This window comes from Carassius carassius, chromosome 1 (assembly GCF_963082965.1).
Source record: "Carassius carassius chromosome 1, fCarCar2.1, whole genome shotgun sequence".
NCBI classification, from domain to species: Eukaryota; Metazoa; Chordata; class Actinopteri; order Cypriniformes; family Cyprinidae; genus Carassius; species Carassius carassius.
Window position 1 is genome coordinate 24,097,180 of NC_081755.1, and position 71,282 is coordinate 24,168,461.

General features: G+C 38.1%; 2 protein-coding genes and 1 long non-coding RNA gene across 6 annotated transcripts; 1 reads left to right on the plus strand and 2 right to left on the minus strand.

Moving 5' to 3' along the window:
* Positions 1–8,137: 8,137 nt before the first annotated feature.
* Positions 8,138–20,562, plus strand: pdgfbb (platelet-derived growth factor beta polypeptide b). 2 transcript variants are annotated; one of them, XM_059552266.1, is made up of 8 exons: positions 8,138–9,013; positions 14,331–14,427; positions 14,806–14,868; positions 15,593–15,786; positions 15,869–16,579; positions 16,622–16,784; positions 17,447–17,589; positions 19,323–20,562. In XM_059552266.1, exons 1-7 carry the CDS (start codon positions 8,945–8,947, stop codon positions 17,572–17,574), a joined length of 1,425 nt encoding a protein of 474 aa, XP_059408249.1. In that variant the 5' UTR covers positions 8,138–8,944; the 3' UTR covers positions 17,575–17,589; positions 19,323–20,562. The 2 variants fall into 2 exon arrangements, with proteins under 2 accessions (XP_059408249.1, XP_059408239.1); XM_059552256.1 differs by having other exon boundaries at positions 8,140–9,013; positions 15,869–16,784.
* An 8,353-nt stretch (positions 20,563–28,915) lies between these two features.
* On the minus strand, positions 28,916–47,498 carry LOC132115224 (interleukin-3 receptor class 2 subunit beta-like). The gene is made up of 12 exons (XM_059523991.1): positions 47,494–47,498; positions 47,238–47,407; positions 46,995–47,146; positions 44,258–44,405; positions 44,041–44,164; positions 43,805–43,956; positions 43,577–43,704; positions 43,306–43,480; positions 34,404–34,503; positions 33,366–33,435; positions 30,994–31,091; positions 28,916–30,727 (listed from the first exon to the last, which is right to left on the minus strand). The coding sequence occupies exons 1-12, from the start codon at positions 47,496–47,498 to the stop codon at positions 30,304–30,306; spliced, it is 1,746 nt and encodes a 581-aa protein (XP_059379974.1). The 3' UTR covers positions 28,916–30,303.
* A 21-nt stretch (positions 47,499–47,519) lies between these two features.
* LOC132142421 (uncharacterized) lies at positions 47,520–60,177 on the minus strand. 3 transcript variants are annotated; one of them, XR_009434066.1, is made up of 4 exons: positions 60,060–60,177; positions 51,786–52,020; positions 48,924–49,095; positions 47,520–47,614 (listed from the first exon to the last, which is right to left on the minus strand). It is a non-coding gene; the product is annotated as an uncharacterized LOC132142421 (long non-coding RNA). The 3 variants fall into 3 exon arrangements; XR_009434068.1 differs by lacking the exon at positions 51,786–52,020 and having other exon boundaries at positions 60,060–60,163; XR_009434067.1 differs by lacking the exons at positions 51,786–52,020; positions 60,060–60,177 and adding an exon at positions 50,262–50,889.
* Between the last annotated feature and the right edge of the window lie 11,105 nt (positions 60,178–71,282).

Here is a 71,282-nt window from a genome sequence, read left to right on the forward strand (position 1 = left end):
GAGAACGGTTGTTACGAGGTTCAGCGTTTCAAGTCGCCTCGAGCCCGGCAGTCCTTTGAAGACTAGTTAGGATAGTTAGTTTCAACAGGCAGGCATATCGGAGATGAAAAGCCAATGGAAATCCTGGTGAGTACTTTATATTTCTCCCTGGTGTTTGTTTAGTCTGATTATAAAGAGAGCATGTTTTCGCGTGTGGTTATGTGCTAGGTTTGCCAATTTATATAGGAAGTTGATGTTTGTGTAGAACGGTTAAAATATCAAATTTGATTCGGTTACACGAAGATCTTGCGTTGGGGACAATAGAGTTGATAGATGAGTAAATAAGTTTGTCACAGCTAGTGTAGCCTGAGTATGACCGATTGTTATTTACTGTGAGTAAATTAACACTGCATTGAGTGGTTATGCAGGGGTTTTCCTATTGTAATTGAGCATTGATTTACATTTACATCATCTGGGCTTAGGCTGTTTTCTGGCACTTTTGTTTTTTGGAGTTTTTATTAAATTATTTTGGATTTGTTGTGGTCAATTAACAAGTCTTCATTGTGTGAATTGTATGTTAAGTCCAAAATGACTTCCATTCAGGGATTGAGTGTAGAACTTTCTGAGAAGTTTCTAGATAGGTGCACCAAAGAACAACTTTTAGAAATCGCAGAGAGTCATGCAATCATTTTGACGGGAACTGATAAGAAGCGCAAGGAGGATTTGTTAGGAGCTGTTAAAAGCCAGTTGATAGCCAAGGGAATTCTGGTTGTAGGAGATGAAGCTGGTCTTGGTAAGGCAGCATATCCACTGGTTGGGAGAGATTTAATTTCCATAGAGAAACAAACCCAGTTTGAAACTGAGAGACTATCGTTTGAAGGTACTCAAGCATCAGAAGATAGGGAATGGGAAAAACGTATTCAGTTAAAAAAATTAGAGTTTGAACAGGAGCGTGAGCGTACACAATTTGAGCTGAGAAAGTTAGAGTATGCACGTGAGAGTGAACGTGAACATAGGCAGTATGAGATGAGGAAGTTAGAACTTGAACTGGAAGTAAAAAAAGCGGAAGTTTCAAAATCCGTTCAGGTTGTGCATTCTTCATTTGATGTTGGTCAAAACATTAAGATGGTGCCCCCATTTTGTGAACGTGATGTAGACAAGTACTTTGCCCATTTTGAAAGAGTTGCTTCTTCTCTAAAATGGCCAGAAGAAGTCTGGACTCTACTTCTGCAGTGTGTTCTGACAGGGAAGGCTCAGGAAGTGTTTTCTTCTCTTTCTGAAGAGGAAAGTGTAGATTTCAAACAAGTCAAAACAGCCATTTTGAGAGCGTATGAGTTAGTACCAGAGGCTTATCGCCAACGATTTCGTGGTTATAAAAAACCTGAAAGACAAACATATGTTGAATTTGCTCGGGAAAAAGAGGTTGCGTTTACAAGGTGGTGTCAGTCTCAGAAAGTAGAAACCTTGAACCAGTTAAGGGAGTTAATTCTTGTGGAAGAATTTAAGAACTGTGTACCAGGGTCTGTGTCTACTTATTTGAATGAGCAGAAGGCTCTTACATTAGCTAATGCGGCTGTGTTGGCTGATGAATTTGTTCTGACTCACAGAGTTTCTTTTCCTGATAGAGGTTCAAGTGATCAGAGTAGAAAGTTATTTCGGAATCGTTGGACGCCTCCAGTGAGTACATCGAACACAGTGGCAAGTGTGCCCCCTGTTAGTCAGAATTTTTCATCAGATAAGAAGGGTAAGGTGATCTGCTTTTACTGTCACAAAGTAGGGCATAAAATATCTGAATGTAATGCTTTAAAGAAGTCTGCCAAGCCAGTCGGATTGGTTGGACTTGAACCGCTGGAGATTCATGCTCACCAACAGAATTCTGAGATTAGGAAGGGGATCTCGAAACCGGTAGATGTCGGGGATAATTATACGGAGTATGCTCCATATTACTAACGGCTTTGTGTCTTTGCCAGGACAAGAAGAAAAAGTTTCTTTGAGGATCCTGAGAGACACCGGAGCTTCTCAATCATTCTTGCTAGAGGGAGTTCTTCCACTCTCAGGTCGGACTGGGACTGGGAAGGATGTATTGATTAGGGGGATAGAAATGACTTTCTTAAAAGTTCCCTTACATAAGGTACATCTTATCTCTGATCTTGTAACTGGTGATGTGATTGTGGGAGTACGGGCTTCCCTTCCTGTGCCAGGGGTTTCTTTCATCTTGGGGAACGATCTTGCTCAGGGAAATGTCTGGGGAGCATCAAAACCTGTACCATCTACTGTTGTAGTCTCCTCACCTATGTCTGCCGATGTTCCTGATGAATGTGGTCTGAAATTTCCCCACGTGTTTCCTTCCTGTGCTGTCACCCGAGCTAGAGGAAAACAACTTAAAACCGACCGACTGTGTGAAGGTGAAGTTTCTTTACATCCTGAGGTAACTATGGAAAAAGGGTTACCCGTTCATTTGGAGGATGATGTAGATGGGTCTAGTTTTGTTCCCTCAAAACAGGTGGTTGGTGAGACAGTTGAAGGGGAACCACTTGGTATGACTTTGGCAGATAACATTTCTGATTCATCTGATTTCTTTTCTGAGGAGTCTGTCTCTCGGGAGAAAGCAGTATCAGAGGATCTTTTATCCTCTGTTTTTCATGTCTCTAGAGAGGACTTGATTGAAGAACAGTTAGCTGATGTAACTCTTAAACCTTTGTTCTCAATGGTTTGTATCGAGGGGGATATTGAGACTAAGGTTTATGTTCAAGTGGTAGTTCCTCTTAAATTTAGGCAGTCTGTGATCGGGTTCGCACATGATGGAGTGGCTGGACATATGGGAGTGAGGAAAACATATGATCGATTGCAACGCAAGTTTTTCTGGCCTGGTTTAAAAAGAGACGTGGCAAAGTTTATTAGAACTTGTCATGTGTGCCAACTCACTGGTAAGCCAAACCAGAAAATCCCTGTGGCTCCTCTCCAACCTATTCCAGCTATATCAAAACCATTTGAGTATTTGCTGGTTGATTGCGTAGGTCCTTTACCTAGATCCAAGACTGGTTATTTGTATCTACTCACAGTTATGTGTTTATCTACCCGGTATCCAGCTGCATATTCTGTCAGGTCCATTACTACAAAATCAATTCTAAAAGCTTTAACCTCTTTCATGTCAACATTTGGCATTCCTAGAGTTATCCAGTCTGACCAAGGCTCAAATTTTATGAGCCGTCAGTTTGCTAAGGCTTTGCGACAATTGAAAATCAGTCATAATATTTCCAGTGCATATCACCCTCAGAGTCAAGGGGCCCTCGAAAGATTTCATCAGACCCTGAAGTCATTGCTACGGTCATACTGTGTAGAGCTTGGTTCCGATTGGGAGGATGGGCTGCCTTGGCTGCTTATGGGAGTTAGAGAGGTTACTCAGGAGAGCATTGGATTTAGTCCAAATGATCTGGTATTTGGTCATGAAGTTCGTGGTCCTACTGCGGTTTTAGCTGATAACTGGATTCCTTCTGAACCCTCCCAAAATGTTTTGGACTTTGTGAGTGGTTTTCGATATCGGCTGCATGAGGCTCGAGCAATTGCTCAGAGGAAACTGGGAAAGTCACAGAGTAAGATGGAGAGGTTGTTTAACAAACAAGCAGTGGCTCGGAAATTTCAGGTTGGAGACCAAGTACTAGCTTTGTTGCCACTTGTAAGTAATCCTTTTCAAGCCCGTTTTGCGGGTCCTTATCCAGTCCTCAAATGCCTTTCTGGACAGAATTATCTTTTGAAAACCCCAGAACGACGCAAGGGAGTACAGGTTTGCCACATAAATCTTTTGAAGCCTTATTTTCCTCCTGCATCTTTTGTGGGGTTAGTAACCACTGTGTCAGATGATTCTTCACATTTGAGTGGGGAGGGAACTTCTTTTTCAGAGAGTTCCTCCTTGAATTGTATGGGGGATGATTGCGTTAATTTTCCTTCTCGAGGAGTTGTCGAAGGACGATTGAATAACTCTGAGATGTATTCAAAATTGGCCCATCATTTACCCCATCTATCTCCCTCTGAGAAAAACGACATTCTTCAGTTAGTGGAGTCCTTTCCTCACTTATTTTCTGATGTGCCTACTTGCACTACAGTGATTGAACATGACATTGATGTGGGTTCTGCTTTACCAATTAAGCAGCATGCGTATAGGGTAAACCCTAGGAAACGGGACTTGTTGAAAAAGGAGGTGACTTACTTATTAGATCATAATTTGGCTGAGTCCAGCTTTAGTGCTTGGAGTTCACCTTGTCTCCTTGTAAATAAGCCAGATGGATCCTACAGATTTTGTACAGACTATCGCAAGCTTAATTCTATCACTAAGCCTGACTGTTATCCTTTACCCCGAATAGATGATTGTGTGGATGGAGTGGGGTCTGCGAAGTTTGTGAGCAAATTTGACCTTTTAAAAGGGTACTGGCAGGTTCCACTGACTGTTAGAGCAAAGGAACTGTCTGCATTTGTGACACCTGACGACTTTCTCCAGTACCGTGTTATGCCATTTGGGGTTCGAAATGCTCCAGCCACCTTCCAGCGCCTTATAAATAAGGTGTTGTCTGGTTTATCTGACTGTAATGCTTATTTGGACAATGTGGTTTTGTATAGTTCATCTTGGTCAGATCACCTAGTCCAAATAAGGGAGTTATTTGTTCGTTTGACTGAGGCTTGTTTAACTTTAAATTTGGCAAAATGCGAATTTGGAAAAGCTACTGTTACCTATTTAGGTAAAATAGTAGGAAATGGACATGTTCGCCCCATTGAAGCCAAGATTGAGTCCATCTGTGCTTTTCCAGTGCCTACAAATCGCAAAGAATTGCGTAGGTTTCTAGGAATGGCCGGATATTATCGTGGGTTTTGCCCAAACTTTACCTCTATTGTAGCACCCTTGACCGATCTTATAAGTACGAAAGTATCCTTTAATTGGACCACTATTACCCAACAGGCATTTGAGGGAGCCAAAGCACTGTTGGCTAGTGCTCCTGTTCTCGTTGCGCCAGATTTTTCTCAGCCTTTTTGTTTAGCTGTCGACGCCAGTGATACTGGAGCTGGAGCTGTTCTCCTACAGAGAAGTCAGGATGGAGTAGAACATCCAGTCTGTTATTTTTCAAAAAAATTAAATGTCCATCAGCGGGTTTACTCTGTTGTGGAAAAGGAGACACTTGCTCTTGTTTTGGCCATCCAACATTTTGAAATCTATCTGGGATCGTCTGCAAGTCCAATCGTGGTTTATACTGACCATAATCCTCTGGTGTTTTTACACCGAATGAAGGATCGTAATCAGTGGTTAATGCGGTGGAGTCTCTTCTTACAACCATTTTCCCTGTACATTAAACACATCCGGGGCAGTGAAAATGTCATCGCTGATGCCCTATCTCGCGCATGAGGATATATCTTTTGGTGTTTCTCCTTTTTCCCTTTCTCTCTTCTCTTTCTATCCTGTTTCCTAGGGCCCAGGAAGCAGGAATTAGGAACCAAGTGGAGTGGGATACATCGTGGAGAATGCTGCTGTTTTTTTGGGGGTTTTTTGCATTCCTTAGAGGAATACATTTTGTGGGGGAGGTGTTACGCCTGCCTGTTTACCCCTACTGGCTCTGCTACACAGTGCAGACGTTAGTTGGGCAACAGGTGTATTCCATCCCTAATTAACTCACCATAGGTATAAAGACCTGTGACTTGGAGTGAGAGGTCTGTTTTTTCTCTCACTTATTTCTTTTGTGTCTTTTGTTTTTCCATATTTATTTCTAGTGCCAGGTATTGTTTATTTAGTAACCACACGTGTGTGTTTTTCCCCTAGACGTCGGTTTTTTTTTATTGTTTAATACTGGTTTTGCTTGATTTGTTAATAAATTGTTTTTTGTTAAAGCATTCGGTTGTTTGCCTCTTTTATGTTGCGGTATATGAGCCAGCCGTAACAGAGTTTAGCGCTCTGTGATGTTCATCTCGCTGTATCCTGAGTCCGAATGAAATATCAGGTCATGCGAAAACTATCATGTCTCTTTGAGTTTAATCTATATTTATTCACACCAGCTCTTGAAAACAAAGTGATGTCATGCCGCACGCGTCGCTGTTTCTGTGTGGAGTCAAAAGGGTCTAACTCTGTGCCAACGCATAACAAAATATGTGTTAAAAATTAATGAGTATATATATATCTATCCGAGTCCTGATCGGGAGGTGACGTCCGATTCCGGTCGAGTCTGAAACCACGCGATCAGCCCGATTTCCGATCACGTGATCGGATCTGGACATCCCTATTCTAAACCGATTTCAAAACTTCAATAGGTTGGTATATTAACATTACATCAGGTAAAAAGAAATAGAGTTTTTCATTGTAAATTTAAGTTAAATCCATAAACCCTAAAATGTTGCTACCGCTGTTTTTTTTACCGTAATTTTTACAGGATTTTTTTTTTTTATAGTGTAGTTTAGTAGACAAATGTGTAAAAATGCAATGATGTATAATTTGATTTTGATCACACAAAAACCACTGTTGAAACTATTTTTAGTCCTTTATTTTTAAACCTGGAACTTAATACAAAAGAGACATTTGTTTGCTCTAATTCATTTTCACATTAAATTGATTAAAAATTGTGCTCTGTGCTGAAAAAATAGGACTTTAAGATCCTCATCTCAAGATTTTTGCACCACACTCTTAAAATAAAGGTTCTTTACTGACATTGATGGTTCCAAGAAGAATCTTTAATATCCATGGGACCTTTCCATTGCGCAATTTTTTTTAAAGCATAAAAAGGTTCTTTGGAGTATTAAAATATTCTTCACACTAAGCAAGAAAAAAAAACTGGTTATTTTACTTTATAAAAAAGTTATTTTCAGTGAGCAATACTTTGCTCAAGAGAAATGAATTGTGAACCTGATTTTGAATAGATTTAAAATTGGTTGGTTTTATACTACAGTGTGTGATGAAGATCATTCTAATTACATCTAATGCATGAAGATTTGCATTAATTTGTTTTGTAACAGACCTATTCCTGTCACCTTCATTTTAGTGTACTGACCTCTTAGTTTCATAACTTGGTCATCCATTGTGCAAAGCTGAAAGGTCGTAAGATTTAAAATAGCTTTGAAGAATTTTGGTATTTAGACACACCTTTTGATTTCATTTTGATCACCATTACCTGTCAGCCACTATCTCATTCATTCTATGCTAATGAAACATTAACTTATTTAAATTATGTCTTTTTTCACTCTATTTTTTCATTCTTTATGCACGGTTTGGCCTTTTTTTCCCCCAAAGATGTGACATGCCTCATTTCCAATGCAAATATATAAAAGAGCATGTCAATTAAAAATATAACTTTAATATTTAAAGGCATTGCACAAAGGTGTTTAACATTGTACAAAATTGTAGCATTTAAAAATGTTAAAGGAATATATATAAAATGCATTCACCCTCAGGCCATCCAGGATATTTATTCATTGGGGCAGATTTGAAGAAACGTAGCATTGTATCACTTGCTCACCAATGGATCATCTGCGGTGAATGGGTGCCATCAGAATGACAGTCCAAACAGATGATAAAAACAACAATAATCCACAGCACTCCAGTTCATCAGTTCATGTCTTGTAATGCTAAATTTCTCCAAATTTGTTCACATGAAGAAACATCTTGAATGGCCTGAGGGTGAGTGTTTTCATTTTGAGGTGAACTATTCCTTTAAAGCTTATTCTGCAAGAAGTAATTGCCATTGACAAAAGGCAGTGCATTTTTCAATGTACTATGAGATATGCATATTAAAATTTAATAAAAAATTATAAATATTTGGAATATAGTACATGATGAATTGCTAACCTCTTGGAAAAAAAAGCATCATGAACATTTTACAATAAATATAGGCTATGGATATTCTATCTTCCACAGAAGAAAGCTAAAGAAACAAAATGAGGGTGAGTAAATGATAGTATATTGCATTATACTTTATATGTTCAGTATAATTAATAGAAAACACAACAATATTCTACTTTGTTCCAATGCATACATTTAAATGTCGTTCCTAGCATTAGAATGTGTTGCAGGCATCCACACTTAAGCAACATGACTTCAGCACCTCCTCACCCACCTCCCATCCTCTCTTTCTCTTTCTCAGTGAGTTCAGCCCTGCCTTTAAGGGGAGGGTAAGATAAGAGTCCACATACAGACCCCTGAAATCCTCCTCCGAGCCACAGTCCCATAATCAACACAGCACAGACGGCTTGCGCGGGGCCGAGCACGCGCTGGACACTGATAAGAAAACTGCAAGACCAAGAGTTATATTTAGGCTAACTTACGTTAATGCCGCTTTTATTGCAGACAATGCGAAAAGGAAGGGACCCTCGCGTGCTACACATGGGCCATCTTCAATTGGAAAGACTAACAGTATTTCTAGGTTATCAACGGTGATGTGGAGTTAATAATTAGTGAGAAGTTTATAACCTACCAAAACAAAGGGACCGAACGCGCATCACTTTCCTAAAAAAAAAAAACCATAAAGTCCTGTCTGACTTTTATGACCTTTTATGTAATCTTCATATTACTTTCTTAAAATTTTCATGCCTGAACAGGTATTTTAGATTACCGTTCTCTAAGATAATAGCCTATTAAGGGTCGCCTTTATTGGACTGAAGCATGCAAATGAATGATTAAATAAACGTCATTTGAGGAATCCGGGATTTTAGTGCTTCGCCTGGAAACAAACCTCTTCGCTTTAATCCGCAAACTGCCTTTCAAAGGACTTCAAATGGGCCACTTGCTCCTCAGAAGAGAGACTCATTCTGCCGTCGAGGGCAATTTGAATGTTTGCGCACTGAGAGGAATGTCGAGCCTGCAGAGCCGCTGAGGGACTTAGACTGCTGCTTAATTAACCCGATATTTGCTCGCGAGTCGGAGCCCAGCTCGGAGCGTCTCTCGCGCGTCTCTAAATGCGCGCTGTCCCGCGGAGCCCCGCAGCGGCACGGCAGCAAGATGAGATCGCGGATCCCGCTTCTTCTCGCGGTACTTGCGGCGGCGTGTCTGCGGTTTGGCAGGTCGGAGGTAAGAGTCTTGGAGAGTTAATTGGTTCCTGTTGTGTTTTTATAGTCTAATTCTTTTCCATTTGGAATTAATGTAATTTTTATTGCTTAATTTAATAGAGTGGATATTATGGGCTACCTACAATATAATTAATCTGTCATTTATTTAGCCTACTCACCCACATGTTTTTCCAAACAATTTTTTTTTATTATTCTCCAAAAACGTTGATATGACCTAGGGCTTAATCTGTCAAGCCCCCAAAACTGGTCAATACTGGTCTATACTTCTGAAGCCATATTATATATATATATATATATATATATATATATATATATATATATATATATATATATATTTTTTTTTTTTTTTTTTTTTTACTTAAACAAGCCAAAATATTCACCTATATGGTAGCTACATCACATTTTTAGATTTCACGTTTTTTGGCGAGTTATGTTCTATGACAACACGTCATAATCAATGACATTTTGCATACTGGTCTCAAACTGGTCTTCATGCCCTCCATTTTTATTCTTGATATCACATTTTCAAACTGTTTCGAAACAGCGACCAATGGGAAAAGAGGTTATCAGTGACGACAAACCTGACTTGACATGTCAGATTTATTCTAAATCTCAACAAAAACCAAATTAGGTTTCAGAGCTCAAAGGGCAATATTTTTAGGAAATAACTTCAATTTAAAACTGAATGTCTTCAGAATACTGCACAAGAGTCTTGCAGAATATTTTATGAAGTTTTTTGTAGTTTGACAGATGTTCTATATGGAAAATAAGTGCATACACATTGTTTAAGACATTTCCTTTTGTGCTCCATGGAAGAAACAACAGCACTCTACAAGTGTGGAATGACAGTTTTTCTTTTCTGTTCTCATTTTCGGTTAAACAGCTCCTCTGTCAGTAGTTTGTGAGCATATATGCATGACACGTGTATTTGTGTGCGGGAGGGATTTTTCTTCCCAGTGCTTCAATGCTTCTTTGAATCTTGTTAATGCCACATGAACTAATGCTGTAATCTTGCAGTATAACCACTGGCATCCCACAACATCATAAATCACTCGGGAATCATATGAAGGGCGATTCCTATAAATGAATCGGTGAACTGATGCCTGAGGGCTCCAGGAACTGATTGGTGCATCAGAGTTGTTGACATTTAGCACACAAAATCTGCAGGTTCTAATGCATTGGCCCTTCATTTGACCACCACAGTTGTGTTGCATGAGGCACTTAATCAAAATATGACATTTCCATGCCCCCCCCCCCACCCCCCCAAAGTCATCTAGAAGTCACAGAGGGAGACAAATCATTAGAGATTTAACTGGTATCTGACTGAAGACATTTCCAAAACATGCACCTTCACCAGTGCATGGAAGGATGTGTTTAATATAATGTTTAAAAAATGTAATTCCTTGTTCGAAGGGAAATGCAAGATCAGAACTCCTTTAAAAGCTGTGATTATGATCCCTCTCAGCATTAAGGTGTGCTTTTTGGAAGTCCCCCGAACATAATTTTCATCTCTTTATGATGTGTGATTTTGGATGGAAACATCCCGCTAGGTAAAAAACAGACAAGTAATTCACATGATTATATGTTTTCATTTAAAGATAAAAATTAAAACCATGCAAGCATGCAATATTTTTTCTTGCAGCTACACAAACTGATGTTTGTGCATATTTGCATGTGTTAGAAGATGATATGGGCATGTGTGTGAGAGAACATTGTCAGCAGATGTGTAATTATGTATCATTACTCCCCAACATGGGCTGTGCATTCCACCACTCCTCCACAATCCCAGAATGCTCTGGGCCTGTCCTTCACTCTCTGATGATATTAGGAGCAGGGTTCAGGGGTTGTGTGGTGATCAGCCGAGAAATACACGCCCTTCCATTGGTTTGTTTGTATGAGGCAACCTGCAAGTGTCAGATCAAATGAAAAACTCATTTTCTACTTAAAGGGATAGTTCACCCAAAAATGAAAATTATGTCATTAATAACTCACCCTCATGTCGTTCCAAACCAGTAAGACCTCCATTTATCTTCAGAACACAGTTTAAGATATTTTGATTTAGTCCGAGAGCTCTCAGTCCCTCCATTGAAGCTGTGTGTACTGTATACTGTCCTTGTCCAGAAAGGTAAGAAAAACATCATCAAAGTAGTCCATGTGACATCAGAGGGTCGGTTAGAATTTTTGGGAGCATTGAAAATACATTTTGGTCCAAAAAATAGCAAAAACTACAACTTTATTCAGCATTGTCTTCTCTTCCGTGTCTGTTGTAAGACTGTTCAAAACAAAGCAGTTTGTGATATCCGGTTCGCGAACGAATCATTCGATGTAACCGGATCTTTTTGAACCAGTTCAAACCACCAAATCAAACTGAATCGTTTTAAACGGTTCGCGTCTCCAATACGCATTAATCTACAAATGACTTAAGCTGTTAACTTGTTTAATGTGGCTGACACTCCCTCTGAGTTCAAACAAACCAATATCCCGGAGTAATTCATTTACTCAAACAGTACACTGACTGAACTGCTGTGAAGAGAGAGATGAACACCGAGCCGAGCCAGATAATGACTCGTTCACGAGTCAAGAACCGGTTGCATCGGTTTTCGGATCACCAGTAGTTCTTTCTGACAGTTCAATTCAATAAACCGGTTGAAGAAAACGGTTCACTGGTTCTTTTGCGCTCGACGTAATGGCGTCATTGGCGATGATTGCAAGCCTTCGGTTTACCAGGGCTCATAAAATTAGCACAGAATCAGTTCAGAATCAATCACCAAAAGAATCAGTTTGGTTCAGACGCTCTGTGTGTCGGTTTGCTTTCACGCTGAATCAAGCATGCGCAGTATCATCAGCTCCTCGGTTCTCGAATCGGACGCGTCTGACAGAAACGGTTCTTGACTTGTGAATGAGTCATTATCTGGCTCGGCTCTGTGTTCATCTTCAGTTTTCTCTTCACAGCAGTTCAGTCAGTGTACTGTTTGAGGGACATGAATTACTCTGGGATATTGGTTTGTTTGAACTCAGAGGGAGTGTCAGCCACATTAAAAAAGTTAACAGCTTAAGTCATTTGTGGATTAATGCGTATTGGAGACGCGAACCGTTTAAAACGATTCAGTTCGATTTGGTGAACTGGTTCAAAACCGGTTACATCGAATGATTCGTTCGCGAACCGGATATCACAAACTGCTTTGTTTTGAACTGTCTTACAACAGACACGGAAGAGAAGACAATGCTGAATAAAGTCGTAGTTTTTGCTATTTTTGGACCAAAATGTATTTTCGATGCTTCAAAAAATTCTAACTGACCCTCTGATGTCACATGGACTACTTTGATGATGTTTTTCTTACCTTTCTGGACATGGACAGTAGACCGTACACACAGCTTCAATGGAGGGACTTAGAGCTCTCGGACTAAATCTAAAATATCTTAAACTGTGTTCTGAAGATTATTTCTGAAGGTATTACAGGTTTGGAACAACATGAGGGTAATTTACTAATGACATAATTTTGCAAATTGGGCGAACTAACCCTTTAATGGTTTATCATGCCTATTTCTTGAGAAAATGACCCTTTAATCGTAAATGTATTTCTTTCCTAAAGAGATATCAATAATATCTTAACCTGTGCTTAAGATTGGCTAAACAACCAAGCTAAAGTCTGACTAAAGTCAAACAAACCAAAAAAGCAGAAATCCATGAAGCTCCATTAAGTCTCATGAGCTTTGAAACAGCAACCTCTATTCTATTCTATTCTATTCTATTCTATTCTATTCTATTCTATTCTATTCTATTCTATTCTATTCTATTCTATTCTATTCTATGTGTGTGGTCTTTGTGTATGCCATCTGGTGTCTGTATGTGTATTGTGTTTTTTTGTATAAGTGTGATGCTATATATTTACATTGGGTAGCCATAAAGCAATTTAGTGTGTGTATGTGGTGTATTATAAATGTTTATGAATCATATACATGTGAATTAGAGTGTGTTTGTATGTTCAAGCATACACTACCATTTAAAAGTTTGAAAACAATTAATCAAAGTTCAAAATAAAGACATAGTTACAAAAATGTTGTTTCAAGTGAATGCTGAGCAAGAAGTTTCTTCTCTACAAGCAATATTCCACAGTAATATTAAGCAGTTTTCAACAATTATAATAGTAAGACATTTTTCTTGAGAAGCAAATCAGCACATTCAAATAATTTCTAAAGGATCATGTGACACTGAAGACTGGAGTAATGATGTTGAAAATTCAGCTTTGCATCACAGGATTAAATTACATTTTTTTAACATATTAAATAGAAAACATTTATTTTAAATGTTAATATTATTTTACAGTATTATTGTTGTTTCTATAATTTTGATCTAATAAATGCAGCCTAATATAGACTCCTCTTTAAAATAAAAAATAAAAAAAAATAAATAAACACACATTATACAAATTCTTATAAACATCCTGGTGCACTTAAGATTTGAATAGAAACCTATATGGTATTGGCAGTTCTTCCATGCATGCACAACCGGATGAAAGAGAGCTTGAGAATGTGTCAGAGAAAAATTAGACGGAAAACCGATGATTCATGAGATTTATGCATTTGGACAAAACAAGACTGCTGTGCACCTGGAAGCTCCCAAGAGTGCAGCATAAACCGGTGATTCACCATGAATTATTGTTTCTGTTCGATTATAAGTGCATACCGCAAGAGGTGTGGCAAATTTAGGATGTTTCTTAACTTTTGGCACACTTGAAGTCCTGCATTTGTTCGGCCCTTCTGAATCCATCTGAATCACCAGCCAATAATTTGACTGATTTCCCTTATCACGCCGATTACCAAAATACTCCATCCTTCCGGCAGCCTCCCTCATCCATCTCCCTCTTTCTCCTCCTCAAACTCACCTTTTCTCCATCTCTCCATCCCCCACTTCCTCTCTGCCCTCTTTCCTGTGTCCTGTATAAATGCTGCCAGATGAGACGGAGGAGACGAGGGCCAGTGGCCCCTGTCTGGACATGCTGTATGAACAGGGCTATTGTGTCCTCAAGACCTGCACTGACACCCTGAGACAAACCAGCATCCATAGAGCTCTGTCTCACTGTCACACACCCAAACACACAACAACACATTCACGTTATTTTATGAATGTACTTTGGAATTCTTGAGTCAGTCTAATATGATGATTTGCTGCTCAAGTAACATTTCTTATTACAATCAATGTTGAAATCAGTTGTGCTGCTTCATATTTTTGTAGAAACCGTGAGACTTTTTTGTTAAACAGAACATGCATTTCATTGCACTGAATATTTGTAATAAATTGTGTTTCCTCTCTGTAGGCTGATCCTCTCCCGGCCGCTGTGGTTGAGTTGGTGAAAGGTGGATCTGTGTCTTCTATCCAGGACCTGCAGTTTTTGCTGTTCTCTGAATCTATAGGTAAATCAGCTCTCTTTAGTTTTAAAATACTTCTGACATTCCTGGAGGCAAATATTACTCTTTAATAAATATGTTAATTATGACTCTGGGCTACAGCAGTCCAGTACCATATTTAATAGAGATTGCCTCTTTTAATACTTTTTACGAAGCAACTTTTTGACCTTGATCTGTGTGTGCTGTCCTCATTTAAATTTAAGGCATGTACAGTAGCAGAAACTCTTATCTAGAATAAGTGCTTTAGCTTTTGTAAAAGCCCTTGCAAATCCTAGTAAGTCTATTAAAGAACCCTTAAACAATGCCTGCTTAGAAACCAGAAACAAGTTGCTATTTCCTACAAGGGTCTTTTTCAAAGTTGCTGTCGTTGTTTTTTTCCTCCAGAGGTTGAGCCGGACAGTCACCATGACAATGACACCAGCAACCGTCTGCCACGCAGTCTTCTGGGTTAGTCTGACTTTCTCTTTTATCTTGCCATTATTTGTTAAATATGCATTTTCAGTGTTAAAATACCTTTCTGTCTGCGCCAGAACTATAAATAAGCCAGGTGTAGACTCATTCTCCACAAAAGTGTATACACTGTGTCTCTGAGTTTATCAAAAAGGCTTACTTGATGGAATAATGGCACAGAAATGACACATGTAACCTTCAGCTTTCAAATAATGCTGATTACAGCAACCATCCAAAGTCAGCAAATCTGTATATCTCTCCTTCTCCGACCCAAGAATCATCATGGAAAAGAGAATGGGAAGAACTCAAACAAGCGCAGTTCGTTATTGTTGATGCATGCTGAACAAGCACTTTCTGGAATAAGTCTTTTTCAGGACATCTGTTTTGAAAGACCGAGAGAGAAGCACGGAGAGAGACAAGAAGGCATAATCTAGGAGAGAGAAAAGGAGGGATGCTATTCAGAGAAAGCAATTAAATTGAATTAAGAGAAATGAAGAAGCTGATCCCAGATATTCTTTATTGTCATTTTATATATATATATATTTTTTCTCTAGAGACTTTATTTTTGTTGTATTTATGTACTGGTTGATTGAGATTTGATATTATTTTAATAACTTAGTCACTTAAAAGCATTAAAAAGCACCTGTACAAATTGAGTTAGTCGACTGTTTTTCTTGTAGCTCATCTGCCTCTGTGTATATTTCTGCATCTTTGTCTGCAGATGCTCAGCCGGCTCAGCAAGCCATCTGTAAGGTCAGGACCGAGGTCATCGAGGTCACACGGTCCATGTTGGATCGTAGCAATGCAAATTTCCTGTTGTGGCCTCCGTGTGTGGAGGTGCAGAGGTGCTCGGGCTGCTGTAACACCAAGACCCTGCAGTGTGTGCCTGTTCTCACACACACACGATACCTACAGGTACACACACACACCTGCTTTTCAAGTGTGTACTTACAGTATATTCAAACAAGCCCTTTTTCACCTTTCTCTTCATCCTCAGGTGATGAAGATACAGTATGTGAACAAGCAGCCACTTTACAATAAGGCTGTCGTCTCCGTTCTCGACCATGTGGAGTGTCGCTGTCAGCCGCCTCCTCGGCCCGCTCAGCGCCGGAAATCGTCCGGCCACAAACAAGAAGGGCGGGAACGCTCTGGGAAACCTCGAACCAAAGATGAGCTCCATCGCAGGGACGAACTCAAACACAACCAGAGGATAAGCCTGGAGGACCTGCTCAGCCACAGCCGGCTGCCCAAAGAGAGGTTCTCTGAGCCAGGATTCGGCCGGGACGGCTGGGCTCTGAACGAGACGCAGTACGGAGGGGGGAAAGGTCATCACCGTCACCCTGGGGATGGAAGGAGACACGGCAAACTGAATGACACAGCAACGACGGCTTCACTGCCGAATCATACCGAGCAGGAAGAAACGGACTTGTCATTACGCAACATTACGCAAAGTGAATCACAGAGCAAAACTAACCAAAGTATAACCAATCAAACATCAGATTTTACAATGACTACACTGGAAGCGACCAATCAGACTTTTGCGCACCAGTCAAATCTAACGCAAGAAAACGAACAATTGCAAACTACCAATCAGACAGACCAATTCACCTTTAATGCCACAGGAGCAGCCAATCAGAATCATGGAGATGTGCTTCTGTCTGTAGAGGAGGGCGGTCAGAAGGTGAGAGGTGAGACTATGGATGTAGAGGTGAAGGAGGAGCAGCGAGAGCAGAGACAAATGGACGAAAAGGCAAAGGAGGAGGAAATGGAAGAACTGCTGCTAATGCACAGAATCCTGGATGAAGAAAACCACAAACATCACCTCAAAGTACAACAGACGAGTATACAGCCGGACGAGAAATTACAGCAGCTCCATCACAAACAACACACTTATACAACCACACAACGGACGGGTAAAATAACAAAACACTTAAACGAGATTTTTCTATTCATTCACTTATCATCAGTGTCTGGTAGAATTTATTATCAGCTGGACAATACAATGCTGTTAAAATAAAAGTCTACATACGTTTTTGAGAAAAAGACAATGAAAAAATGCTGGTGAGATAAGTTTGATTGGCAGTTTATTATGATCTTGAGCAGAATTTCATCTTAAATGTCAGCGGCTTAAATGAATGTCTAAGCACTGTGTCACAGTGGGCTTTGCTTAAAACTTGCTTTAGTTCACTCAAAAATGAAATATCTTTCATCATTTACTCACCTTCAAGTTGTTTCAAACCCGTATGAGTTTCAAAAGTATGGGTTTAAAAGAAGATATTTTGAAGAATAATGGTTACCAGACAGGTGCCGGAAACCATTGACTTCCACAGTATGGAAAAATGGACGTTTGCTGTCATATATTCTTCAAAATATCTTCTGTTGTTTTTAACAGAAGAAAAAAACTCATACAGGTTTGAGGGTGAGTAAATAATGATAGAAGTTTTGTTTTTGGTGAATCATGCATTAAGGAAAACAAAAATGCCTCAAATTGACTTTATATTGTCATTTACAGGATCATTTGCAGGATCAGAATAGCTTGATTAAAAGTTGATTTTGTTGTTGTTGTTACAAACAGGGACTACATCTCCTGTGCAACATCTCCCTCCACACAAACCCCCCAGACCACATCCTCACCCCCCGAAAAGGAGGAGAAAACAGCGCAATCGCATCAGCAAATCTGCCATGAGAGCCCTGCTCATGTAAATCAAACATACACAGGTAAGCTGCTCAGTTATTAAAATGAAATGCCACATTTAAAGGAACATTTCAGCCCAAAATGTAAATTTGCTGAAAATGTACTCATCCTCAGGCCATCCAAGATGTAGATGCGTTTTTAAGGTTTTAGTTCTTTGTTTAATTTAGCATTTACACCCCTTGCTCATCAATGAATCAAACATCTGATAAAAATCTCACAATAATCCACACGACTTCAGTCCATCAAATAAGGTTTTGTGAACCAGAAATCTGTGTTTTTTTAAATAAACAAACTGACCATAAGACATTTTAATTTCAAACCATTGCATCCAGCTAAAATACAAGTCCTATATTAATAACATTGCTTTCTCAGGTAAGAAGTAATCTCGTTTGAATTGAGAGAGAAATATGCACAGATCAACCATTGTTTCCAAGTGAACACAGTTCTTATGAAATATGTGGATTTTGATGTGAGAGAGCAACAGAGGATGCACTTCATCTTTGGAAGAAACAGGAGTTTAATGTTCAAATGCATTGACAATGTATTTGTTTCTTTCAAACACACAGCTTTTCTCCTCAAAAGATATTAACTGTTGGACTGGAATCGTGTGGATTACTTGTGGATTATTGTGACGTTTTGTCAGCTGTTTGGACTGTAATTCTGACGGCACCCATTCACTGCAGAGGATCCAATGATAAGCAAGTGATACAAATTTGTTCTAACGAAGAAACAAACTCACCTACATCTTGAATGGCAAATAGATTTTAAAGGTGCCATCGAATGCAAAAATCACTTTTATAAGGTGATTGAACACAGTTGTGTGGCCGCAGTGTGTGAAAACAACCAGCCGATAATGGTAAAAATCCACTCACTCATTGCTTCATAAATCCAAAAAATCATAAACAGTCTCTCCACACATGCAGTTCCAGACTATGACATGGTGAAAGTCCCACCCATTTGTGACGTTCTCTGCCCTATTACCATGTAAACAGCCCTGAGTGAGAAGCTGCGGTCCACCATTACTGTTCTCTTGTTGTAGCTGCTGGAGGTACAGTACAATGACAGCACCAAAGAGCCATTAGAAGTGTGGCATGTTGGGATGCACCAATGAACACTGACTGCTCCAAAGACTGCTGAGGACACGATGGTTAAATTAAATTTTGAAGGAAATCCCCCGGAAAAAAACTCCCAGAAAAGTCCTATACTTTGTGCTAACATTTTACACCAGACTGCCTCCCAAGCGTGGGTCAGTTCAGCGCTGGAGTTGTGCAAAGACTGCTTCTGAAAGAGGTATTGATACCAACGCTTCGTGCTTAAACTCCAAACAAAGATAGCATCACGCATCATATTTTGTTTTCCAAAAGAGCTTCTTGGCTGTTATCACTAATGCTGCCTTCACGTGCTACCAGAATGATTGTGAAAAGGAATGTGGTAGTTAAAAATAGCGTTTGGAAGCAATGTGGGATTTCAGTAACATAGTCACGATAACACCATAACGTTTTGGCTCATACCCTAAAAGTGGCAATTTCAAGAAGCTATACAAAATGATCTGTGGGGCATTTCGAGATAAAACTTTGCATACACATTCTGGGGGCATCAGAGAACAATTTAAAATATTGTATCAATGCATTCTATGGCACCTTTAAGCAAATTTTCATTTTGTGGTGAACTATTCTTTCAATATGCAATAAAAATAATCATAATGGTAATGATATTACACAGAATGTGCTGATATCTTTCTTTCACTCTCTCACAGTTAAATAATCACACGGATGCAATCTCTCCCATAAGAGTTCTTATTTATGTAACCAGTGTGTCCTGGGACATTAAGAGATATGGCACTAAACAGTTTTCAAAAAAACTCCTGCAGCCAGGCCATTCTCACCTCTCACAAACTTCCTAATCTCTTTCTCTGCTCAAAGCCATGAGGATAAAGACAAGTCTGACACACAAGATGTTTGCATGGAGGATGGTCTGAGGTTCCCTTGCACCTGCTGAAGAGTCCCTCTGCTCCTGTTGGCTCTTTAAAAAAACATTCAACTTTCTAGACTTGGGAATCATGTAAATCCAGAAGTTCAGAACTTCAGAAGCATGAAACACCTTTTGAACCCTGGACAGAGGAAGCCTATATTAGAGGAAACAAGTAAGAGCATGACGCTGAAACAGTATGCAGTGGTAAATAACCTGTTCAGCACAGAACTGGCAAAATGTGGAAGAGAGTGGCTTGAAAAAAGACCTTGAAAAGATTTCCTATGATCACTCACCATAAGAGACAAAGCGGTAGTTGCTCCTGTGCTGCATCTTACCTATCATTGTAAACCACCCAAAAAAGCGGTTGCCATTTTCAATTATGTTGTGAAAATTAGGCTTGGATTTCATGAAATAATTGACAAAAGATTCTTTGTTGTTTTTCCCCTGATCCAGTATTATCAAAAAGAAATCTTTTGAAAAGCACACTATCTCCAGGGATGCAATCAAAACATTTTGTTGTTGTTGTTGTTTTCTGTCATATTTCAAACTATATGTTTTTACCTAAAACAGACAAGCACAGGGAACGCCTGAACAACTTTGTATTTTAATATATTACCAGTCAAAATCACACAGTACCTTTGCTATTAGTTGTTTTCAGTATCATTTGTTATTATTTAAGCGATTCTTAACACTGGAAATTCACACAGGATAAAGCAAGGGAATGCATTTCTGTCTCAATTAATTCCTCAAACCTCTAAGAGTGTAAAGGTGCTACATTATAACACAAAGCAGTAAGAGTTTATTCATTAATATTATTTATTCTTTTGTAAATCTGTTGTGTTCACAGCAGGGCCGGTGTTTCATCATAGTCTTACAAAGCTCTCACCAGAAGACCAAAATATGGATTATTTGTCGTATGTTTATGTACAGATGGTCCGTTTTGGATCTATACTAAGCATTGCAGATTGTGCAGAATTTGCACTCCTTTTTTATACGTAGAATAAAATTGAAACACTAACCAATAAGGTGTGGTCTCATTTTTATTTATTTATTAGCTTTGTGCAATTTTAATTAGATTTAATGTTCTTAGCTTTTAATCGTTTTTTCATAGTTCACCAAAAAAAAAAAAAAACCATCCAAGATGTAGATTAGTTTTTTTTTCTTCATCAGAACAGATTTGCAGAAATTCAGCAGTACATCACTTGAACACTTATGGTTCCTCTGCAGTGAATGGGTGCCGTCAGAATGAAAGTCCAAACTGCTGATAAAAACATCACAATAATACACAAGTAATCCACACCACTCCAATCCATCAACTGATGAGTTAAGAAGCGAAAAGCTGTTTATAAGAAACCAAAAATCCATCATTAACATATTTTTTAACTAAAATACAAATCCATAATCCAAAATAATGCTTCCTGCAGTGAAAAAGTCCATCCCTTTTTTCCCTGTTTTCCACTCACATTAAAATCTCACAAAATATTTTTAAAAATTTTATTTATTTATTTATTTTGCTTGTAAACAGAGCACTTTTCTGGATTTGTATTTTACAAACACACAGCTTTCACTTCACGAGGTGTTGATTGATAGGAGCCGTGTGGATTACATGAGGATAATTGTGATGTATTTATCAGTTGTTTGGACTCTTATTCTGACGGCACCCATTCACTGCAGATGATCCACTGGTGAGCAAGTGATGCAAGCCTAAATTTCTTCAGATCAGTTCTGATGAAGAAACAAACTCATCTTCATCTTGGATGACCTGAGGGAGATCAAGTTTAATTTTTAGGTGACCTATTCCTTTAATGCAAACCTATTGCGAAATTCACATGGACTTCATCTGTTAACAAAACAGATATATACACTTCATCTATAAACACTTGTTTTCAACTCAGTGAATTAATAATGGTTTGTTTTTCTTTTTTTACACTGCCGCCCTGATTAAAACTATTTCCCTAGAAAATGACACTTTTACACTTACAGTACCTGCCAACAGTTTGTCATTTTGGTCTGTTCATAATTGGACTTGAGAGAGGGTTCTGATCCAAATTCAGCAAATTTTTGCACAATTACACTACCGTTCAAATGTTTGGGGTCAGTAAGTTTTTAGCATTTTATTTTTATTTTTTTTATTCAGAAAGGATCTAGTAAATTGATCAAAAGTGATAGTAAAACGTGTTTATTTCAAATGAATGCTGTTCTTTTACATTTTCTACTCATCAAAATATCCAGAAAAATGCATCATGGTTTTCACCAATACTGTTTTTAATACTGATAATAATAAATGTTTCTTGAGCAGCAAACCAGCATAGTGATTTCTGAAGGATCATGTGACACTGAGGACTGGAGTAATGGTGCTGAAAATCCAACTTTGCACTACTGGAATAAATTGTTTATATATATATATATATATATTCAAATAGAAAACAGTTATTATCAAGTCATTTAATAATATTACTGGTTTTAATGTATTACTGATCAAATAAATGTAGCCTTGGTGAGCATAAGAGACTCATCATACAAATCTTCAAATTCTTACGTACCCCTAACTTTACACGACTAAGGCCAGGCCTGTTTGAGTCCCACGGCCCTGCAAATGCTAAAGTGGGACGTCCCAGAAGTCCATTTATTCCCTATCACCACATGATGTTCCACTGGCAGTCGGAGGTCTTTTGTGTGCCTGAAATGGGAGGAAAGTTTATTGCGTTGTTACTCTGGGGAGTCGTGTTGTTTGTATTTGTTTTTGGGAAGGTGACAAATATGTTCCTGGACTAAAGGATCCTGATTAAAATCCCCCTGTTCGCTGAGCATAAAGCGGCCAAGTGGCTCTTTCTCAAGGGCACTGACAGATCTACACTCTTCAGCTGATTTTTCTTGAACCAATCTGTGAATCTCAACAAGACTGAAATTTTCTGACCTTTGACCTCTAGCTACAATAAATAATCCATTAATGTTTGTAACAGTATATTGTGCTTGACCAACATTTATGCGATAACAAAAATGGCCAATCGTGCAGTTTGTTTTTGTTTGGTCTGTGTGTGAATGGTTGAGAGGGTGCCCTGCTCTGCTGCGGCCCACCCGGACAGATAGACGCACTCCCTCACTTCATATCTGACTCGCTCCCTTGATAACTGGAATTTATGTGCTGAATTAATCCCATTAATTATGCGGCCCTGCATTCCTGTGGGAGGAGAGGGACAGTGAGAGTCGACAAAGTGGATCTGCTCAGTGCTTGCATTGTACAGCATGACCTTAGATGAGCTTGACATTTGGATGCATGAAGATTCAACTCAGTCCTGTAATAAACTTCACTATACATTGCATTTATTCAGTTATTTTAAGTACTGTACCTCACTTAGTATTTTAAATGTTTATGTACTTCTCTAAGAATGGATTGCAACCACTGATGCATCTGCATTTTTTTACATGCATTTTAGCTTTTTACAAAAATGTACATAGTCTGTAAGTATCATCAAGTAACATCCAGAAGATGATCAAAATGATCAAAAATAACTGCCTTTTCATACCCTGAAATTTAGTGTTATTTTAGTTCTAGTCATCTATTATTTAATATTTTGAATGATTTTATTTTAATATTTAAGGTATCTTTGATTTTGATATCAGTTTTAGTACTTTATTTATTTATTTAGTTAATCATTAAATGTTAATCTAATATTTTATTATTAGATTACATCATCTTTATTTTTTAAATGACCAAAAATATTTTTTAGAAGTCTTCAAAAGTTGTTTTTAGTTAGTTAACAATAGCCACACTGCTGAAGTATTGCAACACTGCTTGAATTTATTTTGAATCACATATTATTATACATTATTTTGTGATAATGTAGGAATATAGGAAATGTCAACATTTCAGTTATTCCACACATTCTTTTCTCACAGTGTATAGCATCTACTTTAACCTTCTTAAAGTCAGATGTGATGCTATGAATGATATTTAATCCACTTACTTTTATTCCTACAGTTTCATTCATACAATTTTATTACTCCAAAAGGAAGATGTATTTTCTCTGAGAGAGCAAAACAATCACTGAAATATTACGTGCTTCAGTATTACTCCAGCAATTAGTACTGAAGCCAAAGCAAAGATATTTGAAAATAAAAATCACTCTAATATTTGGCAACCATTAAAAGGTCACATACTGAAAGATACCCTTGAGACAGAGAGGATGAGAAAACGTATTCCTCTTTGCCATAGTGCACTCGTTTTCATCCGAGCACACTTAAGAGAAGGTGCTATAAAGTTTGTTATTATTATTGCTGCAGAAGTATGATGTACAGGCACTCAGCGTCCATGTTTGCAAGAGTTAAAGCACTAAGAGCAGATAAATCTCATGTATGCTAACAGAGAGAAGAGTTTGCACCCTCCCTTTTCATGATTTAGCCTGCTAGCATAACACACATAAACAGACGAGCACATGTTGTCCACAAACCCACAGCACTTTTCAGAGGCAGTAAGGCCATGGTCTGGATAGTGTCATGCTCAGCACAGACCTGCTGATGTTAAAAATGTGTGTGAAATTCAAAGAACTGATAAAGGAATTGAAGAAATAAGCTAAGAAAAAGTGTGTGTAAGGCAAAACTAATATCAAAACAAAATATGCACTTATTATATAACACATTATATTTAAATGATAAAATATTTACATTTTAATACATTTTTGGTCTGTTTGAGCTTTCATATGGTTTCATAAGGCTTTAAATATATCTTACAGTCACGTGGTGCTTTTTGGAGGAGGACGCCAAAGATCAGTACGGTTAAAAATATGATTTCGACTCTAAATTAGAGGTGAGAACTGGAACAAATCTCAATGCAGACAAACTCTCTTTAGTGTTGAGAGTTGAAAAAGCAAACTAGACACTCTGAGATCTAAACGATCACATTTTTAAACTGGTTTCAGAAAATGTGGATGAAACACTTCTAAATAAGAATAAATAAATAAATAAATAAATAAATAAATAAAAAGAATATATAAAATATTACATATTATATTATTAATTTTAAACATTAAAACCATTAAAAAAATGTTTTCTTTAGTGTGTTTTGGGACATGTTCCTTTAGGACTTATTGGTTTTAACAAGCCACTAATAGAAGGTCACCAATCACCAGTAGAGGCCTACAGGGTCCCTTATAGTTTCCATTAAAACCAATACAAGTCTCATTATAATTAGTAAAACTATTACAGATTTTGTGATGGTGTCTTTTGTTTTGTTTTTTTTTTCAGCAGGGATGGACACAGCTGAAACCGTTTAATCAAGCATGTACAAATATTTTCATACCCATAAACGCATGAGCACATGCCACAAGGCTTTAAATAAGATAACAGGAAGACGGTGTGTGCTGCCGTTACAGATAAAGATCTGATCTATTGTGTGTGAGCTTGAGTATGGTTTGGATGTGTGAAAACGTGCGTTCTTCCGCTGGTATTTGTGTGTGTTTGTGTGTGTGTGTGTGTGTGTGTGTGTGAGAGAGAGAGACAGAGAGAGTGTGTGTGTACTGTATGTTTATCTCTGTGCGTATTTGTGTGATACTGAGCCTCAAATAACCTCCTTACACAGACCTTCGGTGTTTGTCTCATATGCTCTCACAGACTCTTCCCCTGATGTACCATATCTGACATTATGCTGTCCATCACTTATGATTCAGGTTCTGTGTGACTAGCGAGCACAAACACTGGCACGGTGTTACTTCTTGATTGCAAGTATAGTGTATTATTGCAGTACAAAGTTTTAAAAACAGATATGTTATAATGCATATTTGCAATAGTTTACCTTGAGCCTACTGTACAGCTGAAAAATGCATTTTCATCATACTGCCTTTAAAAAAATATGTATTGGAGAGGCCTATAAGTGTTTTACAAATATGTAAACTGAATCGAATTGTGAATATGTCTTCATTTTTATGACAGTTACACTTTAGTATAAGGACCAATTCTCACTATTGACTAGTTGCTTATTAGCATGCCTATTATTAACATATAGCTGTTTCTTAGCACTTATCAAGCACATATTCTGCATGACCATATTCTACATCCCTAATCCTACCCAATACCTTACTAACTATTAATAAGCAGCAAATTAGGAGTTTACTGAGGCAAAAGACATAGTAAATGGGTTGTTAATAGTGAGAATAGGACCTTTAAAAACATTGGGACCTTTATAACTAATATAAAACAATCTGGAAATGTTGTGAAAAGACATTGCAGGTTTTCTTATAGCTGCCCTTTTACTAATTTGGAATGTATTTTTATAATAAAGAAATTGCTAAGCATTGTTGTTTAAGCTTTAAGTCTTCTATAAGAAATATTCTGATACATGTAGGAGGCCTATAGTTTAACGGGAATATCAGAACATTATAATACGTTATAAAATATGATACTCAAAAACCCTTTGACGTCTATCATATCGAAGACATACAATATCACAAAATGTAAAATAAACTAAAATCATACATTTTTACACATTCAGTGTTCGGGGAGCCTGTTGATCGATTTAATAAATAAGCGTTTTATCTGTTGATTAGATATTAATACTTAATTTTCATTTGTCGGCATTTCTTTCTATCCAAATGGTGAATGTTTGAACACAAGCCAGCAAGCCTTGGGTAACGTGGGAATGATTCTGAGGAAGCATTATAGTTATAAACTATAAACTACTAAACATCCCACCAAGCTTGTCTCACTACTCACAAATAGTACAGTCATTATTTTCTTCTTTACAAATAATGATCATTTAAATGAGAATTGGGGGACTTTCGGGTGACACTGTGGTTCTGACTCACTGGTTGACATCAGTCCAGCTGCTGAATGGGTCTTCCATGAGCAGAGCACTAAAGGTCAAAGGTCAGCTCAGAGGGCAGGATTACTGATCTAAACAGATTATCTGAAAATGTAGTTTTTATAGAAAGCTGTTGGTCACTAGGCCTGTTGATTATGTACGAGTGTGTGTTAGGATTACAAACAGAGGGGTAATACTTTTTTTTTTCCTATGGTTTCTGAGGTAGGATCCCACGTTATTGCTTTGGATAAAATCATATTCAGTGTTTTTTGAAAGCTAAATGTGCCTTGCTTTTGTCCCTTCAACTAAATACGTACCAGAACAGTCACAGTTACCCTCACAATGCAACAGCAGTCATATGTGCAGTCAACATGTTTTGCCCTGAAATTTTTAGCGAACAGGAAATGAAAGTTCTGCTTTTGGGTGATATGCAGACAGCATAAGTGTAAATAGGTCTTATTGCTATTCATGCTGCAAAGCATGTGCATGTTTTGTTCTCATCCTCTCATCTCATGTAGAAGTGTAGTTTAGTGGGATGCTTTGGTGCTTTTATATATTCAAGGTTTCTCAGTGCAAGTTATGTTAATTTCTGTAGTGGTGAATGAAAAGTGTAACCTGTATGCCCCTTTTGCAAAAGAACTAAGCAATGATATCTTTTTTATGATTTTCTAAAAGAGGAAAAAGATATCAAGAAATTGCAAGTTTTAGCTACAGCTTTGAACGAAGCAGAATACGAGTTGATTTGCTGTAAGATTTGATGTAAAATTAATTGGATTGTAAAGGAAAAACAGCAATATATATTTTATTCTTTTGGTCAAAGCTGTGAGAAAGACAAAGCTATTTTGTGTAGTATGCGGGACAGTTGAGTAGCACATTCTAGGAAAAGTGAAACAATTTTGTTAAAGGGTTGTGGCATCCCAGAATGCATTACCGCATGACTACATATGACTTTTTATGACTTAATACTGTGTCATTGTTGCTGATTTCATCATTACAGTTTGATGCGCGCCGATGATTTTATTTGTTAACTTCCTCAGTTGATAAAGTTTGTGTGTTAAATGCTGAGGTCAATGTAAAACCATATCAAACATCTTTTTTCGTATTTACAAGGTAGGCTCCCTGCTTTATGGTATAAGTGTAACACAAGAACGCCTATAGTAAGATAATCTTGTGTTGATCATTTTATATTTGTATAAATACATACAGTATCTATGATCTGATCAGAATTGAATCAGATTTGAATTTAATGAATGAACAGATTTAACTGAATAAGTACTGAGGATAATTTAGAAATGTTTGTTTTCATAATGAATTCCCATGCATCTATCTCTGTTATTCCATACTTCTGAGGACTTTATTCTTATTTGAAAACAAGACAAATAGTATTGCAAAGATTAATATTGGCTGGGGTTTCTCTTGTTTTACTTTTAACATCCCCCAGGCCTAAAAAAAGAGATTGTTTTGTATTTCAGGAAGCTTTTGTAAACCACTGAAGGTATCTGAAGCTCTATTATTGCAGTACTCCTATGGAGACCCCACGATTGCATAATGGTCTCGTATGGCCATAGTTTCCAAACACCTTGAAGGCTTTCCTGTTTATTCACAACAAAGCAAAGGGGACATGTTGTCCACCGAGAACTCCTCCTCTCCCTTCATGCCTCTGTATCTCTCTCTTGGTTTTGCTCCTCTCATTCGCTCTTGAACAATGGATCTTAATGAATCTTTGTGTGGAATGTTTCTGCTTCCAGGAGCACGATCAGAATTTAACAAGAATGTTTGCGGAAAAGCAAGAACTGTGCTTCCTATCGTCACGGTCAAGGCCGTAATATGAAATTAACTGTTAGAAACTCTTTAGTGACTCATGTTGGTATAATTAAAACATATTCACACACACACACTGTCTCACACACACAAGGTCAGCATGAGGTGCTGAGTGAAGTAGATTAGTCTGCGATAAATCACATCTGCTCTGTGTGAAACCGATGATACAGACATACTCTATAAACTCCAGCATGCCAAAGAACACACATGTGAAACACTGAGAGAGACGGAGATAAACACTCAAGAACAGACACTAAAATGACATGTGTGGAAGAAAGAACAAGGAGGCCCTCTTGAGCTTCAGCTAAATCTTTATTACAATGTGCCTAAGTAGTTTGCAATCACACAAGCATAAAAATGAACTCTTAATAAATTCTCCTAAACCAAAGACAGTTATAAGCAAGCGGTTTTATTTTTTTTTTGGTTGTGCCTGCACAAGACCAACCTGAAACTTTTTTTGGTTCATCACATAGAATTGTAATTCTGTATAAGTAAGTGTAAGTGTATATATACATATGTTTTTTTTTTATTATTATTTAGCAAACAAGTCTAGTACCGGCTAGGTTATGTCATGATTGTGACCCAGTGTTGGCTCAGTTTCAGTACCCAGTGTCTGACTACTGTCTGACCAGTGTACCATTTTGGTTGGTGTGATTGTGGCCCAGTTTCAGTATCCAGACTTGGGCCAGTACCAGCTAAGTATTTCGATTCTTGTTGGCGTGATTGTGGCCCAATGCCGGCAGTTTGGGCTGCCGGACTTGGGCCAGTGTATTTGGGCAGATTCTGGGGCATCATTCACCCCTTGTCCATCCTGAGTCTGGCAACCACAGCCGGGCCGAGTTATTTCTTCCGGTCTGCTAGATCTGGGCCATTATTGGGCCAAACCGTTTTGGCTACCTGGAACATTTATTATCACATTATTTATTTGCATTGCGTGTTTGTGAATTCAGTCATCTTTTGATACTCACTGATGGATGACCAATCACGATTTATGCATGAATATGTTTTCTAATAAGGTTTTGCGCACAAACACCTGTGTACACAGTTAGTGCATGAGGCTGCCAATTTCTGTCAAGCTAAATTAAGTGCAAAATTTTGAAGAAGAAAGGACATTCAATGCAGTAATATGTAAGGCACTGTGTAAAAAACATAATTTTTTTAGACCAAATGCGTTATTTGCTTTCCAAGGTTTGCACTGGGGACAGAAGAAACATTTTTACATTCATTTAAAGCAACAGTGCCATCTGTTGGTGAGACTGTCACAGCACGACAGCTGCAACTCAAAAAGTCCAACTGAAGCTCCAATGTGTCTTTCACACCTTTTCATTATGAGCATGCAAAACATTCATCCGTTGCTAAACATAAAGTGAAGTTTATCGATTCATTCATAACGCTGATTCAATTAGAATCGAAACAAGCCTGCGTCCCATTGTGTATACCATCCATCCTAAATTCTGTGTCACATTATTAATTTTCAATACTATTTAGGACAGATAGGCTTGATAGTATGCACATCGAGATGCAGGGAAAGTGTCCAGCTGAATGGGCCGAATCACTGGCTCACTTGATTCATTCAAGGAACGAAACACGTTTTGCTATCCACATTTGTATAAAATGAAGAGCACATTTGTGTGCGCCCATGTAGGCCTACTGATATTCAGAAAATTACATTGCTTGAGCAATGAATATAAAAACATAAAAACTCATACATGGGTAATTTTTCTTTAATTGCTTGAATTATAAGGCTATTTTACCTGTGTTCTAATAGGCTTCATTGCACAGTGAATGCTTTTGGACTCGTTTTTGTTTTTGTTTTTGCAAGGTCGACGACTCGATAATATCAGCTTTCCTATCATCTCTCAAAATTCTAATGAAGGAAAAATCATACCTTTTCTGTTGTCTTAGTTCATTTGAAAGAAATTCAAAAGTTGCACTCGAACTATTCCAATGCACGAAAAATGACGAAAACGTGCTTCCGCTTGTGAACCGAGTTCTGATTGGCCAATCGCCGTTATTTGTGAATTATCTTCAGTAGATATTTTTAACATTTTGTTTACATGATACGTTTTAGGCCTACATAATATACATTATTAATCCAAAGGGGATGGTAGAGGAGCTAGGTTTTACTGAGGGGATGCTTTTTGTCTGACTAGCCTGTGATGACACTTGGCATCATGAAGTAGCCGGATGGATGAGGGAGGACTATACAACCTTGATCTGGGCTGGGGGTGTATGCTGGGGGTTCATCTGAAGGGTTATCGGTCGGGCTGTCGATGGGGTCTGTGTTTCGAGTTGCTGACATGGTGTTGGGAGGAGTTACAACGCAGCCTCCATTTTCTGGAGCAACTCTGGACTTTTCCAACATGCATGTGTGATGTCTGTCCATAGAGCCGTCAGGTAATTTGTCCTGGGTGCAGGATTCCTCACAGCACAGAATATATGGCCCGCTGAAGTTCATGCCTGATTTGTCGTTGCACATGCTTTCCCCCACATAGCCATGCAAGTGGTTTGATCCACCTGACAGTGCCATTTTAACATCTTCACTGTGTAACAGAAGCGGCTCCCAAGAGACACTGTAACAAAGTTAAGTGGAAAAGAAAAACATTGTCATACATAGAGATTTAAGATACACACGCATGAAACTGAACTCACTTCCATAATGTGACTTACAATAAGTTTGGGGGTTTGAAAATAAAAGAGGCATTAGGTGACAGGCTTCATTTCCATTTTAGAGAAGTGTTACTATTATTAACTACAACTAAAAGCAAAACTAAAACTAACAATGCTTTTCAGTAATAGTGCTGAAATATGTATAAAAAAAAACGAAATAAGAGCTTACCTGCTTTTGCAAAGACTGGTGTTGTTTGCAGCCAGTAGTACACAGATGGAGGTTGTCTCTTTCTCAATCTGGAGATCCGGCCATCCACCAGGAGTCTTCTGGAAGAGAGAAAGATAGAAAAAATGTCTCTAGGTTACGAATGTAACCCTAGTTCCTTGAAGGAACGAGACGCTGCGTCGAACGCTTTGGGGAAACGCCTTTGGCAAGATCAACTCTGAATATCGTGTGCAATCTGTCCAAGGGAAGATTGGACAACCGCCATCCGCTCTGAGCTAAAATCAACCAATCGTCGATATAGTTCAGAATGCGGATGCCCTGCATACGGAGGGGTACCAGAGCCGCATCTACACATTTCGTGAACGTGGGGGGATCAGAGTGCAAGGCCGAAGGGAAGTACTCGATATTGGTAAGCTTTGCCCCCGAAAGCTAACCTCAGAAACTTCCTGTGTTGCGGAAGGATGGATATGTGGAAGTATGCATCTTTGAGATCTATTGTGACAAACCAGTCCTCGGATCTGATTTGAGCTACAACCTGTTTGACAGTGAGCATTTTGAACTTCAGTGACATTACTGAGAGGTTTAGATGACGTAAGTCTAAGATCAGATGCAACCCCCCATCATTCTTTGGAAATACCGGCTGTAAAACCCGGACTCCTTGTCTAGAGGAGGGACCACCTTTATGGCCGCCTTCCTTAATAGGGTATTCACTTCTTGTTCCATCACCAGAGCCTGCTGGGGGCTGACTACTGTCGGTGTAATCCCATTGAACGTCAGCGGTGGATGGCCGAACTGAATACAATAGCCTCTTTCTACTGTGTGCAGGACCCATTGAGATACATTTGGCAGTAGTTTCCACGCTGCTAAATAATGTACTAATGGAATCAGTCTCTCGAGACTGAACTCTGGTGTAAGAGGCCCCCAAAGGGGTGGCGAGCGTCCCAGCTCCGCTACGCTCGCGGGCAGAAATAACTGGGAGTGGCGCTCACTGGAGACCGCTGCACCCTGAAACACTGGCAGGGTTGGCAGACCGGCCTCAAGAGGGCACTGAGGTGAGACGGGTACCGTATTATGAGGTGGACACCGCTCTACCCCAGTGGGGGCTACCCTCTGGGTCACTGCGCCTCTGGCGTCAGGACCTCTTTGTCGAGGACTTCCTAGCTTCGATAATTGCCCGAAGATCTGATTTGGGCTTGGAAGTCCCAGACTCAGTTGCTCTGCTTTTGAGCCTCGCGGTATGAGGAGCTTGTTTGTGGCGTGGGTATCTCCCGCCCAGATAACCGACGAGAGCGACGAGGGCGGAAACTCTGGAATGCCGTCCCCTGTTTTCGTGCCTTCTGGAAACTGGTTCTCTTATTTGAGAGAGGGTCAGCCATAAATGCCTCTGCACGGCCACCAAGGCTGCTATAGACCGCCCAATCGTGCAAGCGGTCTCTTTGGTGGAGCAGAGGGAGAGATCAGCGGTCCGTCTAAGCTCTGCAATATCATCGGACTTGATCCCCTCTCCCTCATCTACATCTCTCAGCAGGTCAGCTTGATATGCCTGGAGGACGGCCATAGTGTGAAGGCATGCCCCCGCCTGACCCGCTGCCACATAACCCTTGCCCATTAACATAGATGTCGTTTTTAGCGGTTTCATGGGCAGGCCGGAGCCTTCAGAGACGATGCCGAACCGGGCAACAGATAGATCGTAAGCGTCTGCTCAACCCGGGGCATCGCTCTTCAATCACAGACAAACCACGCATAGACTGTGTTTATCCCCACCCATAATGTAGCATGGGCAGGGAGGAACACACAATCTATAACGCGATCTGGAATCGTCCTTCAAATGTCATGTCTTAGCTTTGCTTTTTGGCATTTTGTTGTTTTATTGGACAGACAACAGCAAATAAGACTCACAAGACTTTAGACATGCACACAGAGAGCGCTTTCTGAAAGACGCGGAGCTGAAGTCAGCTGCATGGCACGTGCCTTTATAGCTTCCTGGTCGCTACGTCACCCCGCCTGTGACGTCACGACCTTCCCTTGGACAGATTGCACATTATATTCAGAGTTGATCTTGCCAAAGGCGTTTCCCCAAAGCGTTCAACGCAGCTCGAGTTCCTGAAGAGGAACTTTTATGTAATACATATAACTAGGTGTAATTTGGAAGAGTGGATTACTTGTTATAGAACTTAGACCAAAAAGGCATATCTGCCATCATTTTAGCTTTTGTGAACCTGAAAAATTTAAATGAGATACCTTTTGACGAAATAATTGCCTGTTTTTATTTATTGAAATAAAAACAAACTGAAAACACTATATCAGTACTGTACATCAAACTGCAGTTTCACCTTAAACATTTACTTTTCTGAGATCGGTTAGTAAAGACTCACCTTTACCATCCCCTCCAGCACTTTGCTCTTTATGGGTGACGGAATCGATCTTTTCCAAATCTTGACCCTTCTATAACAGAATTACACACATGAATAAACAAACACACACAAAAAAACATAAAACATGAGTGAATGTTCCTGTAAGCCTACCAAAATACCAGTGTAATGAGATGAGACTGGTTTCAAGAGAACGTATAAATTGATTAAATGTATATTTTGATTTCAATGCATGGCTCGCAAAATCGCTAGCCCGACATCCCGGGGTTATCGTTTTCCACTCGGGCTACCAAAATGCATCGAGGCCCTGCCCGCCGGGCTGTCTTGAACAGTGACATCCCTTCTTGATTTGTGTTGTTCACTAGCTTATTCGGGTAAAATGGATCATAGTTTATCGTTTACACGTGTTTCTATGTCTTGCCGATTTAAACAAGTGCTTTAAACCATTAACGCGCACTCATTCAGAGCGCGCACAGAGCGCCGCGTTTAAGAAAATCCGTGTAGGCCTACACAGAATTGATTCCTCTTTCGCATATCAGTCGTAGGCTATTTAGTGAATCGTTACATCCCTATATGCTAGTTTTGCTGTGGTAACAAATAAATATTATTTTATTATAAAAAAATAAAGGACCATATATATATATATATATATATATATATATATATATATATATATATATTTGCTCAGCTGCAAAATGATCCGTTATGTTACTCAAAATGTGACATAATAATGCAATATCCGAGCCAGGGGTTTTGTGATCGGTTGCACCCCTGCTCTCCGGACTTGTTGTTTGAAGAAAAAAGCAATCACTGATGTTTTTAATCAGGCTGATTTGTCTGAATTTAAGTTCAGCTGATGTCTTTTTTCCCGTTTTTTTTTTTTTTTTTTTTTTTTCATTATTTGGGCTACTTGCATTGATTTTGGTCTACCAAAATCTCAAGAATATCAACCAGCGATTTTGAAATTTTGTGAGTCCTGCAATGAATGCCGTTTTGGATGAATGCACAAATGCATGAATGTAAATGTATAGTTGGTTTCACCTGTGTAAGACTGGTATTCCGTTGTACAAGGAGACGAGAAAAAGCACGCCCACAAACACAGCAGTCAAAATGTAGATTACATGGCTGATGGACGATGGAACTACAAACACATACACACACACACACACACACACACACAAAGAGTTTTTCTTATGCATCAGGTATCGAGTTCTGTCCTGTGGGTATCAAATTTAGCCCTAAGCATAAATAATTTTACATATAATTCCAGATATTTTCTTTTTCTCACATCTTTGCTATTAAAAGAAGCTTGTGATTTATACACATGAAGTTGGTTACTTTAATGCAAAAAAGACAGAAGGGCTTGCAATCACAGGACACAGTTTTCAGTTGATCTTTATAGCATTTTATATTTAGTTCTGAAATACTGTTAGGCAAGACAAGGCAAGTTTATCTATATAGCAAATTTAGTACACAATGGTAATAAAGTAAACATAAAATAAAGTAAAAATAATAATAATAAAAAATAAACACAAAAACACTACAGGGAATAAAGTTTTTTTTGGAAAAGATTGAAATATTTATTTAAAAATGCAGATTGCATAAAATACAGTTCAATACATAAAATACAGTGCAGTAAGTTGGGACATCGCACAGTGCTCATTCAATAAATGCACAACTAAACAGATAAGTTTGACTCTGGATTTAAATGTGGCGAATGTTTTAAAACATCTGATTTCTTCTGGGAGCTGATTCCAACTGCAGGTGGCAAAATAGCTAAAAGCAGATTCCCCTTGTTTTGTGTGAACCCTTGGTATTCTAACTGACTCGATCCTAGTGATCTGAGACGTCTGTAGGGTTTATATTCAGTGAGCATATCTACAGTGTATTTAGGTCCTATGCCACTGAATAATTTATAAACAAATAAAAGTACTTTAAAATCAATGCTAAATGTAACTGGAAGCCAATGAAAGGACCTGAGGACTGGTGTGATATGCTCTGGATGAGCTGCAGCTGTCTAATTGTTTTCTTGGGAAGGCCGGTGAGGAGACCATTAAAATAAATAGTAAAGTTGAATTGAACTGATGCATCAGTCATACAGCGCTCAGGACCGCGCGCCTCATGACGAGTGTGACGCACCGTCACAGAAACAAGAATGAGATGCATTCTTCTAACATAACTGTGGCATTAAACTCAGTTAGTGAGGGCTTGTTTAATATATTGCACATACAGTATATAGGCCGTTTAGATTACTTGTTAAAGTGCAATGAAATACCTTATATCTGCAGACGATGTACGTCTGTTTGTGGATGGAGACTTTGTAACGGCCAAAACTATGTATTTTGCATGCATCACATTATAGTTCGGTGTGCATGAAAATAATAAGGCGGCAGAGCGAACTTATCATCCATAGTGGTTCTCACGTAGTCCTTCTACGTCATCACCACATAGTGTGTTTTATAAGTTAAGTGATCAGTCTTTAAGAAAAGGACTACGTGAGAACCATGCAATATGGATAATAAATTCGCTCTGCCGCCTTGTTAATTATTTTGTCTTTACTTTATTTGTGACACCAAGAAAAAGTTAATCTCTCATGTAGGCCTATGAGAAGAGAGCGTTGCCGTTTACCAGCCATTAAATGTGTGGGACACCAACTCGTCGTTTTCTATCTCTTTCATTTCATGGATTTAACGAATTATCCGAGTCAAAGCGTTACACCTTCACCGACTACATGCTCTAATCCTCCTGCGCGTGCGAGGTGTGTGTGTGAAATGCGGGCAGTGAAATTAAGTGAAATAGCTGGGCAGTTTAAAAGCCGAGTTATAATAAGCAGCCTAATAAAAATACAAATAATAGTTATTATTACTGTAATCCAATACATTAATAGGAAAATGAGCCCAATATCGTCTTGATTATCGACAGAGAATTCTGCTTATGTCGATATCTCTGACGATCGTCGATACACGATACTATCGTCTATCGGCACAACCCTAGATTGTATGCTGATTTAGTTACTGCTTTGAAATGACTACTGAAACTTAGGTCTGTCTCCAGAATCACACCAAGATTCCTGACTTGATTTGTAGTTGTTTGACCCCAGAGTCAAGTTATGCATTCACCAGCGGTGGATGAAGTACACAAATCAAGTACTTGAGTAAAAGTACGTATAGTAAAACATTACTCCAGTAAAAGTAAATTAGATTTTTTTATGTAAAGTAAAAAAAATACTGATAGATTTTTTTAGCAATTTTATATAGGCTACTTAATTAAATTTTATATTAGCAAAAATTGTTTTTATATATAATCCTTCTGTTCAAAATACCTGGGATTTTCCCAAAATAGCCACTATATGGAAACAAGATATATTTTGTTGTTGATATGGATTACCACAGTTAACCATCTGATTTTCACCAGTAAGAAAAATGTGTTTTAAAGCTTGTTGTTTTGCAGAAAGTCACAGTAATATATGACATGAGAATAAGGCCTTTTTAAGGAAAATATTATTATATTTTCATAATGATTTTTTTTCTTCTCAAACCTTGTCTGTGGTTTAAAAATACCCCTGGTCAAATGCCCCCAGAGGGCATCACTTCCCACTTTGATAATTACTGTAGTTACCATGTTCTCAACATCACATCCTTTCTTTCCCCCCCAGATGTAATCTATCTTGGTGGCGGAATTTTTTTTTTTTTTTTACTTTATATTTAAAAATTACCACAATTTAGCACCAGTAAGCTTGTTAGCTAAACAGTTAGCATCAGCTAACGATATTTACTTATTTTCAATATGGTCATGAATAAACATTCAAATCTGTCTACTGGGCTAGTTAATCCAAACAATATAAAATTGTATACTGTTGATAAACAATATAAAAATAGATGTCACGTAGGGCTAAACATGTAGAGTTTTAATAAAACTGTTAATGTTACAGCAACAAAATATGAATGTGCATGATTTGTTTTATTTAATCAGTGTTATTTAAAAAAAAATTTTTTTTACCTAAAACATAGAGACACTGATGTTGATGTGTCTGCATTCAATCATTTCAGTGGGCTTAAATAGATCACCCTTTACAGCAGATTTGGTTCACAAACAACTAACAGTTTTAACCTAAATATGATTTTCAGTTACAATAATTAATCCTAAAATTTGACAATTAGTAACATACTTAGCAGTCGCATGCACGACAGAGGTGGGTAGTAACGAGTTACATTTACTTCGTTACATTTACTTGAGTAATTTTTTGGGGTAACTAATACTTTTCGGAGTATATTTAAAGATGGGTACTTTATACTCTTACTTGAGTAGTTTTGGGGAAAAATCTGTACTTTTACTTCGTTACTGTGGGCGACGCTCCTCTCGTTACTTTATCTTAATGCAATAAATGTTATAAATGCTTCAGTTTATTCCAAACGCGCCGTCTACTTTTCTCTGGACAATGAGCGATGCCCATTCGTGAATGATTCATTCTTTTGAGTCAACTCTGTTCAAAGGCTTGATCAAACCAATTGGCAAACGAGTGAATTGGTTCATGAATCAGTTTGAATGATTCGTTCAGTTCCCTGCCGCACGCGCTGAGCGTCTGAAGTGGTTCACTCGGAGTTGTAACGTTTAACATCAGCAGCGTTGAAAACGTGGCTATGGAACTGCACTTAATTGAAAGCAAATCTGCAAAGGCTATTATTTGCTTGCGATGGAGATCCTTATTAGATGAACACCGCGTGTGCTGTCTACTGTTCAACAGGTAATAACTTGGGCTACATTACAGTACACGATAGCACTGTGACATTAGTTTGTTGTACGTGTGTGGCTTATAACAGAGGGGAGTCAATTTGAATGCAGCTTCCAAAAGACAAAAAATAGCCGATTAAGATTTTATTAATTTTAATACAATCACACCGGCGCGAGTACGTTCAGCGAGTCATATCATTAGCTGCTAAATTCAGATCTGTGATCGCTTGCTGGGGCTGAGCCAGAGATAGATGTGTTTTTACAGCACTGCGCATTATAACCAATCACACATGATACTTTTGAGCTTATTAAAGCATTGGCCAATCAGAGGTGTTCCGATGAGTCATCGCTAAAATGCCGGTGCTTCCTTCACTCGCTCACTGACTGAATACCTCTTTCTGGCGAATTCTCTCGTCAGAAACAACAAAGTGCAGATGTGTGTACGAATCTTTAATTAAGATATTGATTTCACAGTGTTAAGAGTTTCAGTGATTTTAATGGGAGTTTCTGAGAGTGATTGAAATCTAGACTGTCAGTGAAAATGATCTTTAATAATGTAAATGTTATTTGCTCTCTTTCTGAACAATGAAAGATTAGTAGCAATATTTATATCACATTAACTTTCAATGTTAAATTCACATTTAATATAAAGTCAGTCGTATTAAAAATATGTTATGGCATGACACCTATATCTGTTACTTAAGTAAACAGACAGGGTTTTATAATAAATTACATAAATTGGAGTAAAGGCTGATGAAATATATACATTTATACACACACATATATATCACATACATTTTATCTATATATCTAAATAAAAATAGGCTCAGTATATATGACCCAAAGTAACTAGTAACTAACTAGTAGATTTTTTATCTGATACTCCGATTTACTCTTACTCAAGTAACTATTCAAGACTAGTACTTTTACTTTTACTTGAGTAAATATTTCTAGAAGTACTTTTACTTTTACTTGAGTAGTTTTTGGGTACTCTACCCACCTCTAATGCACGAGCACAAGAACTCCCGTTTCTTAGGCCTACTGTGAATGCAGTTCAATAAAGACTCTCACTAAATGGATCATTTGAATCAGTGAGTTGTCGAATCGGTAAAACTACTCCATTACTGTACGGTATTACCACCACTGGCATTCACCTTGAGAACTTCATCTTTGTTTCCAAATACAATGACTTCAGTTTTCTCCTTGTTTAACTGAAGAAAATTTTGGCACATCCAACTGTAAATTTCATCAATGCATTGGCAGAGGGAGTCAATGGGGCTGTAGTCCTTTTGTGATAAGGCTAGGTAAATCTGGGTATATCGGCATAGCTGTGATAGGCAATTTGGTTATTTCTCATTATTTGACTTAGTGGGAGCATATACTGACTAAACAAGAGCGGTACAAGAATCGAGCCTTGTGGGACTCCGCATGACATGGACATCCACTTATGCTCTCCTATACTCACATAATAACCTCTCGCTTCTAAGTATGACCTGAACCATTTTAGTACCATCCCAAAAAGCCCAGTTTTCCAGTCTCTCTAGAAGTATATTACGATCTACAGTGTCAAACGCAGCACTAGGCAAGTGCAGAAGGGGGCTCAAGCACCTGCCCTTTTTCAAAATTATTCAGAAGTGCCCCTCTCAGACAAATAGCAATGATATTGTGGTCAATTAAACAAAATGCATTTGAATTATAATTGACATAAAAATGAGTACAAAACAGTAATTAATCACTCAAAAGTTAGAAAATTCCTGTTTATTTTTACATATATTTCAGTCTGAGGCATTGCTATGAGTTACATGCGTTTTGCTCGACTGACTGATATTCCACAGTCTGTTTGGAAACCTTCTTTCAGTGAGGGCCTATTGGGTCGCGGAATGAAAAACAATAAAATTAAACAATATTTTAAACTTTATTTCATCAGTAATCATGGCTAGTGTGTTGGTTTAATTATTTTAGAATATGACAAGACTGTCGCAGGCTTGCGCTCGCACTCCGTTCATCATACTGACACATTTAAGCAGCTGATGTGTGATCTCTCCATAGTATTCCTGGCCAGTAATGCTAAAGTGAAGTAGTTTTTCAATGGCTCTTAATCATACCAAGTGTCTAAAGCAATAATTGAAATCACTGTTTGTAGTATATAAAATAATCATAAAATTACCTTTAGGAAAAAATGATAGATTACAAATGATTGATTATTGTCAAAGTAAAAGATAAGACAATATTAAACATTAAAACATACATACATCAGATTATTGTATTTGACAATGCCTCTGGTATGACAAAATGTTAGCCTATACATAATACTTTTAAAGCTCTTTTTGAAAAACTTAGTTTACATAAATTTCTTCATATGCCATGTCATGCCATAGCATCAATAAACTAGCATCTAACAATCTACAAAAGTGTTTTTTTTTTTTTGTAATTATGGTTCTGTAACAATAAAGGCTGTTGTGTAATTTGCCCCGACTAAGCATTTTACAAATTTAGGGGAAGCATTTAAATAATCCTGTGAATGTAATTAAAGAATGCAGAATCAAATCGTTAATCAAATTTAATTGTGAATCAAATTGTTCTGAATTTGCAAAAATCATTCTTGAATTGAAAAACTATGAATCATAAATCAAATCAATTCGCAGATCCACAGCCCTAATCATTACTAAAATAAATGCTGTTCTTTTTTTTCTTTCTTTTTTGTTTTTACTTTTTATTTATCAAAGAATCACAGATGAAAAGATATTACAGGTATCCAACATTGATTATAAATTAGCATGCTTAAAATTTATTTTAAAGTATAGCCTATTCAAATTTTGATCAAATAAATGCAGGCTTGATGACCATAGGTGACTTCTTGCAAAAATCTAAAATAGTAATGTATTCAAACTTTTGACCTATCTGTTTTTTTTTTGTTTTTTTTTGTTTTTTACATGTCCCTCATTTTACATTTGAGTCCCTGCCTCTGAGGAACTATCTGCACATCCCTGCACAGCACTGAGATCTAGTAGGACCAGCACTGATATTTTTCAAGAAACACAATTTAAGCGAATATCATTTTTTATCTTAATGAGTGCTGTCTCTGTGCTGTGATGCGGTCGGAAACCAGATTGAAAATTGTCCAGGTATCCATTTGAGTTTAAGTATTTGTTCAGCTGATTAAAAACTACCTTTTCTATAATCTTGCCTATAAAAGGAAGTGCTGATATTGGTCAATTGCTCATAATGGTGTTATCAAGATTGCTCTTTTTCAGGAGGGGCTTAACAACTGCAGGTTTCAGAGTCTGGAAAAGTCCCAGAAAGAAGTGAGGCATTCACCACTTCTAAAAGATCTGCTTCTAAACAGTTAAGCAGCTTTTTGAGAAAAGATGTGGGAAGTGTGTCAAGGTTGCAGGTTGATGATTTTAGGTGATGCACTATTTCTTCCAAAATTTTGCTATCAGTTGCTTCAAAAATAGACATAGTATCTTCTTTTTGATATTGAGGTCGAATCTGTCTGACCTCTGCATTACTTGAGGATGTGCTAATCACCTACCTGATAATACTCAGAAAAGAAGAAAGCAAACTCATTGCATTTGCTGTCAGAGAACATTTCACTGGGAATCTGACTTTGGGGGTTTGTTTGTCTCTCAACAGTAGCAAAAATAGTGCAAGTGTTGTTTAAGTTACTGTTTATGAGGTTTGAGATTAAATTTTAACATTAAAAGCATGAAGTCTGTCTTTATAGATGCTATAGTGAATTTCAAGATTAGTCTTCTGCCACATCCGCTCGGCTTTTCTGCCTTGTCTTTTCATAGTCTGAACTGCTGTTGATTTTCTCCAAACTGATTTCTGTCTGCCAGTTGACTTGCTGATTTTTACATGAGTCATATTTCATTAAAATTAAAGGAATCAAGGAGAATATCAACAGATAATGCAGAAATGCTTGGTATTAAAGATATAGCCTCCACAAATAACACACTAGTGTTCTTGTTACTGCAACTCTTTCTGACAGAGACAGATCTCTAGATTCAGTGGTAGCAGAGATCAATATATCAAAGAAAATACAGAATTGATCAGTGCTATGTCCTTAATAACAATGGATGAAATGTTTAGACCCCTACTAAGGAGTATCTAGAGTATGTCTATGATTGTGTGTGGGTCCGTGCACATGCTGAATCAGGTCAAATGCGTTTTTATAACAGTTATAATTTCTTTTGTAGTTTTGATTTCTGCATTATCTATGTGAATGCAGATTTCCCCTTTTTTATAGTATTATTCCAGTCTCAAAGAGTTTTTAGTTTTAGTGTTTGTACCAAAAAATGTGATGTTTGTGCATTGTGCTGATCTGCTAAAGTAAAAATCTTTAGAAAAAATCTGAGAAAAGTACAGAAATAGGGAGCAAAGTGCAGAGCAGTAAGCAGGAACCCAGGAAGCAGTAAGCAGGAAGCCGGAAGCCAATCCAAACTTTGAATGGAGAAAAATGTTAGCACACTCTGTAAGTATGCTGTACATCTGAATGAATCAATGAATGAATACTTACCAATATACTATTTGTTAACATTAGAGAACTGCATTAGCTACCATGAACTAACAATGAAAAATAATTCTAATACATCTATTAATATAAGGTAAAAATCAAAAGTTGTTTCTGTTAATATTATTTAATGGCCTTGAGCTAACATGAAATAACAAGAAATAACTGTATTTTTATTAACTAATCTTAACAAAGCCGTAACAAATTTAGGTAACACTTTATTGTAAGGTGTCCTTGTTACACATGTTACGCATACGTACTATTATAATAACAAGAAATGATGCATTATTACATGCAAGTAACCTCAAGCAAAACCCTAATCCTAAACTTATCCATTGAAGTACTGTACATGAAGGTAATTAATATTACTCAGTTCTTAAATGTATAATTACACTGCAACAAGGACACCTTAAAATAAAGTGTAACTCTAATTTATTGTTTATTAAGTAGTTAATGCATTAACTGATGCATTAACTAACTAATAGAATCTTATTTTAAAATGTCACCAGGCAAACACGCAGTGTGAATTTTCCGTATCTGATTGTATCTCAATGTGATTTCTTTTCTTTTCTTTAATGAATTAAGTAGTTTAGTAATTCATTTCTACTTTAAATTACAAGGACAAAATGAAGAATTAATTATTTAAAACACCATTTTAATAAGATATGATCCGCAGATCTGAAATCAAGGGTTTACCTGGCTTAATTCTGAACACTGCTGGTTGTGACCATTCTGATGGCTCAACGCCAAAATCCTCATCAGGTTCAGGCAGTAATCTGATCTGGGCCTGGTATTCAGTTGAAGGATCTCGATCCGTAAAGGAAAGTTCATAATTGTTCTGCTCTTTTGAAAGGTTATAAATGCCTGAGGTCTACAAAGAGAAAGTGAAATCATGTATGCGATCAGTCACAGCTACAATTAATCATTTAGTAAATGCAACAAAGACGCTTAAAGATAACTAACTCACCTTGCTGGATGAGATTGTTAGCTGGATGGAGTATTCAATAAATTTGGACACAGCTGGTTTAGACCAGTTCAGTATTAAAACGCCATCACCTTCCTTCACATGGATCTGGTCAGGTTGTGAAAGTTTAACTTGAAGAGAAGAAGAATGAACATTAGTGTTCCTCCCAAACTCCAGATGGCAGCGCTGGCATGCAAGACTCTGCTAAAAATAACATAAAAAATAACTCACTGTGGTTTCGAGTAAGGAACATCCTTGCATAGTACACTGGTCTTAGCTCCACTGTTAACAGGTAAGGGTCAGGGGTTTTTACTGAACACATGAACTCAGAAAGCTCATCTCTCCTCGACTCCAGCTGAGGATCTTCACAACAAACAGAAGGACTGAGGGAGAGAAAGATGTGTCAGTGTACAGGATGTGACATCACGCTTTTAGTCATGTAAGATTGTGATGGATGGAGAGCTCACTTATCACTACTATTACTGCACCAGAGATGATAAGACATAAACTGATAATATTCTGTCTTCATTTTCCAGGTACACTTCACAGTTGTTTCTCCCTCTATCATGCACTGCAGGTTAAAGGGTCCATCTACAAGAGGTCATGAACTTCAGGCATTTGCAGTATAAAAATGAAAGTATTTTCTATTTTAGACTATTAGCAAAATATAAGGAATATTAATACCATTGTGGGTCTTCCAGGACACCGGGGGGCTCCAGTCACTCCAGAGTCCAACTGGACCTCGCGCCCTCACTCTGGCTTGATAATGGTAACCAGATACCAGTGACTTCTTGTCAATCATATACTCAGAACCATTGATGTTATCCACAGTCTGTTTCAGTAAAGGAGAATGAGAAAACAGATTTTTTCACAAACAAAAGAAGTCTGGCCGAAATCATGTACTCTCTGAGTACTTCTCTTGACTAAGTAATTACGTAGCAACTGTTAAAAAATTGATGCTCTAGGAATGTATGTAGTATGCAATGTTGGGCTAGTTACTCAAAGAATGTAATGTATTACTCATTACTAGTTACTCCTTTCAAAAGTAATATTGTTACTTTACTTATAACTTATTCTTGTCAAGGGCTCAGGATATTGGACTCTGGCCCATTGCAAAGGTTGCATGGCAACATAATCACTGATATACATCTTAGTTGGAGGAAAGTTAGCTAGAGAAGGGCCTTGTAAAAAACTAAATGGAACGCATTCCGGCCTGTCCCAACACCCACAGATTCGATCTTTGCACTTGACCACTTGTCTGCTTACAATGACGTATTTCCTATATTTGACCCAAGTGTTCAAGTGGGCGTGAAGACTGCAAGCCTGAGGAGAACTATTGATTATCCGATGGGAAACACAACATACAGTAAAAATGCAAGTCTTTACAGAGCTTTATTTTACAGAAGTTTAAGACTCATCCACGCCCTCCTAAAACGCCTCGTTTAAACACGCCCCCACGTCTATGTCACGATGTGGGAAGATTTGCATAACGCCACCCAAATGTTAGCACAAAAAAAGGTGTAAATTTTTTGCAGCTGCAACCACCACCATTGTTGTGGAGACGTTGTTGTTTCATTTCAAAAGTGAAAATATTGTTTTGCCTTCCAAAAGAGAACACAACTAGAAATCAGTGGTTAAGTTGTATTTACAACACTTTGCCAGAACAATTCAACCCAAATATATAGATGTGTGCAGCGCATTTTATGGAGGACTGTTTCCTGATACTGGGAATAGACTACAATGCCTGTGTCTGTTCTGACTCACAGTCTGTAAGTTTGTTTACATATTTAAGGAATTTGCCACTGACGATTCAAACCCGAGTTTTAAGCAGTGTAGTGTAGCACAAATGCAGACACGGTTTTATGTTTACACAGTGCGATGCAACGCAATGCAATGCAACACGTAAAAAGACAGTATAAGTCATCATAATCCTTGATAATGTCACCACTGGATGCAACAATTGCCTCATTTGTAATGGGTTTTATTGGTTTTGTGTCGTCACGCTGGGACAGGGCATCACAGTATGGGAAGAGGTATAACATTTCCGTCACACGCTTGAGGAATTCGGCTAATCACAACACACTGGATAGCTGGCCAATCAGCATGCACCCCGATTTTTTCAGAACAATAAGCTTTATAAAAAACGAGCTGTTTCAGAAAGGCAGGGCATAGAGTAGAAACAATAATGTACTGTATGTGGAAAATACGTTTTTTTTTAACTTAAACTGCATAAACTCATTTAATTACACCAAACACACAAAATAATTTCGTTTAAGCAACATCATGTGACCCCTTTAACACTGATTCATTCACGAACAAAAATTGTTGACTGTCTATGTGAGCGAGTCATTGAATCAGTCACTCAACTGATTCGTTCAAAACACTAATTCACTCAGGAAGTAAATGCTGCTGTGTGTTGCATCATGTGGTCAATTCAGTAATATTGTAAATTTTTGTTTAAGTAACTATTGAATATTAACACCTTGTTAACTGAACTGTTGTGTAAAACAAAATAATTTGCAGACATACTATCAATGTTACTTTTAGTCAATTCATCACACCAGAAGATGAAATGTGTGCATAAATATTAAAAAAAGGTGGTCACTTGAATATGTGTGAGGCTTTCTGTGTCAGATATTTCAGTTTAGATAAACAGTCTAACTAGTAATTGTTCCCCTGTTTGTGTAATTTATTATTCAGAAAATAACCGCATTACAAAATAAGATGGATATCAGCATGCACGTGCAAGCGCGCATTAATCGGTAAAAAAACCATGCTCTGCCAACCTGTCACCTATATAAATCCATAACACGCACAGCATTCACCTATGTAAATATCCAAATCTTGACAGTGGATCTGTCTCCAGTTTCAGAACGCTTGCATCAGTCTTTCATGTGGAGGCTTTATCTTAGGTGGGAATCGCGTGAAGTCTGAGGTTTTGATGATGTGTCATTACAATGGCAGATCGTGATGTTTGAGATTACAGTGAAACAGAGCTGCTTCTGCACAGACAATGATCTAGACAGGATATCCACAAGATACTCTATCGGATAATATTTGAGTGCATCAGAAGTCTAATTCCATACAGGCTTGGAGTCTATACCGGGATTTTACTCATTTAAAACAATTGTTTCATCAAAAATATAAATATATCTAAAAGGATACACTGTTTTTAAAAAGTTTGTTTAAGAGTCAGCAAGATTTTGAATGCTTTTTTGTTCTTTTTGGATATTTCTATATTAATCAGCACAACTTTAGAAAAAACTTTCAGCTGAATTAAAGGTTAAGTTAGCTAAACCTAAGGGTGCATATTTTTAAAATATATATAATTACTAATATGCATTTGGGATAGATGAAGCACAATGCTTTTATATATATATAAAAATTTTTTTTTTTTTTTTTTTTATGACAGTGTACTCACAGTCCAGTCATGCATGTGTCCTCTGGATGTATACTGAAGCTGGTACACAAGTGTGATATTTGGGGATACAGGATACGGGCTTCTCCAGGACAGCAGACGTCCTCCATCATCAGCCACCCTCTCTGTTAAATTAATTGGGGCCCAAACCTTTCCTGAAATCACACACACACAGAAAGGTGAAAGGCTTTTCCATGCCAGAGATGCTTTAAAAGGTAAATGCACATGCACAAAACACACACTCACCATGCTGAGCAACTCTGAGAGTTGTGGCTCTGTGCACACAGGGTACTTTGAAGTAAAGAATGTGAATTGTTTGTAATGTAAACCTCTCAGTGTTATAACGGCACACATGAGAGATCTTCCCATTGGATAAAAGCTCACCTGATGCATTTGAAACGCAAGGTGTATTTTCTCTACAGAGAGGGAGAGAGAGAGGAAAAAAGTAAATTTCCCTGTTGTAGAATTTCTTTCATTATATATTTGTTTCTTTTTCACCTACTCCATAACTTTGTCCCAGAAATACAATTTTTGTGGATGAACTTGTGGGTCGACCTCCCAAGTGCACTGTGAATAGCTCATGTAGTCATTGTGGCACTGCAAGGAATCCAGCACTGCAGATTCTGAAACAAGAGTTCAAAGGTCAGCATTAAGTGTAATTACATCAGTTCATGTCTGAGATGCACAGATTTGATATGCATTACAGCATAAAAGACACTTAATTGCCACTGCATCCCAAATAATTTTTTTTCTTTAAGCTGAATAATATTTAACACAGGTTTAATTAGTCTAGTAATACAGGCTTAAATAGTGGCACAGATCAGGGTTATTATAGTTAACAAACTAAAATTAAAACTATAAAAACACATTTCCGTTTCTTGAAATAAAATAGATGTTAACTGAAATAAATTAAGACTGTCATAAAACTAGTTGTCAGGGTAACATTGTTTATTTTAATTTAGTTTACTGTGATGTACTGAAATAAAATAAAATAAATAAAAATGAATAAAACATATATAGACAAAAAACAGAAACATCTAAAAATGACAAAAAAGACAAAAATTTAAAATATAAAAATTACAACTGATTCAGTATATCAATACAAATTATAATTATCTGAATGATGCTAAAAAACAAGTCACAGATATTCTTTAAGAGACCTATAAAATGTCCATAAATGTTTATCAACTTGAGTTTTTTTATTTGCAATTTATATGACTATGAAATGTATATTTTAGGTTCTGTCCACTATTTAGTATTTTAAATTGTTTTGCAGTTTAATTAAATTTCCATAAAAAAATTTTTTATGAAAAAACATAATAATATAATTATATTTCAAATAACATAATAAAATCATTTAAATGTTAATATAAATATTAGTAAATATTATATTCTTTATACATACAAAAAGCCTGATAAATGGTGATTAGTCCTTCAGTGTTTTTTAGTTTTTTTTAAAGCGGTCTTTTAAATCTATTTATCCTCCCACATGTTTTGGCACAGGCAGGAACTTCCAGTGACTTACTAGACTGACAAAGCTCTGGGTGACATACGTTTTGGAATGCTAAACTTAAAGTTTTAATTTTTTTTCATTATCATTATTAGATTCTGCAAAGCTCTCAAGATTAGTTAGAAGTGAACTTCTAAAATCAGATCTCCAGACCTACTTTATACTGACCAATCAAAGCCACATCCTGAATTACAAGTGTCTGCAAAGGAAAATCTCTATTGACGTTTAGTTCGATCCAAGATAAGGATTTATTTTGGCTGGGATAAAAACATTTATATGTATGAGTCCAGAATAGAGGCCCCATGAAGATTAGAGAAAACACTGATAAGGGTCTATCTGCTGGGCACAGGCCTGAACTAAACAGGTTGTATAAAAAATATTTGAATCCAATAATATCTGAGAGTGTTATCTTTCTCTCTCACCTTTCCCAGGCTTGACTTCATGATGAGGACACTGCTCATCACTGATGTTTTCCCTGACCAGCAGAGCGAATCCAACCATATGCAGAATCCACGTGGAGAACATTGTAGCTGATCTTATTCAACACCAGAGGCTTTTTACAGCAGGTGATTCTTCTGGGTACTTTCAAGATATCTGAATATTTAGAAACAAGTTCTGATGGTTAGAACCACTCGATTTAAAGACACAGTTTACCCAAAAATGAAAATTCTGTCATTTTTTTTTACCCTCATGCCATGACATTTGGGCAGCGTCTAAAGAATGTTAGAAGAAAGCTCTTTTTTTTTCAATGCTGTCTGACTATTCTCAGTCCTTGCATGGGCACATGGAAACAATTATGAACATGAAGCTAAATGCTCACAAACTTCTTCAAAATGTATTGTTACATTCATTCATTATATAGTTGCATTGCAAGGGGTGGAGTAGTGATTTATAAGAATTGTACACTACATCGTACAGGAATGCCTAGCAAACAGTTTTCTTTTCTGCTACCTCTGAAGCCCTATGATGTAGATCAAACCATATTTGGTTCTGGTTCTGACCACATGCACATCTGAGCACATCTGGCAGAAGGATACCTCAACTCTGAGCAAAAGGAAAGACCGTACTCAATAACCTGGGTTGAGAAGTAATACACTTACTGTATGTGCGCATGCGTGTAAACACTGAGATCGAGAGAGGAGAGTGCACAGAAGGACGGAGGGAAAAGCACAAGGGGAGAGAGCACAGAGAGCATATCCTGGCAGAGAGCGTGATACAATCTAACACTAACTTTAAAAAACACTGAGCTGTTCTTAAAACAAAAATACAGTGATACAGTATTGAAACAACACAGCTGTCAGAGTTGAATTTTTAGGTGAACTATTAGTTCAAGGACAAATGTGACTCAAGATATCAAGCTGTCATAAAAGCAAACTCCAACACATACTGGAAGTCTAAAAAACACAACATGGACATGCTTCTGAGAATTCTCAAACATACTTCCTTTTTCCTCTCACACATTTATGCTAACAAAAGCACATGGGCCTATATTTTTTCCCCTAATGAAAAAAATACATAAATGAATAATAAGTAATTTTTATGCCACCAAATACATTTTTTTTTAAATATTTTCCTGAGCACTTCTCCCGTCTACCATTGCTCTGACAAACAGATTGTTTCGTCTCAACCTCAAATCATTGGTTGCATCTATAGTAAGACGTGGTTTAACATTATACACTTCACTTTAAAAGTATTAGTTATTTTAAAATGTCCCAAATCATCTAAAATGAAAGAAACATTGCATATATTATATTGCTTACTGTTTGTGACAAAAGCATGGTGACCTCCTAATCCATCTTTCAATGAAGACTCAAAATCCATCTTTTAATGAATGGAGCACTTCCAGGAACAGGTGAACATCTTAAAAACTGCTGTAGATCTTCATACAGTGTGTCTTGTATATAAACCGGCTCGTTTGGGGTGAACCTGACCATCTATCCGTAACCAACTAATGGAGCTATGTAGCGTAATAACAGACGTAGTACTTTATGTCGCACTATGTTATGCGCAACTGCCAGGAAACTGTGAAGAAAGGGATTTCCCTGAGCTTAAAAGAGGGTGAGGGCTGTTGGGGGAAAGAGATGTAGCCACACAGGGAACACATCCTGTTGAAAATTGACTTTAAACTGTTTAGTGTGTAAAAGTTAGTTCAGTGTCTTATGTATTTTTATGTTATTTTTAAGTTCAGGCTTTCATTTAGAGGTTGCATGTTGTACGGTAGGTGTGCTATATTTAGCTGCGGTAAAGTACACACATACATGTAGGTGAATGAACTCACTGAAACGGGCAGAACAAACAATTACAGGTTTTACCTCACACCTTGTTTCTACAGTGACATAAACTGTGTTTTCTCTATGACAAATCTTGGTTGTCTTGACTTGCGCATGCACTCAACTGCATCGCAAAGTAAATAAATGCAGCACGGTAAATTTACTTGAAGGTAACTTGTTTTCTAGAAATATATCTTATTTGTATTTGTTCTTGTTTTAAGCGCAATAGTTATTTTTACGCTTAAAAGCATGAATCTTAAAACATTAATCTTGAGCACTAAACTGTGTAATTTCTCTTAGAGTCTTTCAGATTAAAAAGTCTTCAGAATATAATTGTCTTTATCCTTTTTGGTTTCAAATTATCTGTTAATAATCTGTGTATTGGTCAACCCAACCCAACTCTTTTCATAAGAATCCCAAACCAGATGTTTCCTACTATAAAATGATCTACGATTTGGTTTACTTTTCCAGTTTTCAAAACCAATCTTCTGCTTTCACTATTAAGATTATCTCTGATTCATATAAAGATCAGGATAAAGGTTATTTGGAAGTCTACAGATACACTTATAACACATTTGTTTTTTGGAAATTGTGAGATACCATTTCATGATCACTTCATTAAAATGATATTTTTAATTAACTGATTAATTAATTTTCACTTTTTTAAATAATGTATCTTATTGTATTATCAGTGTTGTTTCAGTCCTTGCGAACTCAGTCAATTAGGAGATATATATATAAAATTCACTTAAATGATAATATACTGTATATTAGTGTACAATATATACTTTCTAATAATTCTGTAAACACCAGCAGATTATAGTATTTCGTAGTCTTACTCATTTCATACCATATTTTTTTTACTTCAGTAAATGGCTGGATATAATTTAAGTAGCTCAAAGCATAGTCTGAAAATAATAATAATAAATAAATAAATAAAACTTGAAAAATCTGTGAATTATAGTTTTATACTCCTCTAAATGTATTTATTTGTTTTAAAAAAAAAGTCCTTACGTGTATTTCTGTCATCAAGAAAGTCTTGGAAACATTCCATTCATCAGTGCTTGGATAAAAGTGAGTTTAAGTTGGTCTGATGCAGTCAATTTCAAATCAGTATGATTTCCTAGGCTGTGTTCTCATTACTGAAGTGCATTTGCACTCATGATATCATTTACTCGAACTACCACGAATCCTGAAGTTCCTTTTTTCTCTCAGTTGAGATGACAAGTCAGTGTCGCTGACTTCATCTCTTAAACCAAAAACAAAAAAAAGCATTAGTTTATCAGTGAGTTGTTACAATGTTGATGCAGCCTCCTAACTGTTTTCCCTGACACATTCCTAATTATTACTTCTGCGGTGCTCTGTGGCAAGCTATATGTGTGTGCGTCAGCGCTTATTATATTATGGAGGCAATCACAGGCTCGGAATTATGATTTAAATGACTTATTAATAACATGCGATTAGTCAACTAATGCTTCAAATGAACGAGTGCTAGTCGACCAGAAAAATCTATAGTCGGAGACAGCCCTACTAAACATGAACCAAAAAACTGACTAATGATTTCTTGATCAAAATACATTTTAATGACAGAGTTTACCTTTTACCTTTACCACAAAAACACCAGTATATCATGGACAAGGAAAGTCACAGCTCTCAGAAGCATTAAAGAAGACTTCTACACATGTATTGACACCAACAAAGATAAATTCACACATTAGCACCCATATTCATTTGCTACCATACATGCTAGGATACACCCAGGAATCTGAAACTCGAAAGAGCTTTTCAGTAAAAGGCAAGAGATCTTGGAAGTGTCAGAAATTTCTCTCTTTCTCTTTCTCTTCCTCTTTTTTTTGTCAGTACATCATGCATGGTTGTTCATGCATGAATTATAATTTGCTCTTCTATTTGAATTCATAGTTATCAAAGTTATTGAAGTCAAATCTAAGTTCTTTTGCCGTTATGTTTAGTTGCAGATGGAAGAATGTTTGAATGTGTTGTCTATTTCTCTTATATTTCCTTTAACAACACACAGTTCCTTGGTAACTTGAGCAACTTGGAGTCCTAAATGAAGGCTAATAAAAAATATTGAAAAGGCTTAGCAGTGCTGGTAATTCTGTAACACCTGATTTTACTTTTGGCTTTTTTAATTCACAGCATGCCATGGTTTATACTAGGGTTGGACAAAATAATGTGAACATCCTTTATTATAGGGGTTAGTAAACAGTGTATAGGCTAGAGTGAAAAAACAAAAGTTGGCTTATAATTAAATGTTGCAATTATCTTTTTATAATCTTTCTGTCCTCTATATTCTCTAGGTTGTGTACCAGTAAACTGTGTTCAGGTGTGTTAAGGGCAAAACATAGGAGATGTTTAGCAGGTCATCTGCAAAGCTTGCAAAATTTCAAAATCCATGGTAGCCCTTTGGGCAGGCATTCTTCATATTTTGGTAGACCTTAAACTTAACTAGCCAAAATAAAAGAGACATTAACTGAACTTTACAAATCAGCATGATGAAAAAACATCTCAGGTTACGAATGTAACCATGGTTCTCTGAATAGGGAACGAGACACTATGTCCTCTAGGGGTCGCTATGGGAAACACCTTGTCGTGACCCGTGTCTGAAGCATACATTGAAAAAACACCAACAAGTTGGCTGGCGACATCCCCTGTCGTCACTACTGGTGCAACTATATATAAATAAGTGCCGGGAAAACACGTTATTAACTTCTTCATCAAAAAAACAAAAGAAACAAAACAAAACCTTCTTCCTCTGATGGCAGGGGTCTAGAGGACGCAGTGTCTCATTCCCTACTCAGGGAACCATGGTTACATTCAGAACCTGAGACATTTCCTTTCAAGGGAACTTCAAACTGCATCCTGTAGGGGTCGCTATGGGGAACAGTATACCCACACCACCATAATGAGGGGAGCGCAGGCCAGAATCATGGCGAGCACTACGTACCAACTCTAACATTTCCATGGGAGTTGCCCCTGGGACCTTAGATGGCTGTCTGTGACATTATCTCTTATGGCAAAGCATGGAATCAAGAAAGATTCCTTTAAAGGGATACGACAAAGATCCTTGCTGTTCTCGTGGTACTCTAAAAGAGCAGCTCATAGATGGAATAGTGCATCCCAAAACAATGTTTGAGAGTCATCAACTCGATCTATGGTGATAATGCTGGAGTGCTCTGGGCGAAAAACAGAGAACTCAATCTCACGGGAGAGGAGAACTCCGAATTAAGGAAGAGAGTAGCGCACTCATAGGCAAACCTTTTCTGGTAAGGGGGAGCACTGCTAAACTACTACGAGTACTGCCCACATAGCCCTTCATGTTGAGGGAAGTGATGCTTGAAGTGCATTAATAAAGACACACTGGCTGAGTGGAGCCCATGGAACCAAGGTCTAACCAACTCAAAGAAAGGGAATGAAGCTAAGCGCGTAACCCTTACCATACAGGAAAGTGCGCAGTGTCTTGTGTGCACACTTAAAAAGTGCAAGAAAGTGCACAAAGTGTTCAACGTGCACACGTGCTTGATGTTGGCATAATTCGTATGCTGAAATCGATGGATGCATGGAGAAAATGGCCTCTTCCATTCCTTTTCAAACTCTGTATGGAGATCAGGCAGAAATGGAAGGCTCACTTGAGCTGGAGGGCTATGGTCAGAAAGATAACGCCAATTGAAACGACCTCGCATCACCTTGCTAGCACGCTTCCATGGCAAGTCCAACTTTGCCGTGGCGCAATCCATAACCTCCAATAGCTCTACATACACAGGGCAAGAGGATTGAGAAGGCTAAGCCTCAGCTTCTTCGCCTTCCTCTAAAATCTCCTGCTCTTCTTGGGCCGAACCCAGCAAAGCACTAGCATCTGTTTTGGAAAGTGATAAAGATATAACATCATCCTCCAGAGGCTCTCGCTCGTCCACCCCCGAGAAGCGTGAAAGGGAGAGTCCCTATCTAAACTCCTCAACCAGATCCACCTGTGATCCCCACAAGCTCATTCTCCTCCGTGCCTCAGCAGTGGCGGGTCCTGAACCGCGGGAAGCAGATGGCTGCCTCTCCTTCCTCAAAAAGAGAGACAAATGAGAGCGAAGCTTTTTCATTGAAAAATGCTCACAATGCATGCAGATTGCCCCCTCAAGGACATTGCATGCGTGGTCTTCACCCAAATAAACAACGCAAAGATTGCGTGTGTCATTGGGTGTCAAATAATGATGACATGGATGCACACACTGTCTAAATGTTTTGCTAGTAGTCGCCATGATAGACAGAGAAAGATCGCTCTTACCACGTTCAGATGCATGCTTTCAACAGAAAAGTCAGTGAAGACAAAGAGGAGAATGACGTGTTCTCCCGGCGCCTATTTATCTATAGTCGCACTGGTGAAAGAGAACTTCAGCGATTGTGTATTTCCTTCAAATAACAAGTCAAGTCAGTAGGGTTGCAACCAGGGCTGTCACAATATTAGATTTTTCAAATCATGGTTATTGAGGCCATAAGAATTCACAATATCGATATATCATGATACCTCATGATATTCGGTAATGTGATATATCATGGTAATGACTATTCACGATATTGTTATCGTGGGCACTTCTAAATACTGTGAATAATTATATATTACAAATTATTCAGAATTTGGAATGCATTTTAAGAATTTTATTCCCATCAACAGATCAAAATGCACAACACCGCTGTATGCTGCTTGAAGGATGCATGTGCGCTCTAATGTAAACAAGCACGTATGTCAAGCACATCGGGGAACGCGTGAGAGAAGAGCTGAATGAAAGCACATTCACTCTCTGACAGCAGATGGCGCTAAACTGCAGAAAATGCAGCCGTTATCCTGGAAACCCCATAAATAAACCAGCTGCACTACTTTCTAAAACATATTTAAATAATTTTAAATAGCCATTCAGATTTGTGTATTCGCTATGATGTTCAGCACAGTGCCAAATACTTAAGTTATTTATTTTCAAACTTTTTTTTTCATTTTAATCTGAATTACAACATGCCCTAGATATTGTTTGAAAGTGTTTTAATTCTTTATTGTTAATTCACACTTTATATTAAGGCTTCATTAGTTAACATCAGTTAATTCATTAGTTAACATAAACTGGCAATGAAAAATTCTTCTGAACATTCATTATTCTTAGGTTTTCCAATATTTAATAACACGTTGGTAAAATCTAAAGTTGCAACTGTTTATTTTCCAGCTCATTATTTAATGAGCTAACATGAACTAAGACTTGTATTTTTTAACAAAGATTATTAACTTAGCTATTGCTCATTGTGAAGGTTAATGGTTAACTAATGAAGTCTTATTGTAAAGTGATACCTATGGGTCTTTACAGTTCTTTTGCACTGTAATATGTAATCTAACTTTATATATTTTTCTGTATTGCTTTATTGTACTGAAATTTTAATTTATTTTTAAAAGTTATTTAATCTGTTGTACTGTATAAATTTCAATACCGTGATAATACCGTATACTGTGATAAAAGCATGAGCAATTAATCACAACAGGAAAATTTGATACCGCCACTGTTGGGAACGTTACTTTAAAAAAGTAATTAGTTATAGTTACTCACTACTTGTTCCAAAAAGTAACTGAGTTAGTAACTGAATTACTCTATAATAAAAGTAACTCGTTACTAGGGAAAGTAACTATTTGCGTTACTGTTAAAAAAAAAAAAAAAAAAAGTTGCTATATGTCAAAGAATTTGTTTTCGATATTTATTGCACGTCAACAGACAGCAAGAGTCTTATCCTCTTATATTGAAACAATTCACACAACTCATGGTTTGGATCCTATTACTAATTCAATGCACTGAGTGTATGAATACACATTAAGAGTTTAATGTTTAAACTAGCAACATGTGCAAATTAAGTCCATTTCAACAATACAAGCAATGTGTAAGCAATGTGAATCCATCAGGCTGTTGGGCAGGGCAAAGAAGCATTTTGGTAGCCTGACTGCAAGATACAATAGCCCCGGGATGTCGGGCTAACAATTTTGTGGGTCTGTAAACTTTACAGCCCAGTTGTTTGATGTTTTAAGGACAGCAGTCTTTATTATTAAAAGTGTCAGGAACTGCCTCTTTTTTATTTTGAACTCTTCTCCTATATCCACTTATAATGCTATCAAGATTTTTACATCAAAAAACATCATAATTAGGAGTAATAGGCTATTTTCTGTCCTGTTTTTGACCCCCATCATCAGAACGCTCTGTTTGAAAAGTTGTGGTAGACTCGGAAGTAAACGCCTACTGCTATGATTGGCTAGCAGTTTTGCATGTTTGACCATCTATGTCCTTTACAGATGGACACTACAGTGATTTAGGTTAAAAATGCATAAATACTGATATCAAGCAATCTATTCAACAGACAAAGTGATATTGATCAAGTAAAAAACAGTTACTCACACTTGTGTGTTGCAACATTATTGTTGGATCCAATTTAGTAAGCATAGCGTCAATTTTCAGTTTCAATCTTTCTGAAAATTCCACATGGAATTCTGCCTCGTTTGAGAACAAATCCATGATCAAAAGAAGTGTACAATAGACAAATCTCTTACTGATGCGGTCTGGAACTAATAAAGTTCAGCCACTCTTTCATAATGTTGGGGTCAGAAGGAAGGCAGTGCAAAGATGTTTTTCCACAACTTTATTGTTTGGTTTCTGCAGAGACATGCGATCGCCTCTCTCGTAAACACTACATGTGTGTGGCGAGTGGGGCGGGGCGGGGCCGAGAGACATGGGAACAGGAGCGAGGCCGGTGGAGTGATTGGAGATGAACGACACCTGTTCGACCCACCGGTCTCAGGTCCCACGGAGGAGATGGAAGGATATAAAACTGGAGCGACGACAGTGAAGGACGAGAGAGGACCAGGCCTGGATTTTAGTTTGTGTTTTGCTTTTTATTTGTGCGCGTCAGTCGTCCGTGAGGGGCTGACGAGCTGTTTTGTATTTCTTTTGTCATTATTAAAGTTTCAGTTGATTGTCCGCCGGTTCCCGCCTCCTGCTTCCCGAAGATTACAAAGGTTTTATCATTACAATGTGTGAATCGTTGAGCGGGGCTAAACAGGCAGTGATATAAAATCCGTGGGCGGGGATAAACAGGCAGCTATGTAGAAGCAGGGATGCTTCTTCTTCTTATTATTATTAGTTTTATAGCGAATTGCAACCATGACTTATCAGGTGAATAATGCCACCTACTGTATCGGAGTATGCAGCATGGATTATATATCAATTAATCTACTTTACTGTGCATCTTTTACCCCTTCACTTGTTGTTTCCAAAACACACTCAAGGTTCCAATTTCTTCCTGACATCTTTAGCTTTAATCTAATCCTTCTCTTCCCTTTATTTATTATATACAATGCAACAGTATATGTTTTCTGTGTTCTTACATTCCATTCATTCATCTTATGTACTTTTACCTAACAAAAATGACAACATGTTTTATTTAACCCTGTGTGGTCAAACCTCAGCTTGGTTAAAACTGACTCCTCCCTTCTATTAGCAGGTGTGCTTAGTGCTTAGCCACACTATTACATCAAAAGCTGTCAACTTTTGTTGAGCGATTTTTCTTTTATACCAAAAATCATTAGGATATTGAGTAAAGATTAGGTTTTGTAATTTGTATTGCTAAGAACTTCATTTGGACTACTTTAAAGATATTTTTTTTATATTTCAATTTTTTTTGCACCCTCAGATTCCAGACTTTCAAATAATTGTATCTTGATCATACATCAGTGGAAAATTATTATTCAACTTTCAGATCATTATGACTGATTTTGTTGTCCAGGGTCACATATAAGCTGTTTTTAGACTAACAAGAAAGTTCTGAAAATTACAAGATGTTTTTATAGTACAATGACCACTTATATGTCAAAAGATCAAGGGAATTTTGGTTTCTCAGTTCGTACACCCTTTAAAAATGCGTGTACAAAAAGTGCAAAACTTTATCAGCAAAAAAGAATGATAGGTAAAAAGTGAGTGAAAGTGAGTGATAGGGGCCATCAAGCAATAAGAAGGATTGTGTCCAAGTAACACTGAACTACTGCAGCAAAATTAACAGCAAACCTCAAGATTCGCCTTGAAGTGAATAAGCAAAAACTGACCACAGAGGCAAAACCAACATCCATAAAACAGCTGCTGTTATAACAGATACCATTGTCAAACAGCAAAAAAGATGGTGTCATGATCATAAAACTTGTGCAGCACCAAGATGAACTTCAGCATTTGCTCTTTCCAGACAAATCAGCTGACTTGAATATTATCAAACAACTGTGGGCAGTTTTGGAGAGAAGAGCGAGAAGTAGATTCCACTTTTTAGTGTCTCTAAAGTAACTGGCAGATGTTCTTATAGACGACTGGTAAATATTTAAAGGAGACTATTTTGGGTTGGAAGCTGAATTAAAGTCAAAGGGTGATCAACCACCTTAATAATGAAGTATTGTTCATATTATTTTGCCTAACCCATGTAGAGGTGAAGAAATTGAATAACAGAGAAGGATTGGAAAATGTTGCATGCCAGCTTTGACGTCTCATTGCCCACATACAGTAATCATCAAAGATTAATTATTCAATGTATGTAATAATCACAAGACTATGGCCACAGCGTACATGATTTCAGCTGATTTTAAACTCTCTTCATTACAAAAAAAAAACTCCATTAAGAAATGGTTCATGAAATTTCAACTATAAAAATTCACATTGAATGCTTTTATATGCTTTGACTTGTATGCTTTCTTCAGTTTTGATGGCTGAATGCTTGCATTTGGCTATGATCTGTGCATTTAAAGTCTACTCACATTAAAGTGAAATGAAACTGTGACGCTTCCTGACCAGAAGGGACTGGCCATACATGAGATACTGATATCTCTGCCCCCAAAATAGTATTGAGCTCAGGTTGGATGGCAAAAAGTAGCTTCCTTAAATATGCATCTTCATGAACAAACCTGCATTTAATCAGCATGTTTCAGCAGAGCCTTTCCAAATAATTATTGTGAGAACTTCCCTGTAACAAACTGTTATTTTAAGTGTTCCCCAGAAGCATTTATCAGATTTTTCATCATAAAAGTATGCTGTCAGTCTCCAAACCTTCTGTGTAAATTGCAAGGTAAATAGAATAGAAAAATAGATAGCTACAGGTAGATAGATAGCTAGATAGCTAGATAGATAGATAGATAGATAGATAGATAGATAGATAGATAGATAGATAGATAGATAGATAGATAGATAGATAGATAGATAGATAGATAGATAGATAGCTCACCAAATGAGGCTCATCGTCCAATGACCATCACCAGTTCAGGAACAATGATATATGATTACTTGAGAAATGATAGTCAGACTTTACTTGTACTTCTCAAGAGCGTGACTGTCTGTCAGACCACATGTTAAAAAGAAAAAAAAATGACAGAAGAAAATGAAGAGAGATAAAGAGATCGTGTGAAGATATGACGTGCATTGTGGGGGAAAAGGCAAAGTGTTTTTTTTTTTTTACCAGATGAGCAGAACGAGCCCCTGTAGATCACAGCATTGTCATGAGTGAAAACCAGTCTTATAATATTTGATTCCTATCAGAAAAATGTGTTTGTTTTGCTGGCTTCTATTTTACAAGTAGAAGAGTCTTCTTGCATATTTCCTTCTTCAGCAGTATGTGCTTCACTGATGTGGCTGTGAACACAGTATGAACACGATGTAGTAAAACACTACGCTGTTTTACACTACTGTACTCGCTGTTCAGGAAGAGGTTTGTCTCACTTTGAAAAAACACTCATAACAGTTGCCTTGGCTCTGTGCAGAGCTCTGTTATCGATTGTTCAGAAAAGACCGGGAAAATAGTGGAAAATGTGTGTAGGCTTGATCAGAATGGCTTTCTCTCTGGAAAATAATGAGTGCAGACAGGAAGATAACAATGCAAATATACAGTGTTGCATGTGGACACACAGTTTACTTGCTTTTAAGTGCACAAACTGCTCTTATTATGAACTCGGTACCTTTTAAACATAATTTTGCATCAATGCATACTCTGTATACAATGCATAAAACAATCCAAAACCCTTCTGACTGCAGCCAACCCGTGATGTGAGAAGTGGACGGCCTGTGGCCATTATGTTACATGCACTGTAGTTAAATTCATAAAGGAACGTCATAAACTCTGTAACCAGAAGGACTGGAGCAATATTCGCTGCTGAAGAAAAAAAAAAAAACCTTGTATCCTTGTATGCTAGCCCTGTTGAAAAACCCAGCATATGCCAGTTAGGTATGTTATGAAGCATGGCAGCTGGTTTGAGCTCATAACCAGCTCAGGACCAGCTTAAACCAGCTCAAACCAGCTGCCATGCTTCATAACATACCTAACTGGCATATGCTGGGTTTTTCAACAGGGCTAGCATACAAGGATCCATACTTTAAAAATGTTCAAAAACAGGATGCCATTTGGGCATTTTTGGCCTACTGTTTAAAATCAGCTATATGTAGTACAAATAGTATTTGATTTGTGAATATGTATGAATTGTGAACATTATCCATTCCCTGACCACAGTTTTGTTTATGCACAGTTTTCCTTTAATCTTTTTGGGGTTTTTTTACTTACTGTGGTATATATGTCTTTAAAACAAGATTATGGTTCGGGCTAAGTTTCTGTAAAATAAAGATGATTAGCTGCACATTGTTAGCATTAGCACAGTAGGCCGGCCACATGTGATCCATCTGGCTTTTTTTTTTCAATCTTTCCCATTCAATGATGGATTGTATTCATTTGCCGAGCAGTTTTACCTTCTCAGAATCGTGTGTGTGAAACTTTGCATATTCACACATGACTGATATCTGGATTCCCCTGTTTCTAATCTGGTCTTCGTTCGACTTTCAGTTGAGTTTCACACCTTTACGCTTTGGTTGCTTTCGTGAGTGTTTTGTTTTTAGATAGATAAAATGATCAAAACCCCTTTCTCCTTCTCTGAACATGTGTAGGATGCAAGCATTTAAATGTGCTTTTTGTATACTGAGTTCACATTCCAGTTTAACAAGAAAACCATTGTCTTTTATTCCCAAGATCTTGCCATTTAGATATTCATAACACTTTTTAGTCATTTAGCTGCTAACACTGCACGTCAGCTGAGAATTTTTGAATCGGTGGCTCAGTTCAGAAGAAAATGAGTCATGTCCTAGAGTAGAAATGTATCTTATTGGCCTCTCTTTCATTTATTTTTTGTTTTCCAAGATCATCTTGTTAAACTCTGTGCCCTGTGATTACCTTTGTCCCACAGAGTGCTTAATTCTCTCAAACAGTTCTCTAGAAAGTCTGCATTCTCTAGACTTCTTAACAAGAGTTCCTGGTGACAAGTGGTGCGTCTTTTTGTGTTGACTTGAAAGCCATAATAAAGTTAGAGCTTCCTTATTTTTACATTTTCAGGACCTCTTTTTCCTCTGTTAAACCTTTAGTTTGCTTTCATATGGTTTATTTCAAGTTGTGCCACTCTGAAACACAAAAGTGACTCATTATGAGCACATGAGGTGTTTTACAGGAACTGTTTTTGGAGGAATTTTGTGTTGTTTGTGGACTGAAGCCTAACAACACACTAAAATATTCTACACCACATTAATCGAGGGTTTAATGTAAATCAACAATTTATGTGGCGCAATAAACGTCCTTGTGCTAACAAGACAAACCCTGACCCTCTCATAGTAAGTGAATTGAAGCTGATTGAATTTTTTACCTTGGGATATCTGATAATGTTTTAACCTTAGATTACCAATGAAGGTGTTGTGTGCGAAAATGCATGTTTCTTATTTTTAAAAGAAACGCCTCCTTATAATGCTAGGGGGGACACACGCAGTTGTTTCCTGGCAGTCTCTTGGTAGTAGGAAGTTCCTTAGAAGTTGCAATTTCTATGATGTAATGCTTTCAGAAGTGAGTCTACTTCCTGTCTGCCCAGCTGAGGCAGATTATCTGGCTGTGAAATCTTTATTGTAGTATAAGCACATTCTCCTGATAAGGAGAAGTTTTCTCATTCAGGACATTTAAGACCTTTTCATTAGTTTCACCCGTTTGTTTTGTGCTTTAAAGGGCACCTATTACGCCTCTTTTTATGAGATGATATATTGGTTTTGGGTGTCCCCAGAATGTGTTTGTGAAGTTTCAGCTCAAAATTCCCCACATATCATTTATAATAACATCTGGAAGATGTCATTTTTGGGGGCATGACAAAAAAAGAAGAAGCTGTTTTGGTGTGTATCAATTTAAATGCAAATGAGCTGCATATTCTGTCCCTACATAGCATATACAACCCTGAGTTGCATACCTACTGCTAGGGTGGGCGATATGGAAAAAATATCATATCACATTTATTTTATTTTTTTTTTCACAGTTATATCACTGTGACGAGTGGGGCGGGGCCGAGGGACTTGGGAACGAGGAGTGAGGCCGGTGGAGTGATTGGAGATGACCACCGGTCTCGAGTCCCACGTAGGAGATGGAAGGATATAAAACTGGAGCGATGACAGTGAAGGACGAGAGAGGACCAGGCCTGGACTTTATTTTATGTTTAGGTTTTACTTTGTGCGCATCAGTCGTCCGTGAGGGGCTGGTGCGCTGTTTTGTGTTTATTTTGTGTTTATTAAAGTTTCATTTTGATTGTCCGCCGGTTCCCGCCTCCTTCTTCCCGATGATTATGGAGTTTTTATTATTACAATCACAATTCATGATTTTATCACGATTCTTTGTCATGTTGGTGTTACTACTTTGCAAGTTGTCTGAGCATAACAGCCAAACTAATTTCCCTATTATAAAGACAAATCCTTTTAATGTAACAAAATAAGACACTATCAAGGCCGATTCCTACTACAACTATTTTAAAGATCTTTTATCTTTGCTTTTTATTAAATATATTATATTATTGTATATTATATTACTGTTAAAGGAATAGTCCACCCAAAAAAAACAAATCTGAAAATAGAGTTTTATTTTTATTTTTATACTATCATTTTAAACCTGAAGGAGTTTATTTCTTCTGCTGAACATAAATACTATTTTGAAGAACACGGAAAACCAAACAGTGTCACGCTGTCTAGTCTGTTTCCCTGGGTGTCCACTAGTGGGCTCACTTCCCCTTAGGCACTTCATGTCATATAATACAAAATAAGTAGAGCAGTGTGATTGATTGGTTAACCTTATTTTATTTTGGAAATTGTTATTGATTGATATAGCAATTTCTGCCTTAATTTTCATATTTGTTTGCTGTGGATTAATTTATTATATTGGTGGATTCATTTTTATTGTTTGCTGTGGGTTTCCTTGTTTGCTGTGATTTTGCTGGACCATTGATGGGATTGTTTTCCCTTCTTCACAAACTGCAACAACAACCAAAACTAATTGACACACCTGTAGAACCCCAAATCACATCGGCGATCTAATTTGCCAGCTGATGAGATTACTCCCAATAAAAAGGACGCTAGATCTCTTACCGGAGAAGAAAAACGCTCTGGACAGATGAACGAGCCGTGTGCTGAAGTGGACTGATCTTTTCCCTCTGCGTTGTTGCTGGCTGGATTTCCTGCGCCTGGTGGAGCCGAATCCCAGACTCTGCAGTGTCAACGCTCACAAACTCCGACGAAAGGGAAGTGGTTATTTTTTTCCCACGCTGATGCGCGCGTGTGTTTTTAACATCTAAGTTAAGGGAGGCGTTCTTAGATGTCCATCTCTTCTAAGTGATAGATCCGGGAGCTGACGGCGGAGCAGCAGACGCCATAGCATTCTTGATGAGCTCACTTGAAACGCAGATCGGCGCCACGGAAATCCTGGTCCGGGATTTTTCGGGATTTGGAATCAGCTATTTGAGGTCTCGCTGAAACAGACATTCTTTGCCGGTGGCAGGGGAAACGTGGAGCTAAATCCGGATTTGACTGGATTTGGGTATTGTTTCACCCTGGGACAGAATATTGGACAATTCATGTTTTTATTTGTCTCCCCTGGATGAGGATGAAATTGTGATTATGCTGCCCTTTTAAATCTAACTTTTAAAGAAGTAATAAAATACTGTTTGGTATTTCTTGTGTCTTTCTCTCTGTGTTGGTGTGGCTGGGAATTTAGATCAATTTAAAATTAACAGACTTCCAATTTGCTACATTAGTGGCGTAGTTGGCAGGGATTCCCTTTCCACACCACACAGTGAAGAATGGCAGATGAAAATGAAGGCCAGCCTGAAGGCCCAGGGTGTAATGTGTCACAAGGAACTGAGACCAGACTTATAAGTTGTGGGAGAAGTATCACAATGCCTCAGGCCATATGGGGATAGCCAAGGTCGAGGGCTTGCTGAGAAAAACCTTCTTTTGGCCCGGGATGGGTGCAGACTTGCAAGACTGGGCATCCAAATGTTCAATTTGCACTCAAAAGAAAAGAGGACCAGAGGTAAGGGCACCCTTGGTGCCTATTCTTACATCATACCCTTTGGAAACGGTTTCAATTGACTATTTGTCTCTGGGCAGGCATGGTGACACTTATCCTTATCTCTTGGTAATAACTGACCTTTTTTCTAAGTACGGATGGGCTGTCCCCACAAAAGACCAGACAGCAGCCACTACGACAAGTGCCCTTTGGCGCTATCTTATCCAGCCATGGGGGTGTCCAGAACGAATCCTCTCCGATCAAGGAGCAGCCTTTGAGTCAACCATGGTGGCACAGCTGTGCAGTCTGTATGGGTGTGCCAAAGTTCGAACTACACCCTACAGGCCCCAAGGAAATGGGGCCTGTGAAAGGTTTAACAAGACTGTTCTGTCTCTTTTAGGAACACTGAGTCCAGAAGATCAAGTGCGGTGGCCAGATCATTTGCCGACTCTCCTGCAGATGTATAACAACACCCCCCATGAGACCACTGGACTGACCCCACACTTTGTCATGTTTGGCCGACACGCTCGCCTGCCAGTAGAAACGGCTGTTGGGGCGCCACCATTGACCCAAAGACAAGAATTGGAGGGTTGGGTTCACCAACACAACCAGACCCTACAGAGAGTCTACAGACAGGTGGCAGCAAAAACCAGAGAAAGCAGAATGCGGGACAAGGCCAGGTATGATCAGAAAACAAAGAAACTCCCCTTGTTGCCCGGAGAACGGGTGCTCCTGCGCAACTTCCGCCGTAGAGAACAAGGGAAGTTGGCACCGCACTGGCAGCCCCAACTCTATGTGGTTATTGACCAACTACGCCCAGGCCTGCCAGTTTTCCAGATAAAGCCTGAAGGAAAAGGCCCCATCAGGACAATTCATCGGAATCACTTAAGGCCTTGTCTTTTCAACCCCCGTGAAGAGCCTCAACAAGCCCCAGAGACTGAAATGGTGAACCCCAATCTTTCGAATGCCTTGTATCCTGGGCCTTTGACGTTACCTCTGACCTTTGTGCCCCTCCTGCAGTTTCAATGGATGATGACCCAGTAGCCCCTATTGTGAGACCTGAGCCAGGAGACAGATCACCCCTGCGTAGGTCCCAGAGACAGAATAGGGGAAGGCCTCCAGACAGGTATGGATACTAAGACTTTGTCGGGACGACAACTGTTAAGGGGGGGAGGAGTGTCATATAATACAAAATAAGTAGAGCAGTGTGATTGATTGGTTAACCTGATTTTATTTTGGAAATTGTTATTGATTGATATAGCAATTTCTGCCTTAATTTTCATATTTGTTTGCTGTGGATTAATTTATTATATTGTTGTGGTGGATTCATTTTTATTGTTTGCTGTGGGTTTCCTTGTTTGCTGTGATTTTGCTGGACCATTGATGGGATTGTTTTCCCTTCACAAACTGCAACAACAACCAAAACTAATTGACACACCTGTAGAACCCCAAATCACATCAGCGATCTAATTTGCCAGCTGATGAGATTACTCCCAATAAAAAGGACGCTAGATCTCTTACCGGAGAAGAAAAACGCTCTGGACAGATGAACGAGCCGTGTGCTGAAGTGGACTGATCTTTTCCCTCTGCGTTGTTGCTGGCTGGATTTCCTGCGCCTGGTGGAGCCGAATCCCAGACTCTGCAGTGTCAACGCTCACAAACTCAGACGAAAGGGAAGTGGTTATTTTTTTCCCACGCTGATGCGCGTGTGTGTTTTTAACATCTGAGTTAAGGGAGGCGTTCTTAGATGTCCATCTCTTCTAAGTGATAGATCCGGGAGCTGACGGCGGAGCAGCAGACGCCATAGCATTCTTGATGAGCTCACTTGAAACGCAGATCGGCGCCGCGGAAATCCTGGTCCGGGATTTTTCGGGATTTGGAATCAGCTATTTGAGGTCTCGCTGAAACAGACATTCTTTGCCGGTGGCAGGGGAAACGCGGAGCTAAATCCGGATTTGGCTGGATTTGGGTATTGTTTCACCCTGGGACAGAATATTGGACAATTCATGTTTTTATTTGTCTCCCCTGGATGAGGATGAAATTGTGATTATGCTGCCCTTTTAAATCTAACTTTTAAAGAAGTAATAAAATACTGTTTGGTATTTCTTGTGTCTTTCTCTCTGTGTTGGTGTGGCTGGGAATTTAGATCAATTTAAAATTAACAGACTTCCAATTTGCTACACTTCACAGTAGGCACTAGAATTCCTCTAGTCTTGTCCTGTCATCACAGTAATTGCACTCCTGTTAATTGCACCATGTGCAGTTACTTTTTTGATCTTTAACTCCCTATAAATACCAGTATTTTCCTGTTGTTTGTATGGAGTCCTTACCTTTCGTGTTGCCAGCCTTCTCGTCTTCCGAGATTCATCCCTGCCTTCTCGTCCTCCGAGTTCCCATTCCTTTCCCTATCCTGTTCCCTCTTTTGTTTATTTGTTTGGACTGCTTGTTTGGTTTTGACCTTGGCTTGTTCAACCACGATTTGGATTACCCATCAATAAAGACATCTGCAATTGGATCTCTCTCTCTCCCTGTGTCTCTCTGGTGCACAAACGTCACAAACAGTTGCTGGCTTCCATACAATTTTTTCCTACTATCAAATTTAATGTGGACTAGCAACTGTTTGGTAACTACATTTTTCAAAATATCATCTTTTGTGTTCAGCACAAGAAATAAATTAATACAGGTTTGGGTGAGTTGAATTAGGTACAGGTTTTAACCATGTTTGGGTAAACATGCGAGTGAGTAAATAATAACAGAAATTTAATTTTAATACCATTAACCAGCTGCATGTTTAGGACTGTCCCTTTAAAAGGTGAATGCATCTATTTTTCTATTAGCGGTTTACTTTCATTTTAGACATAACCAACTGAGTCTATACTGTATGTAAAGCTTGTGTATTTTGACAGTATTAGCGCAAAAGATAACTTAGGTCAGTAATCAGGCGCTGTTTGAAAGACTTTTTAGTACGTACTTTTCTGGTGTATGCTGCGCTTAGGAAAAAGTGCACGTCAGAACAGCACGCGAATGAAACATTTAACTGGCAAGGCTTTAAAGCAGATGCAAATAATGTACTTTTATGACTGCAAATAAGTACAGTGTCCCATGAGAGTTAATACTGATTTGAATGTATGTCGTGTTGTACAGTATATTGAGATAGAGGCGCCAGAACTGTAACTGATGCACTGTAGCAGATCTTGGAGACATTTCTATCGTCCACAATCAAAAATCGTCATATTGCACACCCCTACAGTACGTGCTGCAACATGACTGAAGCAGTGTTCAGTCGTACATATGGGAAGACACACACACCGAAAGTAGGAAGAAACAGCACAATTTTACAGAGCTCGTGCTGCGCTGACCTGTCATAGTCGCTCAGGAAGGACATGTTTGCTAGTGCCATTGAACGGACAGCGCAGTGCTGATCATTTAAATTACTTAGATAATGTACTTCACACAAATACAGTAAAAAAAGTTAGCTAAGCACTATAATGACTTGACATTTACAAAGCAGTCTGGAGTGAAATGATTTGTGCAGACATAAATATATTCAGGTAGATTTTGAGGCACATTACCTTTAAAAATATGAGTAATCCACTGTGTCCAGAGGCTCAGATGTTGGGAGAAAACAAAGAGTCTTACACTGTGTCTATACTGGATGCAAGCAGCATGGTGCAATGTGACAAAATACAATAAAACAACTGGCGCATCCAGTGTAGACACGGTGTTATGTTCTTCCCAACACAGAACACAGGAATAGCATACAATAGGTTGTCGTTACAGCTACTTGAGCTCAGAGAAAATGGAGGAGAGCATACAAACACAACTCGTTGGGGGCAAAAACTAAAGTAATGCAGGACCATCAGTCAAGGGCAGTGGGCGGGGCCTAAACAATGTGATATCATATTGCTTTTATAATCAAAAACACTTGCCTAATGAGACTTAATTGGTTTGATGGGGATTATAAAATAAGAAGTTAGGTATCATTGTAGGGTGATTGTGTTCACACACTGCCAACACACATTTATGTCCAAACAACATGTGAAAGTGGATTTTGCACAATAGATTCCCTTTAAAGCTCTGCAGTAGTCATATGCAGCTGTTACACCATGTCCTACCAACATGTGATAAAAGGTATCTTTTCCATGTTTATCAGAGGTTTTGTCCTAACTAGCCACAATGGCGAGATGTGAAATTTCTATTTTAGAAAATTTTTCTATTTCTGCGACATCACCGCTGGAACAACGATTTCTGACTATGGTATTTGATTTACTCTGTTGCATCACTTTGTCTCACCATGGCAGGTGTGGCCACCCAAATTGTTTGTCACTGGAATCTTGTCGTGACGCATGTAGTTAGGACACTGCCATTTTTTAGAGCCATTTTTTAGAGCAATTCATGCTGATGGAGGTCTAACGTGGTCTAATGTTGTGTTGCAGTGTGTCCTTTCCAGTTCTTCAGAAGCTTAAGCCACAGTCTGTGATGATGCACTGAGAGCATTAGTGTGTGTGATCCTGAGGGAATTGTGCAGCCTTTGTCCTTCATGCTAGAGCTGCACAATTGACTCTTCAGCAGGCTGGAGTGGACTACAATTCCCATAAGATGTCCAAAGGATACCGCATCCTCTTTGTGCTTTGATATTCATCCCAGTTAGCTGCTTGAAAACCTTGAAATTCTAATGCAGTGGTTTTATAATTCACAGACACGTGATCACTAGTCTTAAACCTCCCTTTTGTATAAAACCAGATTTGCAGCTCTCACCACCACAATGCTGTGTGGTTGCTAAGGTGAGTTTGTTTTGCTGTCCGTCTGTACGTTGCTAGTCTACTCCCTTTTCAGACATGAACTTCCAGTTGAACCCATGACTCCAGCTCTCTCTACAGTGTACAACTCCCAGGGATGAGCTATTTGATGGGCTGGAGTCATACAGACTTGATGGGCAAGTACCACAGACCTAGAAACCTAGTTGTTGCTACGGCCTTTTTTATACTGGTCAGGAAAGACGACACCAAGAGGTACGAGTTAAGCACTGAAGTTTAGGGCTATTAAATTAAATGATTAATCTTTACATCACTGCGATGTATATTTCAACTGTGCTTAAAACTTAACTTAAATGAGGCAAGATTGTTGCAGGATTTCTCTACATTAAGTTCCCTGATAATTGTTCCCTGAGAGTGAGCTTCCATGCAGTTTATTTCCGGATCCAGTAAATGTGTTGAAGGCTTTGAACTGCCCCTAGTGGTGGTTTGCTGGAGATGCAGGTGAAGTGTTTTGTGGAGAACTGGATAAGAGATGAGCTCATTATGATTTGCTCTTTTATTCCATGTCTAAATGGATTTAGGGATCAGCTTAATGCGCATTAAATGAATGAATTCCCTTCTAGATCCCAAAGCAAACTGAAAAAGGCGAAATTGAGCTTTACTAGGTTATTCTGCTAAATCTACCAGCTTTCTCCAGGATCATGCATGAAGAAAGGGTGGCACACATCCCTCACATGGAGTCTGTACATCTGAAACTCTTAACACCAGATCAAATTTTCCCATGAATTGGTTTCCTGTCACTTAATACCAGCTGAGTACTATATTCTTGTGTACCATTAGCTAAACCTCTGTGTGTAAATATTGAAATTCAGTCCTTGTATTACCAAACCGCTTAGGTAAACTTTAACTGTGGTTTGTATAAATTTGTGATGTGGCTGGAAGGTTGATTGCTGAACAGCTTGATGTGGTATCGAACGTCATTATTGTTTAGCTGATCTGGGAGCTGTGTTGGCTGTCAGCCTAAAAGCTTTCTTTCATAAACACCAGAGAAACTCAGTAACCCAGCACAAATCATTCCACTCAAGAATAAATGACCAAAAACACTGATTAAAAAAGCCAGCGTTGCCTGTGATCAGTTGATGCACTTGAGAATGGCCTAATAGGGCCACTTTAATTATTTCAAGGTGTCCTAAAGGCCTATGCTGTAGAGGTCTTCACAAGTCCACTTGGGTCTCAAAACCCGAGGTCTGACCCGAGACCTGAGTGGGTTCAGGTTCAAAACGATCCCGGATGTGTACTTGGATGTTTGGGTTAAGTGAGGAACACACAAAGAAATGGAGCATACTTTTGT

Bases quoted from the DNA above. Each gene is read 5' to 3' on its own strand.
- LOC132115224 (XM_059523991.1), bottom strand. The intron at 33,436-34,403 runs GTGAAACCAACT...ATTCTGTTATAG, and splicing joins GGAATACCAGTCTTACACAG to AAGGGTCAAGATTTGGAAAA. The intron at 30,728-30,993 runs GTAAGCTCTTAT...ACTTTGTTACAG, and splicing joins ACCAGTCTTTGCAAAAGCAG to TGTCTCTTGGGAGCCGCTTC.
- pdgfbb (XM_059552256.1), top strand. From the start codon at position 8,945: ATGAGATCGCGGATCCCGCTTCTTCTCGCGGTACTTGCGGCGGCGTGT. The intron at 14,869-15,592 runs GTTAGTCTGACT...CTTTGTCTGCAG, and splicing joins TCTGCCACGCAGTCTTCTGG to ATGCTCAGCCGGCTCAGCAA. The intron at 16,785-17,446 runs GTAAAATAACAA...TGTTACAAACAG, and splicing joins TACAACCACACAACGGACGG to GGACTACATCTCCTGTGCAA.